The 72,089-nt window shown below is 45.2% G+C and overlaps 1 long non-coding RNA gene across 1 annotated transcript; it reads left to right on the forward strand.

The window, feature by feature from the left end:
* Nucleotides 1–3,562: 3,562 nt before the first annotated feature.
* On the forward strand, nucleotides 3,563–56,091 carry LOC146862110 (uncharacterized). Its single transcript, XR_014978098.1, has 2 exons — nucleotides 3,563–3,959; nucleotides 54,186–56,091. It is a non-coding gene; the product is annotated as an uncharacterized LOC146862110 (long non-coding RNA).
* Nucleotides 56,092–72,089: the final 15,998 nt, after the last annotated feature.

The following is a 72,089-nucleotide window of genomic DNA, read 5'->3' on the forward strand; positions in this document are numbered from 1 at the left end:
AAGATACCAGGCAGACAGAATTAAAAAAAAATCACCCAAAATGCACTTCAATGCTGTAGCGAAGGTAACCGCGCAAGAAAGATCCAAGAGCATGTGGCTGCACAATGAAAGTCAATAGGAAGCTGTGCTTGTCAGCGTGAGCAGACAAGCGCGATAACAGTGATGATAACTGTGCCCATCAGTGACACAACATGTGCAGCTGTGCCCATCAGCGAGAGGTGACAGGCAAAAAAAACCAAAAAAACTCCAATAGCTGTGCCTATCAGCGAAAAAGAAGGAACAGAATGATGACTGAGTTATCCAAAAGAACGGTGGCGAATTACACTGGAGCCCCAGGGGTGAAGAAATGGTTGTGTTCCATAAATCTCCTCGCAATCGGGCTTAGAATGAAGCCACACTGCCACCCGGTGGACTAAAACAGAAGCGCACTCCCTCGCCTCAGCTGAGAAGAGTAATTGACTGAAAGGCGCGCGGGGAGGAATGCCCGGCTCTTGACAGGAATCCAGTCAGAAAGTCTGAAGTGCCTCACTGAGGAACTCTCCAAAGATTGCCGCCACAGCTTCCCTAAGCGAGGAGGTAGGCAACGCTGAAAAGACAACGCCAGACTCTGAGGACAACCCACGCAGAGACAAACAGCTTATCACTTCCAAGCAGCTGACCCAGCCGCGGTGGAGACCGGAGCGGCAGCGCTGGGGGCCACAGCAGTGAAATTCACCATGAGGAGCGAAGAAGCCTGATGCGCCAGGGTGCACCTCTAACAGCAGTGACAAGCAGAACGGCTGATTACTCCGGATTAATCAGAACAAAGGAGGATACCGGCTCCCCTCCTCCTCACAACGCAGCAGATGTAAGCGAGGCAAACCCAGTGCTACTTGACCTTTCCAAGGCAGCGGAGCCCCCACAGGTTAAGAACAGCGAGGGAAACCGCGGTAGAACACGGAATATCCCTTGGCATAGGCAACGCTGGGAGGCCACTTGGAGAGAAATGTCAGTAGTCCATGGGAGCGCTAGAACTTGAAACGAAAAATGCTCCACTCAACAGCCCAAAGCAAGCAGGGGCATATAAAAGCAACTGGCACAGTCTTACTTGAATTAGCGACAGGAGAGCCACCACAGGTACTGCGAAGTACTTCCAACCGCAAACACACCGGAGAACTGGATTTGAAGAAGAAAATGGGGGTGGTGGTGAGCCGTCCCCACACAGCGGATCGTCGCCAGTGTTATAATAAAGACCAATGCAGGTAAAAACAGTAACTCTTCTTTAATGGTCCTTACACCACCACAGGATCCAGCATAACCAGAGGAAGGGTGCAATGGAATGTTGGTGACAGGGAAAGGGAAGAACCAAGGGAGGAGGAAGGAGGGGGGGGAAAGGAACGTACCAAGTGGTGATTACAACATAAAGGATCAAACATGATTTCTCCAAAGGGGTCAGTGATACCCATTTTCGATCCTGAGGCCTTGTTTGCCTCTTCTGTGTTGACAGTTGAATTCTTTTCTTGGACCTCAATGTCCGAATCAAAGGACGAGGAGCATGAGAGATCTATCTCTGCCTCGTATTGCTCGTCTCTGTCAACTTGTATAGGGGATTGCAGGCCTGATTCTTGCCCTTCTGAGATGCCCTGGGCATCATTCTGGTCTCCGCCTTGAAAGCGAGATCGATCCATATTTAATGAGACTTTAATTCTTTTAGATTTTTGCTCTGTTTGTTGTATCCCGGATCTTTTCTTTGGGACCTTTACTGTCCCTTCTTTGGGGTTACGATTATGTGCTCCGCTAGTAGAGGGCCAAGCCTTGGTGAGTGTCAAATTTTTTATTTATAGTTTCATTACATTTTTTATTTATACGTTCGCTGAAGGAGTCCATGGCCTTGTCCATGGCTTTAGAAACCATTAGGTCTAGTTTGGTTTCCAGCGATGTGTCAGAGGAAGACATAATGGATAAAATAAAGACAAAACTTATTGAGATTGTCTTTTCCCCTTGTATCAGACAATTGATGTAGTATTAAGGGTTAGTAGGTTGTTAAATAAGTCTTCCTACCGTAGTTCTCCTCTTTCCCCCCTTTTTTTTTTTATAGTGAAAGTCAACACGTGTAAAAATATAAGGATCCGCTTGTAAATTCTTGCAGTGATAGCCGTTCTTGAGGATAAATAAATCGTCTTGACAGTTGCACTTTACGGAGGCGATACGAAGGAGCAACTGACAAGTGTTGTTTGTACAACCACGCACGTTTTCTCACGTGCGTGGTTGTTTCTAAGGGGCATTCCTCTAATTTATTCGTGCTCGCAGTGAAACAATTCCGGCAACGCAGGGGAGGAAGGCACTAAAGGCGGCTTTAATGAGACTGGAGAGGCAGCACAATTGCACCGGAGAGAGAAGGTAAGACCGGAGCGGTCTTCACGCTACATGGTAGGCTTCGCGCTACATGGTAGGGTGTACGCGTGTAAGAGCGGGCCCGATCGAGGCGTTGCTAGGCAACGGTTAGCGCTCGGGTTAACATTTGAAACTCGCATAAGGGGAAGCGAGAGAAGGGCTAAAACTGTGGTTCTTGCGGCAAGAGGGTATAAGTGGGCATCATAACAATGACACATAAAAGGCTTGAAAGACCGACATTGACACGGGAGGAAGATCGAGAAAAGAAGCCCATAAGGGAGGTCTAGAGAGAAGGAAAGAAAGTCATGATAGGGTCAATAGGACCCAGTCATGTACAAGTATCAGTTACAAACAAATAATCATAACACTAGTAGTAAATACTTATGAAAGTAAGATCGAGTGAAATGAGGTACTTATCTCTGTGAGCAGCAGCAACAAAGAAGGATGATGGCTGTGTGCTCATGGTCTTTATGTTGTTTTACAGAATGTTCACAAGTTCTATATTCTCTTCATTGTTACTGCTGAGCTGTGGCAATAAAGGAGAATTTGCATAATGTTGGCCTCCGTGTCATGCCATAAAATCACAGGAGGTTGAGTACAGGAGAAGACTCAAACCTGGTTTTCCAGTTCTAAAGTCTACAGCTCTGGCTGTAACGTAACACCCTGCACAGAGGAGGGAGGGCAGGCAGAAGCCACATTGCCACCTTCAGTCCTGGTTTCATTCTACAATGGTTAAAAGTGTTCGCAGTAAACACAGTCATATTTACCATAAAGGCCATGAAATTGCGGCTGTCAAAAATGTTTTGTGATCCAGACCCAGGCTCCCAGAGCTGAGAGCATCTCAGGTCACACATTTCACCCGACTTGGTTCTGTTTCTATTCCACATGCCTTCCATGAACGTCAGAGCCTTGAAAAATGCCAGTCCCTGGAACCAGCCGACCTCTGAGGCACAATCTGTTCGAGTAGAGCTGTGGAACACATTTTCGTGTCTGATGAGAAGCCAGACAATTCAAAACATAAGGCAGAAAAGGGGTTAAGGCACACTCAGGAAGCAAGCGAATGCTGGCCTGAGTGAGTTATGTTTCCGCTGGTAGGCTGGCTGCCAGGAATGGATTGGAAGCTTATTCCAAATTAATGGCGCCTGTGCGCATGCGCCAAGCAGGTTTGGCGCTTAGTACGTCAGAGAAAGGGTAGTTTACAAAAACATAGTAAAACACCACGCCCCTTTGTGCCCTCGGTTGGCATTAAGGATAGTTTCAGCAAGTTTTTAAGTTATTTCTCTACTGATTTCTGTTTAATGCCTATTCGTTTTCTCATTGTTTTTATTTTCGAAATGGCAATAAAAAAAAGTAGCGAAAAAAAAAACGATTATTTACTGGATTGTGTAACAACGGACAGAAAGACGAAGATGATGCGTGCTTCGTGCTCGGTTGCGAAGTCTCCCAATTAGGTAATTACAGTGAAGCGAAGGTTGGTCGAGTGCTGCTGGAAGGAAGCAGATGGGGATTTACCACGCTGTTTCGAACATCAGGCGCTCACTCTTAGCTTTGCTGTGAAACCAGAGCAGTCCATCCATCGTATGCAGGTATGTGTTTATTTCTGTAGGCTAATTTATTTTCAAAATGTGTGCTAATTCATACAGACGTTATGATTCGTGTGAATTGTACTATAGCATTTATGTAGCGCTGCATACCTCAGATGGCTGCGTGAAGCGCTTTGATTTGCATGGAGTCCCTGGCGCCCTTACGAAGTGCATGGTTGGGAAGGATGCTGGTTATACATAGACCCAGGGCTTTAAGTGGGATGAAACAACCTAAGGGGGTCTCTCAAAGGGGCGTGGCTGATGTAATTAAAGGTGTGGCTTAAAAAGACACAACATCTGTGCTTAGAATAATCTGCTGCTCGACTGGCATTTTGATACTTCTGTCATTACATCCACATACAGGGCTTTAAGTGGGATGATAAAACTTGGGGGGGGGGGTCTCCCAAAAGGGGCGTGGCCTGTGTAATTAAGGGCGTGGCTAAAAAACACCCAAGCTAAAAACCTGTGCTTAGCATAGTGTGCCACCCGACTTGTATTTTGCTGCTTCTGTCAATGCGTACAGATCTATAATACAAGTAATATTACACCTACAACAAGTCATGGCTATAGCCTACGGACCACATCCTCTGTTAGTTGTGTAAGATAAATTAGCAACAACTACAGCTTCATTATATATAACATTGAATATGCTTCAGTTCTGACATGATGAGGCTATATAAGACCTACAATCAATCTCTTTGAAATTACATCAAAGGTAGTGAAGGGTGGTACTGCTGCAGAGTTACGATTTTTTTTGGGCCCTGAGGGTGAGGCCAAAACTGGACAACCCGCTAGGAACCCGTCTCAGCACCTGCTTTTTAGAAATGCCGGTGCCCGGCCCACTTAAAGCCCTGGATAGACCCATATGCAGGGCCCCTGGAATTATGCGACTTTGACGCTCCGGTGTTTCACATATAAATATGGATTTGTTTCACACATATATACGGATTTGCCGCATTTGCCACATAATCCATCATGTGTTGCATGATCTGTAGATTTTAACAAAAAAAGAACTCTTGTTTCTAGCTTAAACTGGTCAAAAGTTAACTAAAAACGCAGTGACATGAGTTGGCGCGCAGTGGAAGGCCTTTTGCAAAGGATGATTGGCCACCTTTTTTTATTGCTTATTGATGTATTTGGGTGTTAAACTGACATCAGTGAGGTGAAACCTCCGCCTGTACTGTGTTAACGTGAAAACATTAAAAAACAAGGAAGGAATATTATCACAAACGGTGCCATGTTATGCTACATAATTTGTCTTTGTTGTGGCTTAATTTAGTCAACCCTGTCGCATAATTCCAAACGCCCTACCGATACAGGAGTTGTTGAGCATTGTACACGAGGTTCATAGATGTGCTTTAAATTTGGTGTTGCTGCATCGCTGCAAACAAACATGAAGCATTGTGGAATCGTGTGAGAATAGACGCAGTTGCACTTGTGGATACCTACCCTTTTATTTAAGATATAGCTATAGTTATGCTCATTGGAAGGACAAGATTTGTAACGCTATCCAGAATCCAAGATAGCTGAAATGCATTCTTTTTTTGCAGGAAGTGGGCTCAGCATCTTGGTCAATTGAACTAAGAAGTTGTCCCCAAATATGAGATTTATTAAAGGAGGTGTGAGGTCAAGTGAAGAGCCAATCTGGATCAGAGAGCTCAGGTTTGGTGGCAGGCACAGAGTTGTGATGAAGAATAGAGGCCCTGTGTTGTGAATGGCATGGTGTGCTATGCACATCACTTTGCACGAGTGATTCTTCTTAGCCACTCTAGAGACTTTGGGGCTTATTTACAAGCCTCTTGCGCCACCGCTGCATCACTTTTTCCTGACTCAGCGATGGCGTAATCAGTAAGCCACTTTGCGTCATATCTACAAACTGACGCATTAGTTTCAATGCGTCAGTTTTTAGAGGCCTATGTGACATTATACCTGCGCCAGGTATAATGTAAGTAGGCTAGGCGTTCCCAAGCAAAAAGCCTTGTAGACCTGGTGCAGTGAAATTTACAATATTTCACTGCGTCACTCTACCCCTTCAATGCATTAAAATCCCTACACCCGCTGAGGCAAGGCGTAAGGAATGGCGCAGGGCTTTTTGAATGGGACTCACCTATCTGTTCTGGTGCATTGCTGAAGTTGCGGCACTTTCATGAGCAACTCCAGAAATGCGTCACTTTTGCGCCAACTGATGCGTCAGAATTTCTGATGCATCTGTTAATCCTTGCGCCATGGAGCACTGTATTGTAATTACAGCGCATCAATGGTGGTGCAAGGACATTTGGCGCTGGGGCAAGTAAATTGACGCATCTGTGCAGATGCGTCAATTCCTTGTAAAAGAGGTCCACAGCTTTTGTAAATTAGCAAGTATACTGTCAGTGGAATTTATGATTCCATTACATTTTGCAATTGTTAGCAAACAACAGGTATAAGTCTATGATGCATAGATTTACTTGTTTCCCATAACCAGGTTTCTATTAATTTTTCAGGGTTTGCTTCCATGTGTAGTTATATGTGGCTCTGTGCTCATAAAGCTTCCAAAAATCCTCTAACCCTGACTCACCCTCCCTCTGTAATTGGTAAGTTAGCCCTGTTTAGTCAGCTCTTACAGCTCAAATAACACAGTCTTCATTGCCTATGTTCTCTTAGATGCCCGAACAATATGAGGCCCATTTACTCAAATTTAGCTGAAACATTGTTTAAAGGTGTGCATGTGACTTCTAGCATAGGTATTGCACAGGAATGGTACCCCTCAAAATATTATGCTTAGAATAACTTAAAAATGTTTCTCACATTGGATGTGAGCTGTACATTTTCCGTGGTGGTGTATAGGCAAGACAAAAAATACATGTGCACTTCCGTATCCCTCTCTAGGAGGCACATGGGGTACAAATCAGAAGAGGGGGTATTACTGCCTGCTTTCCATTTAACATTGAAAGTTTTGACAGGTAAAATTCTGTATGCGACTTTCATATACATTTGTTCTTTAGTCACAGGTGTGAGGTCATCCAGGAAGGTACTCATTCGTGAAATTGAGGAAGTGGTCAATAACACCACCTGGCCTTGATATGACACACTGAGACTTAATCACATATGACCAAAAAGTCTCTTTTAAGTTTTTTCACCATTCCTCTTGTGATGCAGCTCTCGGGTCGTCCCATAGTATTCACAACTCAGACTGTAACCAAATGTTCACATACTTCAGGCATGGTATAACACACACCCGGTCCAAGGATAACAATTCAAGCCCCAGGCAGTACGGCTCCCGCCACTCTGTGACCAAATTCTCACCAAGTATGCTGCAGGTCTTAATTTTAATGATGTCTACTATAGCTTTCATGACCATCTCAGGTCCATGGAACGTACAGGTACTCTTACAAAAAAACCTAACCAATGCCATAAGAGATTTGTTTTCATCTCAAGCCAAACCCGACACATTCTAACAACCCTACAGTTCTGCATCATCGACAGCTGAACCCAGCCCCTAGGCGTGGTGAACCTCAAGTAATGGAGAAATCAGGTTAGAGAAAGTTGATTTGAAAATGTTAAATAATGCCGAGGCATCATGCACAAGCATTAGATGAGACTTGGTAACTTGAGAGGACCATGACATGCTGCTAGAGATCTTTATCCCCAAGTACTCAAAATTGGAAAACTTTTCAAACATTGAATGCTCCAGGGTCACCTTTGTGATTTGTGAGCATTAAAACACATATAATTGGTTTTAGAGGGATTAACATTGAGCCTCATTTCATAGCAGAAGACAATCAATTCATCTAAAGGGGACTGTAGCCCCAATGGAGTTCACAATATCAGTAAAGTGCCATCTGCAAAGAGTAGGGCAGGTAATGTGCTTCCAGCCACTTGTGGTGAATCATTTACACAGACTTTTAGAAGCTCATGGGCAACATTTATATACAGGGAGAATAGGGTTGGTGCCAGCATATATCCCGGTCTGATACCCTTCTCGACCACAATGCGATCTGTCAGTTACCTATTTCTTCTCCATCTAACCTGGGCGTAGTTATTGGTGTGTAATCGAACAAGTATTGATAAAATGCTTTCTGGTGCCTCCATACATGTAAGAGCTGCCTATAGTTTGGATCTTGGGATAATGTCAAATGCTGACCGAAGGTCCATGAATGCAACATATAGGTGACCTTGCTGTAAAGTAACTATTTTCTAGTGGATAAGGAGGAATAGAAAGACCTGATAGATCAAACTCACTTTGTATCTAAATCCTGACTGACCATGATAAAGAACCTCATTCTCTACCATTAAGTCCTGAAGTTTTTCAAGGACACGTCTGCAAAAAAGGTTTTGGAGGTTGTCTATTAAGCTAATGAATTGATCGTCTTAGTGAACCTTTTAGTAAATAAGGATAGTTATCGACCCTCCTCCTGGTAAATCAGAGCCTACCATTATTGCGTTAGAAACCGAATTGATGTAGGGAGCCCAAATCTTTGGTTCTGAGAGGAAGAGGCCCTCAAGGATTTTATCAGGTCCAGGGGCCTTTCCAGGTTTCATGGAACCAATTGCTGTCAAGGTATCTTGTAACGAGAATACCAAGCCCTTGATACCCTGATCGGCTTACAATGTATCTGTTCGCTGCTGGCAATGCTATCAGATAATGGAATGGAATGAAGATCTCCAAAGTGTTTTGACCAAATATGGGGTTGTTTGTAAGAGTCTACTGTAGTTTGTGCTTGGTAGATACCATTGGCAACTATGTGCCAGAACACCTTGCAGTCATTCCTCTTCAATGCTTCTATAAGCTCACACCAGTTGACTTACTGCAACAATCTCTTACTCTGGGCTAATTAGAGTTTATAATTTCACCAGGCCTCCTTTTTTGCAACCATATTCCCCTCTTTATTGCAGTGACAAGCTTTGCTTTTGCCTTCCTACAGCCTTTGTTAAGCCAAGGCGTTTGCTTATCCCATGGGAATAATGACTCCAGTATTCAATAAAAGGTTTCAGTTGGTGTCTCAAACAATCTATCATGAGTTTTAATAATATGTGACCCATACATTTGAGGTGAATTACATTGTACAAAGTATTCCATGGCATCTGTGACCTCCTTATAATTACAGACTAATGGTTCCAAATGCTGAACAATATGGAACCTGATAGACCATATATTATTGGGGATAGTAGGCGGTTGGACTTCTAAAAATGTGGGGCCAGTAACAGGATTAAATTGATCATTTCCTTGTTAAATGGAGAGTTTTGCAACCACTATCCGTATGCTCAATTATTCTCATATTCTCTAATGATGGCCAAAAGCAGGTGGCAATCATAATATAATCAATCTTTCTCCTGTGGCCAGGTCGATTAAAAGTAAATGCACCTTTTTTTTCAGATCTCGTTCCTCCATTGCAGGATCGCAAGCCTTAAAGCAGCCAGCTGGATCTTTGGCAGTCCAGGAATTATTTTGGGGAAAGATTGACATGGATACCCCACTTATTATCTTCTAACTCCGTCAGTGAAAATAGAGATAGGACACATTTCAACTTATCAGTGTTTGAGGCTGCCGCCTTAACCAAAAAGAGGTTGACAGATTTCTTAAAGTTAAGAAAATGCATATTCTTTAGAGGAGTTGATTTGCAATTATAAACAACTACTATATGTAGCCAGTTCATTGCTTCATGCTTCTTATACCAAATATAATTCTTATTTTCAACATTGTACAGCTGGAGCATCTGATACGTTTTGTCAACTCTGCCCATGTGTTTTTTGTAGTCCAAAGCCAACTAGGCTTTCGAACTTCAGCAGTCTGACCTTAAATGGGCACTGGTGAAGTAGTCTTGTCATGGATTGTATTAGGGCAATGCACACTACTTTGGCTATGCAACTTGATGGTGAGCAGCCCTTCACACTGTAAAGCACTGCACTTTCCTCAAGTATGCTTCTTACATATCTTTTGTTAAGGATTGGTGTAGGAAGGTGGTGTATTATGTGGTGATGCAGGTTAGGCTTCAACAGTCAATACTCTCACAATATCCCAAAGATGGACCTTGGATTCACAATAATAAGTCCTTAGCTCAGTCCTTGTAGGGTGGCAAAGATCAGTCAGGCTTTACTAGGAACAATGGTTAAGCATTTCAGAGTACCACCATAGACGATAAGTAATTGACACAACTTGAAATAAATCCGACACCAATTTAATAAAATAAAGCAGATGTTTATAAAACTTTAGACTCCAAATGAAGTAAATCACATAAATACAACCAGAGTTATGGATTTTAAAAGACATAATAAATCACAGCAAATCAATGCTGCAAAACATTAGCATTGCGGTCAATGGGAAAAAGCACTAGTTACAATCGGTCACTTGGAGGTCGAGTAGCGTGGAACCCAAGGAGGGTAAAGGTGATGTGGGTCCAAGCCACGACAGCAGGAGTTGTGGTGGAGCTGGTTTTACTGCTTAGCACAGTGCTGGTGAGGAAACAGGTGCAAAAAGCTGTTCACAAATCAACTGCTGATGTGGTATGAAGGTTTTGTGGTGTTTCCTCGAGGTGCAGCATTGGGTAAAGGTGGTGGTTACCGGACTGGCCACAAACAAGCCTTGGCAGCGGTAAGCTCAGCAGAAAGTTATTTTGACGGCCAGGGGAAACACGGTAGCAGCCTGAAACTTGATGGAGGTCAGGACTATGTTTCCCACAATGCACTGGACCATCAACTTTTGGGCGATCCCTGGGAGAGCCTGATGACCAGCTATTCTTTGGTTTCAGTACATTGTTTTTACCTTCGATGTGCAGAGGACTAGTGCCACCAGTCCACGGGAGTCTGGAGTTGGCTTTGGCTCTCAAAGTGGTCCCTCTGTCTGGGGAGACCGGTCTTTGCTCTGGAACGAGTCACAGTCGTGCAGTTCCAGGAAGGTTGTCACAAGTGCAGAGTATCACACCTTTGCTTTGTGCAGATCCTGTTGTCACAGACATAGGTCTCTTCTTTGTCCTTTGTTGCAGGTCAGATCACAACTGAGGTTCGGGTGTCAGAGGTGCCCCTTAAGTCCTAGATTTGGGGGCATTAAGGGTGTGGTTGCAAGTGGCCAATGGGCTACAAGCCCCAGCAGCTAACCGCCCCGGAGTTGACCACATCCAGGGGTGTGTGTCAACTTTTCTACCCAGAACCCTTAATTCTGCCACTCTTAAAAATGGCAGAATCCTTCCTTAGCTGTGTAGACGAGGTAGCCCACCACAAAGGTGTGGCTAGCCTTCTGGCAGTGCGCACCTTTTGACTGCATAATTTTCCCACCTGCCCGGGTGCAAATGTGTCACCTCTTTCCTGCCTAGGCCATTGTTTCTGACTCCTGGAAAAGTTCACAACTCCTGGTATGGGGTCAGATTCTTGTCTTGGCAGCAGCAGCTGCTGTCTGCCAGCCAGAGCACAGAAAAGGCTGGGGCAACCAGGTGGGCAACCTATAAGGTAGCCACCTGGGTGCATGCCACATCTCCTCTGGCACGAGCATAGTGCCAAGGGTGAGGAGGCAAGTTGTTTCATACCAAGCATGGCATATTTTGATGGTATCATATTGGAGCTGGCAACCCCGAGGTTGCCTGGGTGCCTGCCCATCTTATTCTATGGGCCGCTGATCACTTTTAGTAGAATTTAATGGAAAAACTGCTATAAGGACATATAAGCTTGCACTTACATGTCTTCACATTTAATATACTGCACTCTGCCTCCTGAAGTCAGAAGGCCTTCCTTAGGGGTGCTGTGACCTTGCCATTCATGGTGAGGGCACAGTTGCATTGGAGCAGTTTGCACTGCTCCTGCAGTGTGCAATGGCAGGATTGCTATTATCAGGTTACTTGTGTCACTTAGGGTGGCACAAACAGTGCTTCAGGCCCTGGTGACACCTTTAACTCCCATGCCCTGGACACCACTGGTACCATTTACTAGGGACTTATAAGGGGGTTAAAGTCTGTTAGACCTGACATCCTTGGCGTGGGTTTTTCCCCTATCTTTTGCCTCTGCTACCTGGATTTTGATGCTATGCTGGATTTCGTTTTTGCTGGTTTAGATGCTTTGGACACTCTGCCACTGCTAATCAGTGCCAGAGTGTAAGTGCTCCCTGTGTAAAATATCATATTGATTGGATATACCTGATTGGCATATCTGTATCACCATGAAGTCCCTAGTAAAGTGCACTGTGTGTGCCAGGGCTGGTGATGACAGATGCTACTAGTGGGTCTGCAGCGCTGATTGCGCCACCCACCTGTGTAGCCCTAAAATGGTGTCTCAGACCTGCCACCGCAGGCCTGCCTGCAGTCCCCGGAGTGCCATGTCCTCCTGGCCAGTGTCCACACTGACCGGGCCTAACCCTTCCCTTTTTATACACGTCAGTCATCCCTATGGATGGCCCAAGGTACCCCCCTGGGCAGGGTGCAGTGTATGTAAAAGGTAGAGCATGTACTAGTGCAGGTAACATGTTCTGGTAGTGAACAACGGCCATTTTGTGTGTTCACTGCTGCAAGGTTATCTTGCTCCATAGGCTAACATGGGGGTGGCCGGTGCCAATGGCTATCGGCCTATCTTCTCATAGGAACAAGATAAGACATGAGTATTTGATATCCCTGAGCTCAGCATTTAATAACACATCTTGTAGAAGAGGTTGTCTCTAAATCCTGAGTTGGAGGACAGTACTTTTTAGAGAGTGGCTGTTCTCTTGTCTGACCCTTCTGTGTGCATGGGCGCGCTTGTGGATTGACTGTCTGGCTTGCGAGTGACAGGGGCTGGGGATCCCCCGGGAGGTTGGCTGAGTCAGCCCTCTGCTGAATGGCGACATTTGCAAGGAGAGTGGAGGGAGGAGATAGCACCTGGGAGTGAATAGGGCTGTGCCTGCCTGCCACACTGCTGGCTCCACCTCCTGCTGGGCGGCTGACGACTCTGCCCCTCACTCTGAATAGAAAGCAGAAGCCAGGAAAACAAAGTGCTCCAGCAACACCCAGAACTGGATCAGACCGGGCTCAGGACCCACTTGCACAAAGACTTCAAAGACTTTTAGGGGTATAAGTACAAGACCCCTGACAACAGATTTTTAGATTCTACCATCAAGAGGAACCTCTGCTGAAAGACGGACCGCTGAAGAACTAAAGGAAGATTGCCGTGCTGTGTGCTCTAAGGGCTGACCTGTTCTGCTGGACAACTGAAGCTGAGGAGGAGAAGGGGTCTTGCTGTGTGCTGTCCCTACCCACTTGACTAAACAAGACTTTGCTGTGTGCTGTGTCTTAAACCGAATCTCCAAGGGCCTGAGAAGAGCTGGCCTCCTGTTTCGCAACCCAGGGATAGAAAGGTTGCCAAAAACTCAAGACTCTGCTGTGTCCCCCCTGCGCTGCTGTGTGCCGCAGGGACCATGGACTGTTCTACCAAGCTTCTCAACATCTGCCTGTGAAGTGGGCTGGCTGCTCTCTGTCTTGCTGGAGAGTGCCGCGCTGATCCAGGCCTGACACCGGTTGCCGCATCAAGAAGACCGACGTGCTCATCGGCACGTGCCTTGCCGCGACCCGGAGGCCTGAAGCAGATCGAGAGTCGTACTTCCCTGCTCTACGAAGCCGCGCTGTGAGTGGCGGACTCCGGTGACGTCGACATCGTCACTGGGGGCTCGTCGAGGGAGTTGTGGAAACCTTGCACCGAACAGCCCGAGGAGCGCTTTTACAACGAGTGCAGCAACACCGCCGGAGCAACGTAGCTGCCTAAACAACAAGAGCCTACAAACTGATTCATTCTCAGTGAGTATCGAATCACACAAGAGACTAGAGACTATCGTCTTACGATCCCGACCAACCAAGAAAACGAATATTGTGTAAACCTGTGATGCTTGATTTCAACTGCGGAAACTAGATAAAGATATATTAATTTTGATATAACTCACCTGTGTGGTCTAAGTTTGTGGTGTACGGAAGGGGGGATCATTGTGGTGTCTACGTGCAAATACCTTACACATTGCATTGGGGATAAGCCTGTCTGCTCGAGCCAAGCTACCTAGAGGGTGAGCAGGGGTTATCTACCGTGTGTGTCCCTGTACCCTGACTAGAAGCAAGGGTCCCTATTTGGTCTAAGGTGTATACCTCTGCCAACTAGAGACCCCCAGATCTAACATTGGTGGTCAGCGGTGCGGATTTAGAACCAGTATTTGCACTTGACCTGCAGTGATTCTTCGTACATCACTAATCTAGTAAGCAGTTGCATTACACAAAGTTTTTGCGAAGACTATTCTTGGAGGATCGACGAAGCATCATGTCTCTGAATGGAGTAGGTGAGGAGTCGGAATTGCAATTGGAAGTGAAAAAGTTGCTCGAATATAAGAAGGAGCAACTAAAGCAATTCTGCAAGCAGCTTGGATGCCCAGTGAAGGGCGGCGCCAACAAGACGGAGCTACAGAAAGCTCTAAGGGCCTGGTGGGAGGCCAAGAATGGCGCAACAGAGGAAGCTACTGGAGGGGATGGCACACCGGAGCACGGATTCGGATCCGATGATCTGCCAGTGAATAGGCCAGCGTCGAGGGCTGGCAGCACCCATTCCAGTAGGAGCCTTTTTCCAGAGGAGCTGGAGGAAAATCAAAGGATTAGGGCCCATGAGATTGAACTTTTTAAGCTCAAAGCTCAAACGGAAGAAAGGAAACTGCGCCGTGACAGTGAGAAAGAGGCGGAGGAGAGGAGGAATGCTCTCGCTTTGGAAGAGAGAAAACTCCAGTTGGCTCATGAGTTGAGCATGAGGGAGCTGGACATTAAAGCTAAACAGGTGGAGTCCAGTCCGAATGGTGGCAGCGCACAACCAGTACAGGCGGGTAAAGTATACATACCGAAAGATTTGGTGCAGAATTATCAGAGGGGTGAGGATATCTATGCATGGTTTAGATCCTATGAGCTTGCCTTGAAGATGAATGAAGTGCCTGAGAAGAGTTGGGGAGCAGGTTTGTGGAAGCATTTTGAGGCCTCTGGGAGGGATGTCTTAGCACCCTTAGAAGCAGCAGGTACCTTAACCTACCCCACTATGAAGGAGGCCTTATGCCTCAGGTATGGGCTTACACCAGAACAGTACCGCCAGAAGTTTAGGAACTTCAAGAAGCTTGATTCAAGTACTTGGGTGGAGTGTGTGAGTATGTACACGCGTGCACTGGAAGGTTGGATAAAGGGCAGCAAAGTTACTGATTATGTGGGGTTGTGTCACTTTATTAGTTGGGAGCACTTGAGTAGTCTATGTGTTCCAGAGCTGCGCCAGCATCTTTTAGACAGCAAGTTAACTGATCCCAGCGAGCTTGCTAAGGAGGCAGACCGCTGGACTAGCACCAGGGTCAACAAAGGGGTGGTAAGTATGCCAGCCAAGGGTGGACAGGGTCCCCAGCAGAAAGGTGGGGAGGACAAGGGTAACAGTAAGGAGTTCTCTAAAGGGCCCCAAAACAGTTCCCCGGAGAAGGAGTCCCAAGCCCCCAAGCCTAAGAAGTCTTGGCCCCATAAGGGCAGACAGGATAACAGACCACCGCCTACTTGCTATGCTTGTAGGGAAGTGGGGCACATCACCCCTAAATGTCCCAAGAAACCCCCAGCACCAGCTGCTGTTCCGGTCCCAGGGTTAGCTAGTGTAGCTTTGGGAGGGGATTTGATTTCCAGTGGGGAAGAGGGATTAGCTATGATGACCCTTGTCTCTTTAGGAGACCAAGAGATGGTCCAGGATACCTTGATACCCGCTAACACTAAGAAATACGGGCAAAAGGTGACCATCAATGGGAGGGAGATAGAGGCTCTGAGAGACACCGGGGCGAGTGTGACATCTGTCAGGTGTCAGTGGGTGTCTACAGAGCAAATCATTCCCAAGGTGCTCCGCCCAGTAGTGGCCGCTGACACTTCAGTGCGCCTCTGCAAGATGGCGCGTGTTCCCTTTACATGGGGGGGAGTCTCTGGTACCTTGGAAGTCTGTGTCAGTGATGCCTTGCCGGTAGATTGTCTGTTGGGTAACGACCTGGAGAGTTCTCCATGGAAGGCCGTAGAGCATCGAACTCACTTGGAAATGTTAGGACTGCCAGCGTGGATCTGTGTATCCACACGTGCCATGACAGCCAGTAAGGGTGGATTAGTAGAACGGGAGCCTGGAACAATGGCCCAGGAACCTGCCAGGAGAGGAAGGGGCAGAGGGCGCGGGAACCCGGCCCCCACTGTTCCCACGGTCCAGGAGGAAGCAGAACCTGAGGGGGATGCCCTGGAACCTACAGGGGAGCAGGTGGCTGAACTGGGGGAATTGCCTGAGCTGACCCATTGGCAGCAAGAGTGTGGTCCCTCCAGGGAGGAATTCTGCCAGGCTCAGAAGGAGTGCCCTTCTCTCGTCGGTGTGCGGCAGCAGGCTGCAGACCAGGCAGCAGGCCTAGGGTCCAAGGAACATTTGATTTACTGGGAGGATGACTTACTTTATAGTGAGCCTAAGTTCGCTGAGCCCGGTGCAGCCCGTGTGCTGGTGGTACCCGAGCGCTTCAGGAACTTCTTACTGGGTCTGGCTCACGACGTGCCTCTCGCAGGACATCTGGGGCAAGACAAGACCTATCACCGGCTTGTCACCCACTTCTACTGGCCCCAGATGAAGAAGCACGTCGGTACCTTTTGTAAGTCCTGCCAAACATGTCAAGCCAGTGGTAAGAGCGGAGGGAAGTGCGTGGCGCCCCTCCAGCCGTTTCCTGTAGTGAGCACCCCTTTCGAGCGGGTGGGCATTGATATCGTAGGGCCCCTGGATCCCAAGACCGCCTTAGGCAACAGGTTTATCCTGGTCTTGGTGGATCACGCCACTCGGTACCCGGAAGCCGTCCCTCTCAGGACAATCACAGCCCCCGTGGTGGGCCGTGCATTGATGGGGATCTTTTCCCGTGTGGGGTTCCCCAGAGAGGTGGTCTCCGAGGTACCAACTTCATCTCTAGGTACATGAAGTCACTGTGGGAGGAGTGTGGGGTAACGTATAAGTTCACCACTCCTTACCACCCTCAAGGAAACGGGTTGGTTGAAAGGTTCAACCGCACCCTGAAAGGTATGATTATGGGCCTAGCGGAGCCCATGAGACGGAAGTGGGACGTCTTGTTACCATGCCTGTTGTTTGCCTACAGGGAGGTGCCTCAGAAGTCCTTAGGGTTCAGCCCATTTGAACTGCTGTATGGCCACCCTGTTAGAGGACCTCTCACACTGGTGAAGGAGGGGTGGGAAAAGTCCCGTGGAAAAACCCCCCAGGATGTGTTCAGCTATGTGCTGGCCATCCGCAACCAGACGCAGCGCTTCAGGAAGCTCGCTCAGGAGAACCTAGAAGCCAGCCAGGAGGAGATGAAAAAATGGTACGACCAGAATACCACTCTGGTTGAATTTCATCCTGGGCAGAAAGTGTGGGTAATGGCGCCGGTGGAGCCTTGTGCGCTCCGTGACAAGTGGACCGGGCCATACGAGGTGGTAGAGCGCAAGAGTGAGGTGACCTACCTGATCAACATGAAGACTCCTAGGCAGCCCCTTAGAGTCTTGCATGTGAACCGCCTCAAACCCCACTTCGAGAGGTCTGAAGTGACGATGCTCATGGCTACAGATGACGGTGGGGAGGAGGATAGTGATCCTCTCCCTGACCTCCTGGCAACCAAGGAGCAAGACGGGTCAGTGGAGGGTGTGGTCCTCTCGCCCACCCTGACCCCAGAACAGCAGAGAGACTGTCGCCAGGTGTTGGGTCAGTTTGCCTCCCTGTTCTCCCTGACCCCAGGTGTCACCAATTGGTGCGTCCATGATGTGGACACTGGAGATAGTCTACCGGTGAAACAGAAGTTTTACAGAGTAGCTGACAAGGTCAGGGCCAGCATCAAGGAAGAAGTTTCCAAGATGTTGGCGTTAGGGGTAATTGAGCCCTCTAGAGCTGATGAGCTTGTGGATCGGTTGGGAGCTGCCAGATATCTCAGCACCTTTGATTTGACTTCAGGGTACTGGCAGATTGCCTTAACTGAGGGGGCTAAGGAGAGGTCGGCATTTTCAACACCAGAGGGGCACTTCCAGTTTCGCGTCATGCCCTTTGGGTTGAAAAATGCCCCTGCCACCTTCCAGAGACTGGTCAACCGGGTACTGACCGGGCTGGAGCAATTCAGCGCCGCGTACTTGGATGACATTGCTGTGTTCAGCTCCACTTGGGAGGAACACTTGCAACACCTCTGTGAAGTGTTGAGGGCACTGCAGAAGGCAGGCCTCACTATCAAGGCCAGTAAGTGCCAGATAGGGCAGGGATCGGTGGTGTATTTGGGACACCAGGTGGGGAGCGGCCAGGTGGCGCCCCTACAGCCGAATATTGATACCATTCTGGCTTGGGAACCCCCCAAGACGCAGACAGAGGTGAGAGCCTTTCTAGGACTCACCGGGTATTACAGACGGTTCATCAAGGGATACAGCACCATTGTTGCCCCCCTGACAGAACTAACCTCTAGAAATCAGCCCAGGAAAGTGAATTGGACCGAGGCCTGTCAAACTGCTTTCGATGCCCTGAAAACTGCAATGTGCACAGCACCGGTGCTTAAGGCGCCTGACTTTTCGAGTGAGTTCGTAGTGCAGACAGACGCTTCAGAGCAAGGCGTGGGAGCAGTACTCTCACAGATGGACGACGAGGGCGGGGACCAACCCGTAGCTTTCATTAGTAGAAGGCTACTTCCCAGGGAACAGAGGTGGAGCGCTATTGAAAGGGAAGCATTTGCTGTGGTCTGGGCCCTGAAGAAGCTGAGGCCCTACCTGTTTGGGACTCACTTCCGTGTTCAGACCGACCACAGGCCCCTCAGATGGTTAATGCAGATGAGGGGTGCGAATCCAAAACTGTTGAGGTGGTCCATCTCCCTACAGGGAATGGACTTTACGGTGGAACACCGTCCCGGTACAGAACACGCCAATGCTGATGGTCTGTCCAGGTTTTTCCGCCTTAGTGATGAGAACTCCCAAGAGGGTGGGTAGTTCTCCCCACTTTCAGCTGGAGGGGACACGTGTTAGACCTGACATCCTTGGCGTGGGTTTTTCCCCTATCTTTTGCCTCTGCTACCTGGATTTTGATGCTATGCTGGATTTCGTTTTTGCTGGTTTAGATGCTTTGGACACTCTGCCACTGCTAATCAGTGCCAGAGTGTAAGTGCTCCCTGTGTAAAATATCATATTGATTGGATATACCTGATTGGCATATCTGTATTACCATGAAGTCCCTAGTAAAGTGCACTGTGTGTGCCAGGGCTGGTGATGACAGATGCTACTAGTGGGTCTGCAGCGCTGATTGCGCCACCCACCTGTGTAGCCCTAAAATGGTGTCTCAGGCCTGCCACCGCAGGCCTGCCTGCAGTCCCCGGACTGCCATGTCCTCCTGGCCAGTGTCCACACTGACCGGGCCTAACCCTTCCCTTTTTATACACGTCAGTCATCCCTATGGAAGGCCCAAGGTACCCCCCTGGGCAGGGTGCAGTGTATGTAAAAGGTAGAGCATGTACTAGTGCAGGTAACATGTTCTGGTAGTGAACAACGGCCATTTTGTGTGTTCACTGCTGCAAGGTTATCTTGCTCCATAGGCTAACATGGGGGTGGCCGGTGCCAATGGCTATCGGCCTATCTTCTCATAGGAACAAGATAAGACATGAGTATTTGATATCCCTGAGCTCAGCATTTAATAACACATCTTGTAGGAGAGGTTGTCCCTAATCCTGAGTTGGAGGACAGTACTTTTTAGAGAGTGGCTGTTCTCTTGTCTGACCCTTCTGTGTGCATGGGCGCGCTTGTGGATTGACTGTCTGGCTTGCGAGTGACAGGGGCTGGGGATCCCCCGGGAGGTTGGCTGAGTCAGCCCTCTGCTGAATGGCGACATTTGCAAGGAGAGTGGAGAGAGGAGATAGCACCTGGGAGTGAATAGGGCTGTGCCTGCCTGCCACACTGCTGGCTCCACCTCCTGCTGGGCGGCTGACGACTCTGCCCCTCACTCTGAAAAGAAAGCAGAAGCCAGGAAAACAAAGTGCTCCAGCAACACCCAGAACTGGATCAGTCCGGGCTCAGGACCCACTTGCACAAAGACTTCAAAGACTTTTAGGGGTATAAGTACAAGACCCCTGACAACAGATTTTTAGATTCTACCATCAAGAGGAACCTCTGCTGAAAGACGGACCGCTGAAGAACTAAAGGAAGATTGCCGTGCTGTGTGCTCTAAGGGCTGACCTGTTCTGCTGGACAACTGAAGCTGAGGAGGAGAAGGGGTCTTGCTGTGTGCGGACCCTACCCACTTGACTAAACAAGACTTTGCTGTGTGCTGTGTCTTAAACCGAATCTCCAAGGGCCTGAGAAGAGCTGGCCTCCTGTTTCGCAACCCAGGGATAGAAAGGTTGCCAAAAACTCAAGACTCTGCTGTGTCCCCCCTGCGCTGCTGTGTGCCGCAGGGACCGTGGACTGTTCTACCAAGCTTCTCAACATCTGCCTGTGAAGTGGGCTGGCTGCTCTCTGTCTTGCTGGAGAGTGCCGCGCTGATCCAGGCCTGACACCGGTTGCCGCATCAAGAAGACCGACGTGCTCATCGGCACGTGCCTTGCCGCGACCCGGAGGCCTGAAGCAGATCGAGAGTCGTACTTCCCTGCTCTACGAAGCCGCGCTGTGAGTGGCTGACTCCGGTGACGTCGACATCGTCACTGGGGGCTCGTCGAGGGAGTTGTGGAAACCTTGCACCGAACAGCCCGAGGAGCGCTTTTACAACGAGTGCAGCGACACCGCTGGAGCAACGTAGCTGCCTAAACAACAAGAGCCTACAAACTGATTCATTCTCAGTGAGTATCGAATCACACAAGAGACTAGAGACTATCGTCTTACGATCCCGACCAACCAAGATAACGAATATTGTGTAAACCTGTGATGCTTGATTTCAACTGCGGAAACTAGATAAAGATATATTAATTTTGATATAACTCACCTGTGTGGTCTAAGTTTGTGGTGTACGGAAGGGGGGATCATTGTGGTGTCTACGTGCAAATACCTTACACATTGCCAACTTCTCCATAATTGGAGATCTCAATCTGCATTTGGAGTCATTGAGTTCTAATGCTGTCAGCAGCCTTCTGGCCGATCTTGAAGCTCTTCAACTAGCCCAGCAGATTGAATTACAAACTCACATCGGTGGTCATTTATTAGACCCCTTTTTACAAATATTACTAACATTTCGGTGCTCCAGCCTAAACCTATGGCCTGGACTGATCATTATTTGATCGAGGCCCACATTACTACAGCCACTTTCTTTTCGAAATCACACCCTCAATACCTTCAAACGACCATGGAAAAATTTAAATCTAGCGGATTTCCATCAGCTTTTGATGAAATACCATCCTCATCTCCCCACTGAAGTCACCCGTGGGTATGATAGCTTCTGTGAATGGCTAACTTTAGCTCTGGATTCGCTTATACCTGCTAGATGGTGTAGAACCCGAACGGGTTCTTCCAATCCATGGTATAATGACTCTCTCAAGCAACTTAAATCTTCCTGTAAAAAGGCGGAGCGAGCCTGGCGTAAAGTGTATGACCCCAACCTCAAGTTAGCCTACAGAACTTGCACTAGGCTATATCATCGGGCCATATGCAAAGCCAGAGCTATGTACTATTCATCGGAAATTAAAAACAGCATGAAACCAATGAAGGTAATTTTTAAGGTGTGTAAAGAGCTAACTAGTAAACAGGCGGCAACTCCAGTTAAAACTACCCTAGCCCATTGTGAAGATCTCGCCTCCTTTTTTGTTGAAAAGGTTGAGGCTATATATAGGTCGTTCCCCCTGTCCACCGCTTTAAATAAAATAACAGCCCATAAGCCAACTGTTTCAAAAGTATTATTATCTATTCCGGGCCCTACCTTGGAGGAGTTCAGTTCTCTGGCCACGAAAGTCAAGTCTGGTTCCCCTACGGACCCTTTAAGACCTGCCCAATTTCAGGATCTTGCAGAGTGTTGCTATCCTCCACTTTGTAATCTCATTGAGCTTTCTTTTGCTTCAGGTACTCTGCCCACTAAGTGGAAGGCCACCATCATCCCTATATTAAAGAAACCTTCTCTTGATCCCGCCAAACCTGAACATTACCGGCCCATCTCCCTTCTTCCCTGGATATCAAAACTAGCAGAAGTACATGCCAATAACATCCTCTCTTCACATCTACAGGAAGCTAACATTCTTGATCCCTCTCAGAATGGGTTTCGTGCAGAACATAGCACTGAAACCGCCCTGTTAGCAATTGTGGAGCAGATAAGGAAGATGCTAGACAGTGATCAAACGGTGGCACTGATCCTTTTGGATCTAAGTGCCGCTTTTGACACTGTCTCTCATCCGATCCTTCTTCAACGGCTTTCTGAGGCGGGAGTCGGGGAAATTGCGTTGGATTGGTTTCGCTCCTTTCTTGCGGAGCGCACCTTTAAAGTCTCCATGCCACCCTATGAATCCTCTTCTCGCCCTATTTGTCATGGTGTCCCACAGGGTTCGGCTCTCAGCCCTACCCTGTTTAATCTTTATGTTCAGCCGTTGGCGGAGGTAGCCCGTAGGCGTGGACTTACCATGGTGTCATACGCTGATGACACCCAGCTTGCGGTGGCACTTAATGGTGACACTACTATGGATGCCTCCACTTTTCAGGCTGCCCTTAGAGAAGTAGCTGGGTGGTTGTTGGAGAACTGTCTTCAACTCAATGCGTCGAAGACCGAGGTCCTTGTCTTCGGCAAGGACTCTAAGCTTTGGGGAGACCAATGGTGGCCAGCAGAATTGGGCTCCGTCCCCATTCCCGTTACAGAGGTTAGAAATCTCGGGGTGTGGCTCGATGACAAACTCTCTTTTACTCCCCACACTAAGAGAGTGGCCGGTGTCTGTTTTGGCACCTTGCAATGCCTCCGGCCGGTCTTCAAATTTTTTGACGCAGCCACCAGACAAATAATTGTCCAAGCTATGGTGCTTACTAAATTAGACTATGCTAGCTCACTCCTGTTGGGAGTGAATCAGGCTGAGCTAGCTCGCCTTCAGCGTGTCCAAAATGCGGCTGCCAGGATGCTGGTTGGCCTCCCTAAATTTTGTTCAGCTCGCCGTACTATCCATGATCTTCACTGGCTGCCGGTAGGGCAAAGGATTAAGTTCAAGGCCTTATGTCTGACTTTTAAAATCCTTAAATTGGCCTCCCCTCCCATCCTTGGCCGGACTATTTCCTATTACACTCCTTCCAGAGCTCTCCGGTCAGCAGGGCAAAATCTTGCCATCGTTCCACGCTACAGAAGGGCTAGAATAGGTGGACGTTCTTTTGCTGTGATGGCGGCCTCTCTTTGGAACACTCTGCCTACCTCACTGCGTTCCATACCAGATTTGTTTCTGTTTAGGAAGGCTTTGAAAACCTTCCTATTTTCCACAGTATAACCTTTCCCTGTCGGAGCCTTGTAAATTGTGTGTTGTGTTGTATCACCATCTTCCTAGCGCCGGGACGCCTCTTGGCTGCGGCATCTGTGCGCTTTATAAAACCATATAAGATAACATAACATAACATAACATTGCCTTGGGGATAAGCCTGTCTGCTCGAGCCAAGCTTCCTAGAGGGTGAGCAGGGGTTATCTACCGTGTGTGTCCCTGTACCCTGACTAGAAGCAAGGGTCCCTATTTGGTCTAAGGTGTATACCTCTGCCAACTAGAGACCCCCAGATCTAACAAAGTCCTTGCCAATTTGGGGTGCCAATTCACATACATCAGATTTAGCGAGAGAGCACTGGCACTGGGTCCTGGTTAACAGGCTTCAGTGCACTGCAAGAGTCGAAAACCAGCATCTAGTAGTCCAAATGAGACAAAAAGTGGGGGGACATCTGCAAAAAGGCCTGTTTTCTTACAACTGAACAACGAGAAGGTTTGTTGAGTCCCTTTCTTGACTGCCTCAGGAAAGAACGATTCCTCCAATTATCAACAGTGCCACCCTGCACAGAATATGTGAAAGGTGTGAAGTGTTTCCTTAAGAGAATCTCCATTAGGAAGGATGCCCAGAAAGGGGAACAACTCAGTTGGCAATCTTTAGATCCTAATTTAACATGAAGTTTAATAATGAAGAAATCAGCAGCCTACCAAACTCCCCCTGACACCAGGAAGGAGAAAAATAGGTGAGCAAGAATTCCTACTGTAGACTTTCAGTGGAAGATCCAACTACTAGAAGCAAAAATCGAGAACAAAAATAGAAGCATTGGGGCAAAGAAAATGATCAAATAAGGGAAGGAATGTGTTACGGCTCATCTTCCTATTGTAAAAATACAGAAGTTAGACTTAGCATGAAATAAAGGAGCACTTAAGGGATTCCCTACACAAACAAGGAAACACATTTTCCAATAAACCTCTACAATTAGGGAAACTGGTCAAGTATTGTGAGAGCCAATTCTTGGTATATCACTTTGCATACTAGCCATAGGGTTTGGGTCAGTATAAAAAGGGTATCATACACACATTGATGAGTGAAAAAAAGGGAAACCAGTTCACGGGAGCATTAATGTGGAGAGCTGAGCAACATTAAAGTCTCCCTGATATCTACCCTTGCCCTACAACTAACTCCTAGCACTGCCCCTGCCTCAACAGTGGGAGGTAGGGTTGCTGCCTTACACTGAGGTTCCCTAAACGGTGCTCATTACTATTTTTAGAGAGCAGACTCGAAGTCCTAATCTATTTCTCACCCGTGAATAAAATATTTAGAATATCCTTGCCTTTCACTCCCAAAACCTTTATTCATACTGTGCTGCGCCCCACCAACCATTAAAAAAATATCAATATGGTCACTGTTTTACCTTTTCAGATTCATCAGGACCAGACTACTATTTGGGACACTTCATACTCTTCGTACATGCAAACTTCGTATGAAGTCAGAGAAGGTCCATTCACATGACCTTAAATGTGGGTTAACCTCTTTCCATTTGCTAGGATGATTAAGAGTCCCATTCAATACATTGCCCTTTCAGGTTTTTCTCATTTGTTGATCCGTGTTTACCTCATAAAACCTGCAAAATAGTGTGAACACTATCAGTATTACTTTTTCCTTTGCACAACCTCAGTGAAAACAGTCTTCAGACAAACATTGCACCTTTCTGGACACTGGGCTTCAACTGACTATTACAGGGCGCACCCTTGGCCACTAAGGGAGTTACATCCAACACCAAAAAGTGAGGAAAGAAATGCTTGTGAGTAGTCTAACCACTAACAAATTGCTCAGGGTAGCATTCCCAGCCATCATTTCTTTTGCTTACTATGCAACCTGACATTAAACCAAGCCATATGCAAGTAAGTCTTGATTCTGCTTTAGTAGGAACAGTCCAGCCCCGAATTGCCAACCCACATCCACTCAGAGTCCTAAAGCCAACAAAAACGGATCAGGAAAAATAGGAAGAAGAAGCAAAAGGTTTGGGGATTACCATGCAAAAAGGGACATTTCCAACAACTCTGAACCGGAACAGAAGAAACACAAAATCTGTTTCTCCCCTAGTTGTGCCACTTCAGTCAGGTGCAGCTTAGTTCCAATGGCACAATGAGCATGGGACCCACCTCTGGGCGTACCCCTGACCCACTTAAGGACTTACATCAATCACATAAAAAGTGATGGGAGGAATGTTTGCAAATAGTCTACCTTACTGAAGAGGCCCAGCCAGGCAGAAAACAAGCCTTGATTGCTTGTGTTCTGGTTCAGAGAAGACGTGGCTTGCCAGTTAGGGATGCACTGCTTCTATTGCAGGATGACTAAGGCTGATTTTCATATGGATGGGTCTAGTCTAACTTAGAATGGTGTGCAAAAAAACGATGGGTTGGAATGCTACCCTGAGCGATTGCCAGTTGTTAGACTAATTACAAACAATTTATTTATTTATTTATTTAGGGAATCTTGTATAGCGCACAGATACCCCAACGGGGTGTCCCGGCGCTTCTGTGAGAGCTGATGCTGTGTCTAACTCAGTTGGTATCAACAGAAGAGAAAGGTTTTTAGAGCTCTCCGGAAGGGGAGTTCCTCCTGGATGGTCCGGATGGACAAGGGTAGTTTGTTCCAGTGGAAGGAAGCACAGACTTGGAATGTTTTACCCCCAGAACGAACTTCTTTGACTCTGGGGGTGGAAAGGAGATGTTTAGAGCTCGAGCGGAGAAGTCTGGTATTGCTGTATGGACGAAGGCAGGAGGATAAGTATGCGGAACCCTTTCCCTTGATAGCCCGATGAGCTAGGGTAAGTGCCTTGAATTCCGCCCTTTTATGAACCGGAAGCCAGTGCAGCCTATGTCGATAGGGAGTGATGCGTTCACGAAGGGGGAGACCACAGACCAGGCGAACAGCAGCATTCTGGACTGTCTGGAGGCGACGCTGGAGGCCCAAGGAGAGACCAAGGTACAGTCCATTGGCGTAATCCAGATGGGAAGTGATTAGAGCCTGCGCGATAGTTTTCCTAGTCTGGCTGGGGAGGAAATTGATGAACTTTTTCATCATCCTCATCTTAGAGAAACAGGCTGCGGATACCGTCTGGATTTGTTTTTGGAAAGAGAGATTGGTATCCCAGATTACCCCAAGATTTTTAACTGAGTCTTTAGGTGAAGGGGGTGTACTCAGTTCAAGGGGCCACCACAGGTTGGGGTTCAGAGGCGAGGGCTGATGGAAGAATATAACCTCGGTTTTGCCGGCGTTAAGCCGGAGGGAATTGTTATCCATCCAGCTTGCGATGTTACGGAGGCAGTTTTTTCAACGGGTCAAAGGTAGATTGGGAAGGGGAGTCGAATGAGAACAGTAGCTGTATATCATCAGCGTAAGAAGTGGCCTTGATTCCGGATTGAGCGATGATCTCGGCCAGAGGGGAAAAATAAACATTGAACAGGAGGGGGCTCAGTGAGGAGCCCTGGGGGACTCCCCACCTGAGAGGGCGACAGTCCGAGGTAAATGGGGGTATGAATACTGCCTGTGTCCGATTGGACAGAAAGGAGGCAAACCATTCCAAGGCCTTGTATGCCTTTTGCCTGCAGATGGTCAAGGAGGACGGGGTGGGAGACGGTGTCGAATGCTGCCGACAAGTCGAGCAACACCAACACAGCTCTAGATCCCTCGTCCAACTTCCATCTGATGACGTCAGCCATCTCAATGAGGGCGGACTCGGTGCTATATCCGGGCCTAAATCCGTGCTGTGAGTTGTGGAAGGCCCCATTGGTTTCCAAGAAGCTAGCCAGTTGCCGCTGTACGAGTTTCTCAAGCACTTTAGCTGGTGCAGGGAGCAGGGAGATGGGACGGTAGTTAGCAGGTTCGGTGGGGTCTGCATTTGCTTTTTTGAGTATGGGAACCAATCTGGCGTGCTTCCAGGAGTCGGGATAGATTCCTGTCTGGAGGGAGTCGTTTCAAATTTCATTTAAGATGGGATTGAGCAGGGGGGCTAAGGATTTATACTGTTTTGCCGGCCAGGGGTCCAGGGGGGAACCAGATTTGCATTTTAGTAATTCTGCCAGCGAGTGTTCCGGGGTAATCACCTCAAAGTTAGAGAAGACGTGAGTGGGATTAGAGCTGACTGTGCATGGTTCGAAATTGTCAGGATTAATCTTGCTGGGAAAGGAATTTTGAACAATTCTCCCATTACCTTTAGTGTGTTAGATACCAGCCCAGCAACCCACATACTTGTAGCATAAATTATTCTCTTACAGAACCACTTGCATAATTCACAACATTGATTTCTCATCTCACCCATTTCCAAATCAACTCACCTATGCAAGCATTCATTTGTTCACCATATCACTTGGTCGGTCAGCACAGCACCTGCCTGATTACCCAGTAATACTTATGACCACAAACAGATTACATCACTCACAACAGTTAATTGTTTATACCATTCACTCACTATCAATCCAATCAGTGGTGGCTCGCCGAGGGAGTGCGGTGTGGCGGGGGAGGGGCAGGGTGGGAGATAGTGGAGTCCGACTTATGGCGGAACGGAGTTAAGTAAGTAAATAAATAAATAAAACAATTTACATTGCGCGCGCTACATCGACGATTTTGAGAAGCAGCGCGCGCAATGTAAATGGTTTTATTTATTTTTTTAAAAACGTAACCCCATTCTGCCGTAAGTCAGTCCCCTAAACCTCCACCCTGCCCCTCCCCCGCCCGCCTCACCGCCCCGCAGCACTTCCTCGGCGAGCCGCCACTGACATTATTCAGTTGCTATACCGATCACCCACATCAGATGCAGTATGACTCATCCATGCCATCACACATTCACTCACAACTACACATCACATCACACTTTCAACTGCATTTAACATCGGTCATCCACTGAGAAAACCAAGACGCAACCTGAACACAGCCCCATTTACACAACCAATTACTTACCCTAATGGTGATTAAACAAAGTTACTTTCAGCACCAACCACTCCCACTATCACACAAGCACAGTATATCATATATCACACTACAACAACCTTCACTAAACATTACTTGGGCACTGATTGCACTGTTCTGCCACTGATATAATTTGGCCATTGACTCAACTAGTTTCACCACACTTCTCATTCCCACTCACCAGCAACACCAGCAACACCACTCACATACTTGCAACACCACTCACCTTGAGCACTTACTTTACTCATTCACTGCCTTGGTCCCCAGAGCTCTTACCACTACTTCACTTAGCACAGTCTAAACATCGCTTAAGGAAACTAGTTACCTTTAGCCACTTTGAGCACTCACACGCAGCTGTTCTGCAAACCCAGCTGTCCACACCACCCACAAGCAACACTTACAATAATCATGTTCTTCGTTCATGCAATCAGTCACCAGCAAACACTCACACTCCACCCCACCCCACCCCACTTGTTCACCCCTTTGCACACACCTTTCGTTCACACTCAGCCATTTTAGACACCATTCAATCACATATCACCTAGAGCCAGGTGCAACCCTTTTCAGTCTTGTAAAGCACATACCTACCACTCACATCTCTCACACTGCAATCTTGTGCACAATCAGAACATTTAACTTAACTCCTTGCACCACTCATTCATTGCTTCAGTTTATACTGCAGCCCAAACCAACAGCTAACCGCACTAACAAGCAGATATTCAGTAACACTCAAACCCTTCTCCTGTTACTCAGCGTTATTGTATCACTCACTGCCACCTACATTACTCACACTATCCAACCACATTTGCAAAACAGCCTTGTTGCATTGGTCACCTGCAGAAGCCATTACTCTCACCGTACACTCACATCATAACTCACCTCTTTTATCAGTTTGCATTCACTTACATACTCCATGTAATCATCCTTAGCCATTGACACTTCACACTATAATCCCCTCACAAAACACTGACCGTTTCATGCAGCATGACCCATTCACCTGCTTACAACCATCACTCATTAAAAAATACTCGAATGCTCACTCACTTTTCACTACAACCAGCCATACAACCATATCACTCAGTTATGTATGATAACTCCCTGACATCACATTCCCAAAGCCACTCAAAATATCACTGAGTCACACAAAACACTTCTTTCCCCACTTGCAGGACCCAGAATCACTCCAAGGGATATTTGATCAAGAAGCCATTTTGCGTCAGTTACTGGTAAAAAGTCACCACCACAACACCTATCACCTATCACTGATGTTAACCTTCTGCAGTATCCACCTACTCCAACACCATTCAAACTGTAGCATCAGGCTTGTCCACTCACAAAATGACAGAGAAGCATAATTGCAGTTCATCACAACATGCCCATTGCATTTGACTCCTCCTACACAAATTGCATTAAGAAGAGTTACATTTCATAGAGCCTCCTCAAGTAGTAATGATGAAATCGTCCTGAAAAACATATCCTACAGTTCTCATCTGAGTTACTTTCGCATGATAAGCGAGAACCTGCCATTTCCTGGATCCTCTTCCATTTATAATAGGCACAAAAAGTGCAAGCAGAAAATGATATTCTGTAGTGATCCATGAACCACTGCAAGATTGGTTTCTTGTTCATCCAGTCATGGACAGTATATGACGGGATGAGCTGGCAGGGGCAGGGCTATTTTGAATGGATTCCGAGAAACTAATCTGAAGGGTATAACACCTGGACCTCCTGCTGTTTCAGCACATCTGATTGTCACAAACCAATCCATACATGTCTCTGTTGTTAGATCCTTCTGTTTGACTACTGGGAACCATTTCAGAATTACAATGTGTACTCCCTGTCTTCCTGGACCTTTTTGTGGTGCAGGGTGGTATGGCAAACTGAGTAGTGCTGTTCTCTTGTTGGTACAAGAAACTGACCATTTTTTCTAATTCTCAACGAAAGCAATTCTAGGTGTTTTCTATAGCCATGCTCTAGTCTTCAGTCATTTATTTTAAAAAAAAGAGACATTTAATCATTTTCACATTTTCGCAAACACATTCACCCAGTACTATTCATAATCAGCATGGTATCATACTGGAGTAAAACAGTTGCTTCCAGGAATTATTGGGACAAGACCCTGAATAATAGGAGCCTCAGCCTGAAATTATTATGTTATACTCCTGTAGTCATCAAGTATTCATCCTTGTGTAATACTGTTTCATATTGAAGTCATCCTGAGAGCATCCTATTATAATAAAACCCCATCTTGCAATCATCATGTTATAATCTTGAGTAAAACAGGCTTAGCATGAAGTCATCAGGGAATCTTCCTGGAGAAGTAAAAGATCATCACAGGTTTTCCATTGAAGTAATCAGAAGATCATCCTATTGTAGTAATGATCATCACCTTGAAGTAACTACAACATCATTCGAGAGTAGTTTTTCTGATGACTCTAAAGTCATCTCTTTTAAATATTTTTCCCTATACATATACTTCAAGGTGGCCTGTGATGAGCTCCCCAAATAATTACAGGAATAGCCCAGCTGAAGTCATTGGCTGACCTGAGTGACTCCAAGAAGATCTTCCTTTTTGACTTTTGTGTCTCACTTTTATGTTTGCTATAATGCTACGGAAAAAAGTTTTAAAATTGGATTGACTAATCACATGAATGAAAGTATGTTACTGCTCTTGGTGATCTCCTGAAAAACGCGACGTATATCTGTGACATTCCAGTCAATGTTCTCGTTTAACCAGTATATCTGATCTCTGAGAGTAGATCCATCAATTCAATTTCAAGTAAAATATGTTCAAGTCAGCATAAGCATGATTCTGATTCTTATGGTTGGTCAATAATTTAGTAGTTAGTTTCTTTTGTTTTATAGTACTCTTAGATTTAGGCATACATGCTTTAACCTTATCTCTGGTCATTCCCATGTAAGTTTTTTGACATGGGCACATAAGGAAGTATATCATGTGTGTAGTACTGCAATTCATATATTGTCTTTGATCCCAAATTCTCCCATTCAGAAGCTTAACAGTTGTAGTTGGGTCAGTGAGCACACACATACTACATTTACCAAATAGGTGATGTACAGTAACACCAGGTAAAGTCCACAAAGTGACCTGGACTATTGATCTCTCTCTTGGTATTGTGTAGATCAAGATCTTCTTCAAATTTTGAGCCTGTTTAAAAGCAAAACGAGGTGCAGGTATGATACCATTCCCTGTTCTTAATATCCACCACGATTGCCATGCGATTAAGCAGAGCCAGGAGTTTCTCTGTGAAATTATCAAAATGCATTTGTGTTTGCATGCATTCCAGGCTCTCACTCATGTCAAGACTAGGAGAGTTCACACTGATTTTGTGCTCATTTGCTGCCTATGGCTATTGATGTGGCAGGTCTCATTTCAGCATAATTGATATGAGAATGTCAACTGAGGTTGCTGGTAGTTAAATCTCAGAACCGCTACATTAATAGTATGGAGGTCAGAGGGAGGGAAACCTCACTGGCAATACCTGAGTTATTGGGGATTCCCACCACAAAAGGGCTTTAGGGCATGACTGTCCCACACAGTCAGCAAAAATTGATCAGACCGCTGGGTTTTGGCAGCAATCCACCTGCAGCAGGTATGGGAGCAGAAGAGCAGTAACACCGACTGTGAACAGGACTGCACGTTAAAATGCCGCACAACAGTCTTTCACAAAGTTGGATGTCCTTACTGCAACATGGAAGTGAGACACCATCCCAAGGAAATATAGCATTGTGTGTGCTAAGAAGCAGCAATAGTGCCTGAAGCTAGTGCTAGATGCTGCTGCGTTCTTATGCCTAGACAGTCCAGACAGCTCAGTACTTTCAGACCTGCTTCAGAAACCTGCCCTTAACCTGGAGGTCGCAGGCTGAAATCTTAGAAGGACTTACTATGCAGTTCATATGGTCAATAAAATCAACTCCTAATATTTAGTTGATATATAACCTCATACCATCAAGAATTGGATGGCTCATTTTTGGACATTCACCAATTATTACTGTAAGAGTTGGCAATGGTTTGCACCTTTGTCCAAATAGGGACCCTTGCTTCTAGTCAGGATAAGGGGGATACACTTCTAAAATAACCCCTGCTCACCCCCTTGATAGCTTGGCATGAGCAGACAGGCTTATCTCACAGGCAGTGTGTAAAGTATTTGTGGACACATACAGTAACACTGTGAAAATACTACAAATGGACACCACACCAGTTTAGAAAAATAAGTAATCTTTATCTAAACAAGACCAAACGACAAAAATCCACAATATAGTATTAAAAATAAGGCTTTCAAATGGTAGAAATAGTTCAGTTCAATGCAAGTTGTAAACGCGTCACTTTTCCAACAAAGTGCCTTAGATGCATCACGCAAAACAAACAAAAGGGTCTCAGGGAAGGCGATGCGTGATTTCCTTGCTTCGGGGGAGGCGAGGCACCTGTTCCTTACTGCAGTGCAGGGGGAGCGATGCGTCTGTTCCTTAGTGGAGAGGAGGGGATGCGTCTGTTTCTTACTGTGTTCTGGTTATGATGCGACAAGATGGCGCCTTGATGCGTGGAGATGATCCGGTGCGATGCGACAAAATGGCGGCTCTCTGTGATGCGACGTCCCGGATGGTGCGTGAACGTTTGCAGCCGCACTGCAGGTGCTGCGACGATCTTCTCAGCGATGCGTTGGGACTCGGTGTGGATGCGGCACGCTTCTTCTCCGTGGCTCAGCACTGTGTCGGGACCAGGTGCTGATGCGGCACGCGTCTTCTCCGTGACTCTGCGATGCTTTGGGAATCGGTGCGGATGTGCCACGCTTCTTCCTCGTTGCGTCGATCTTCCAGCTCCCAACACCAAACAGTCTCTAGAGGTCCTAAACAGCAGCAGGCACCTCTTTGCAGGTTGGAATTCCCAGCGAGGGAGTTCAGGGGAGCTGGGGGGTGAAGTCTTTGGGTCCCTGAGGCAAGCGCAATTTCAAGCCCTTGGAGATCTTCCTCAAGATGACAAAGCAAAGTCCTTTTTCTCCTTTCCTTGGCAACAAGTAACCACTGCAGGCCAACCCCAAACAGCAAACAGCACAGGGGCAGTAATCTTCCTTCAGCTTCGCCAGTTCTTCTCCTTGGCAAAGGTTGCTCTTGATTTCCCAGAAGTGATCTAAAGTTCTGGGGTCTGGGTTCCCCTTTTTATACACACAAATCCTTTGTCTCTGAAGGCAGAGAGTGTCTGTACCCAGCCAAAACCAGTTTTGTCCTCACTGGTGCAGCTTCCTGGCAGGAGTTGGAGACAGCATTGTTGAAAGCAGACCTGGCCCAGGCAGGTGAATGGAAATTTCCTCCCCCCACACTAAATTCAACCCGGGTCCCATTCAGCCCAGCCCTGACTCATCAGACTGCTGGAGTCGCAGCCCTCTCCCAGCTCATGACACTCAAAAACATATGCAATACACAAACCTAGCAGAGGCATACTGGATGGTTAGGCAAGAAAACACCTACTTTCTAAAAGTGGTGTTTTCAAACACCGATGTAAAACTCACCCACACTAAAAGATGCACTTTAACATTCTGAGTTCAGGCGTACTAAACTTTATTTTCCTATCTTGTTCCCTGGGTCAGTTATGGTTATAAGATGTTATAATTAAACTGCCCATTCTGGCCTATGGGAACAGATAGCCTTGCAATAGTGAAAAACGAAATTGGCAGTATTTCAGTATCAGGACATGTGTCACACATCAGGACATGTCCTACCTTTCACATACAATGCACCCTGTTTTGTAAATGAAGTAGGGTCCTTGTATGTAATTAGTCCAGTAGCCAGTAGTGTAGATTATGTAGTTTATTCAGTTACAAGTAAGATGGTAAAGGCCCCACCGGGAGCAGCATCCTGCTGCTCAGCCCTACTCATTTCAACTGACCACTCATCCAAACCATGCACTCATGAACATATGAACATTCTATTACATCACACTCACACAGGCTGAGCAGCAAAGAAGTGAGAGACACAGGATATAACACATCTCCTTCCTTCAGAAAACAATAAAAACAACAGGTAGCAAAGTGAAAGAAAATACATATTCACACTTGCTGTACACGTAAGCAACACATCCTAAATCATACATATTCACAGTTGCTGTACATGTAAGCAGCCAATCCTAAATCACGAGGAAAGATCACATTTCATCCTTAAAATATTACAATAGAATTAGGTCACGTAAGATAATATATCATGAAACACTGCATTGCTAGATTTGTAAAGGAAGAGAACAAAGATTATAACATACATGAATCATTACATTCCTAGAATTGTAAAGGAAGTTAATTGCAAACATAGATCACACATACAAATTACATACATAACTCGCGATGCAAAAGAACACACATAACCTCCACACTCCACAATAGTACGAACCGCAGAACACTACAGCACACCACGTCAAACTAAGCAAAGGAACACACTTGTTCCAGGCAGGATGTAACCTCCACACCCACCACTGTACGCGCCGCAGAACCACTACAGTGCACCACGTCAAACTAAACAAAGGAACATACATGTTCCAGGCAGGATGCAACCTCCACACCCACCACTGCACGCGCTGCAGAACAACTACAGCGCACCACGTCAAATTAAGCAAAGGAACACACATGTTCCAACTACTGCACATCACGCTGGACAAAGGAACGCAAGTGTTCCCACTACAGCAAAATATAGGTATCTTACAACCATAGATAGTTCAACATAAAAGAACCTGTAGTGCAAAAACTGCGCTGTACACCTGACAAGACATAATGTCTCAGGCAAAGCACACATTATGCAGTACACTCTAGGGCAACCAACCCTATAACGCAAAAGCTGTGCTGTACACCTGACAAGACTTAACATGTCAGGCAAAGCATCTCAGAGTACAAAACCCTTCACACAGCATAAGGATAAATAATCCTATAACTCAGTAGCAAGCACACAACATTACCATGCACTGAACAGTAGTGGCAAAGTGCCCAAAGCATCTATACCAGCAAAAACAGATGAGGCAATAGCAAAAAATGGAAGGGAGACTCACGCCAATGGTGCCAAGTCTAACAATTACCATAATGCACAGTTGGAGATGTAATGTGATGTCACTTTACTTGAACTAAAGAACCAGGCAACACTTGTTTTGATTAGGGTACGTTTATGATAATTTTCATTATTTGGATTTTCACTACTCTGAGGGTGATCATTTTTTGTTTATAATGCAAGTCAACTACTTGCCCCCATCAATGTGTTGTGTGCGCCCATGACAACCTACAATCGACCCCTTATGTAGTGTGAACGTTTGAATCTCTATGATTTTGCTGAAAACACTATGTATTCTGCGGTCTACATTGCAGAGAAGGGGATAGACACTGATCATTACCTCATTACAGACACAAATTGATCCCTCACACTCAAGGCCCCCTGTGCCACACACATTCTGTACCCGCGGTTAGCAGTGTTGGAATAGAGAGGGAACCAGTCTAATTTTATTTCTAGAAGCTATTCTTCTGGGTTCTGGGCTGGTACCAGTGAACCAGTGAATCACCTGGTACAGTTTGTCAACAACATGAACACAGTGTTGCACATATTCAATGCCAGGGCTTAATTTGAGACAGTGGTTGCAGGTGGAGTCCACCAGCACTCTTATTTGGGGCCTGGCAGTTATTTTCCTCATCAAACTTTGACCGAGAACAACAGAGAGAAAAACAAATGGGGGAAAGAAGAAGAAGAGAAAGATGGAAAAACAATGACATAGGGAGAAAGCAGACATGAAAAAGAACCTGCAAGAATTAGAAAACAGGGCAGGAAGTATCTGGTGGTCGATGAAAGACGTACAGGGTGGAATCAAGACTATGTAGCCCTGGCCTTCGACAGCACCGTCCATGCACTTCAGAACAAGCTATAGGGCCGGTCACTTATACTTTTACAAATTAAGCACTGTTCAGTGCCTGCGCCATATTAGCAGCTTGGTAGACAGTAGGGATGGAGACTCTTTTTCTTCTTAGCCTCAGCAGTAAATAGCTCACTGCACAGACAATTAGTAATTCCTTTAGTTTCAATTGTGTCCTTACTGGGAGCAGTTGAGAAATAGATCGCCAGCTTGCCCTTGCTTCAACGCTTAATTCCTCATCAGGGCAAGCAAGGGGACAATCAGCAAGGCACTTTACTAAGTGATAGTGATATAAGGTGATTTGCATGAATGAAAATATTTATAAAGCGCAGGGTTACTCAAGAGTGTCAGTGTTGACAGTGTTAGCCTCAACTTTTCAGTTTCACCTTCATGCGGCACTATTCCCTGTGATGGTGGTCAATGGAGCAGTTTCCATTGTGGGGAATCCAGAAAAATCTTTTCCTGGCCACCTTTACCTACAGCTGTCCTTATCACATCTACGATGTGTGTTCCTCAGCTGCAGGACAGCTGAACTAACCAGCCTCAGTCTAGGGTGGACTACTCCTCTGTAAAGTCGAGAAGAGTGGGTGATGGAGTCTTTGCTGGAGCTGCACATTGCCTCAGATATTCCTGTGCTGGGCGCTTGGATATGACCTTCATGTCCAGTCCACCTGATAAGTAGCCCCTAAGATGGGGATCAAGCAAAAATGTTCAGTATGGACCAACAAGGAACAAGATTTACCCTTTGACAAGAGGACAAGAAATCCTGAATATTAGGGCATCAATGGCAGATCAAAACAATTGTAATTCTCTAAGTTTCTTATACACAGGAACTTTGTAGGTTAAAGTACTGGTAGAGCAGACAATTTCATAGTTGACAAACAATTCATGTAAGTTCATTAATTGCACACTGGCCCAAGTTGGCCACTTGTTACGAAGTCCAATAAAACAGGCACTACCAACCAAAGATGAAACTCTCAGATACAGACTGCCCAAAAAAATAGTTTAAGATTCTTCCTCACTCATCGAGAAATTGGGCAGATGGAGTGCTCATTTCTACCACTTACCATCCAAACCTTTAAAATCCAACTCAGAATGAACCATAGTAGTGGGGTATACTTAAAGACCAGAGGATGGTACCTTGCCTTTGAAAGCCTTTGCCAAAGAGGTCATAGAAAACACTTCATAGACTCTGTTGAAATTAGCAAGGGAACCCATTGTGGCTAGAGCATTTCTACAGGTAACCAGGTTGTTGGCTGATCAGGAGGATTTGCTAAATCAGATAAGTCAGTTAAATAGGGCACTTTAACCGAAAATGTATACCACTAATATACGCGACCAACCTTGCCAAATGCAGAAAAGTTCACAAAACAAGCTTAAAGTTCCCTATTGTCAGCCATAATGTCATTCTGCTCAAGTGCTTGAGATATCATAAGGTGACAATATAAAGAAAAATGCCCATATTGGACCAAAAGGCAAACTATTAATGGGGAATCATTCCTCTGGTCACAGTTAAATCTTGAATGCTACAAATTAAAATTTGTGCAAATATGTCTACTGCCATACCCAGCTCAGAGCTCGAGTGGAATGGCACAAATGGTTTAATAATTTACTTTGTTCATATACTCTAGATGTTATCAGTCAATGAAATATAGCAGTATAGAGGAATGTATAATTTGCCCTACTAACTTGGGCATACACTAATAATAGTACTAAGGATGCCTTCTAACCTGCATGATTTAAATGATTGCATGATTTTAGTTCTTTTTTACATTGCTTTAGAGTTCTCAAAGTATTAGCCAAGGGGGTAGTCATGAGGAACAATACAAAGTGCCCCATATATTTTATATAAAGTTGCCATGTAATGTATCAAAGCCAACCCTGAAACATATGTAAAGTGGTGAAAGAGGTGAACCCATAGAAAACTCCTTTAAGAATAACAAAAGAGTGATCGTACCTTCCATTGAGAGCAATGCCTATTGCTTACGTAGTGCTCTTTTTACTTATTTTTATAATGTTAATTTTGAGTATCAAAGGGAAAACAGGTCAGCCTGCGCATTAGCTTCGCACATAGGTTCAGAACATTGGTTTGGTATACTCTCTAAGTCACAGGCTCCAACTGGTGCATAACAGTTGATGCCACTGAGCTCAAACTGAGATCTAATGAAGTTTGAGAGGTTTTACAGGATTTGTAGCAGCAATTTTTCTTGTTTTGAAATAAAACACTAATAATGTCAGGTGTCTCGCCATAATATATTTGCACAATTAAATATTAACATTTCAACTGACGCTTTTCTAAGAGTTGATCCACCAATTCCCTGACTTCAAACAGCTCAGTTACCACCAATGTCATGTTTCCGTAAAAGAATCTCCAGCAATGCCAGAGTTGTCAAACTGAAGGTCTAACCGACCACTGCTATGCCTGGATGCCTTCCAGTGACAAGCCTCTTTAAGAGATCCTCAACTAATTCTATGTGGGATAGCCCCACCAATGTTAAGCCTCTGAGAATGTATCCCCTAATATTAGGAGGACACTCCAATTTAATTTCTCTTTTAGAGCTTTTCCACCAATGCTTGCCTTATGTGAGAGCTCTGGCACCACCAGTGCTATGCTTCTACTACAGCTTGTGCAGCAATGCTGTGTTTCTGTAAGAGTGCCTCCAACATTGCCATGCACATGAAAGAGAATTTCTAATCCACCACTGCCATGTCTATGTAAGTCACCAATGACAAGATCTTGTACACAAGTGCCACGCCTAAAAGCTCAACCAATGACATGCCTCGCTAAGATATCATCCAGTAATGCCATGCCTTACTGCTTTACCCATAACATGTATCTCTAAAACCTTATTCTATGTGTTAGACCTGTTAGCCTTAGGATGGTCTTCTCCCAAACGTTTAGCTTGTTTGCCTCACTTTTTGCTGATCTGTTTTTGTTGGCCTTAGGACTTTAGGCACTTTACCTCTACTAACCAGTGCTAAGGTGCATTTGCACGGTGACATTGGTTTAACCACAATTAGCATATTTAATTTACTTATAAGTAGCACAGCATTGGCATATTTAATTTACTTATAAATAGCACAGCACTGAAACTACTATGCTCCACATCGTTGCCGATGCCCTCCAAGCCTTGGACCAAGGCAAAACCTGCCTTCTAATCTTCCTTGATCTATCCTCCACCTTCGATATGGTCAACCATGAAAAAATACTTGAACACCTCAAATTCAGGATGGGTCTGGATGGCGTGGTCCTAGAATGGTTTAGGTCCTTCCTCCACAACCGCTCTCAGAGATTCCTCATCAATGGCAACCTATCATCTCCCACCCCGGGTACGTTTGGAGTCCCCCAAGGTTCAACCCTGTCCCCCACCCTCTTTAATCTTTACTTAGAACCACTCACCGAAGTTCTCCACACCGCCAACATCTCCTACCATATGTATGCGGACGATACCCAAATATACATCAATATCTCTTCGCTCGAGGAGATCCTCTCCCCGAATGAGATCCTGAAACTCACTGTCCAATGGCTAGCCAATAACCAACTCAAACTTAATGCAAAGAAAACTGAATTTCTCCTAATCTCCCCTTCAAAAGCCAATCCGGAGATTCAGATGTGGATCAAGGCCATCACAGCCCTGAACTGCCCGCCGACCATTGTAGACCAAATCCCTGGGCATAATCCTCGACTGTAATCTGAACATGCAAGACCACATTAACTCGATTGCTAAAGCAGCCAGATTCCACCTGAGCTACCTTTGGAAGCTGAAACCTTTCATCGATGCTCCTGACTTAAAAATTGCAGTTCAAGCACTAGTCATCTCTAGACTGGAATATGGTTGTACCACCCTTACAGGATTACCCAAGATCTCCTTATCACCTCTAAAAGCCTGCCTCAACGCGGCCGCCAGACTACTCACAGGCATCAGAAAATTCGACCACATCTCCCCACACATGAAAGCGTTGATCTGGCTCCCTCTAGAGGCCAGAATTCAGCTGAAACTGGCATGCATTACACACAAGGCTCTACACACAAACTCCCCTGCTTATCTGGCACAGAAACTAGTGGTATCTGGAGAAAGCAGGAACTCCCGGTCCGCTAGAAACCTCTTACTCCAACCTGCCTTCTTTCAGAAAAAAGGACCTACAATAGGGCATTCACCAGAGCAGCACCAAGAATATGGAACTCTCTCCTACCCGCCATCAGAAGAATCCCTTCTCTAGCACATTTCAAAAAGGAGGCCAAAACCTTCCTCATGGGTAAATTCCTCGTCTAAGGCCTGCCCTCGACCACCACACTGTGCCTGATGAATCTAAGACTATCGCTTTTTCCCAGATCACCAATTCTCCACGCCGAGAATATATGGGACCTTTGTTGTTACTGACTCTTAACATTGATTGTAACCGTACACCTGTATCCCCTTCGTCCCTATGTTCTCAGCACCCCGGCCCCTCGCCATCCTTTTTGTTGATTTTGTATATTTCTGCACTTTAAACTTTTTGTTTGTTCAACACTGTATACCGTGTAAAGCGCTCTGATACCCTCACAGGTCAAGTTTGCGCTTTATAAAACACAAAAATAAATAAATAAATAGTAAATAAGTTTCTAGTAAAGTGACCTATATGTGCCCAGGGCCTGTAAATTAAATGCTACTAGTGGGCCTGCAGCACTGATTGTGACACCCACTTAAGTAGCTCTTTAAACATGTCTCAGGCCTGCCACTGCTGAACCTGTGTGTGCAGTTTTACTGCCATGTTGATTAGGCATTTAAAACCCCTTGCCAAGCTTTAAAATCCCCTTTTATTACATCCAAGTCATCCCTAAGGTAGGCCGCAGGTAGCCCATATGGCAGAGTGCTGTGTAACTAAAACGAAGGACACATACTTTTAAGTTTTACATGTCCTGGTAGTTAAAATCTCCCAAATTCGTTTTTCACTACTGTGAAGCCTACGCCTCCTGTAGGTTAACACTGGGGATTCCTTGTTACATCTAATAAGTGTAATTCCAAATTGGAACGAGGTAGAGCTGACATGTTTAGTACCTATGGAATTGTAATGATAAATCCTCAAATATGGTAAAGTCGAATTTATCATTACAGTTTAAATAAATGCCAAAAAATGTGCAGGTTATATTCTAACATATCACTTTTTTAGACATCCACCGAAACACACCAAAGAAAACTGTTCCTTGGTTAAATGTCATTTTTACTTTTTCAGCATATGGCTGTCACATATACAACTTCATTAACAGAGGACACAAATAGAGTGACTTTCGTGAGTCAAGTGAAATAGAGGTACAAGGTGATGTCGTAAGTGAAATATACAAAATATATAAATAGCACACATATATACAATGTATGAGTCAATAATGGCCTGTACTTTCACAGTTTAATACATGTTTCACAACAACCCAAAAAGACTCTTATTTCTGGCCTTGGGGCAAGGAAACTGATGGACATGGGCTTAATAAAAAGCGTTGACGTTTCGACCCAGAGGTATGTGCAAGTCAGCATGTGTCACAGCGGGTCTTCCTCAGGACTGAAAACACAGGAGTGGACAGCTTAGATGGGACAAATTATTTCAACATTAATTCAGGGGACATATTTTTAAAAAGACAAACAACAAATATCAATACATTAATAAAAATACTGCACTCATGATTATACATTTAAAATATAATAAAAAGGCATATAGCACAGATTTTATGTTTGGGCAATGTTACAGCACAACTGCAAGGGCATCTTCTTCCTAAGTCTCATGGCCCCTAACAGAAAGCTTAAATCTTAAAACCCCGAAGCACACCACAGGGGAGGGTAGCATTTGCAGAAAAAGTTGTGTGGGTCTAACTTGAATAAAATTAGTCTCTCTCTCAATAGTGGCAAAATACATTTCTTGCGAAGGGGGGCATAAAATTTGCAAAAAATATAAAATGCAAGGTATCCTGTTCCTAGAAACTGTCGCAGGGGCACGGCTTTAATGTACCTGGCATGGAATAACCCTTGGGAAAGGCTAAACTACAAGGCACTTGATTCAGCCAGAATCTTATTAAGGCGAAGCGGTGTTGTGCGTTGGTAACTAATGACAGGTAGGGCTGTAACTGTGTAGACAGAGTAATAATAGCATACCTTCTCACTGAGGCCTTAGCTAATTCCAAGCCCTCCCTGATTCCCTGCCGCCTGCCTAAGAATTTCATTTTGACATCCCTGATAGCTGTTGATCCCAGCGGTCTAGGTTTGATATACAAGTCTGGACAGCCCAAATCCCTCATTTGCTCTTTAATATATTTCAACCACGGAAAACGAGTTGCCCCGTCGAGAGAAATATAGTCTGCTAGTACCGTCTGGTTCAGGGTGATAGAGAGACTTCCCTCTACTCAACAACAGTACCCGGACTCTGCTGTCTGTGAGTCCTGTGTGGTGCCCTGTCCAGTCCTGGACCCTTGAAAGTGGGTCTAAAGTGCTATATCTGCCAGAACCCATGCATCAATGCCATTGCTCTTATCGAAACCAGCGCATCTCCCTTGACACCGATGCATCTGCAGGGATCCTGTTCTTTTTTTGCAGACTATGCGGCGCAGCACGTTCTTTTCTGACGCATCTTGTTGCCTCTAGTACATCGCCTGCTGACTGCACGACACATCGGTTTCAGCTTGATGATGACGCATCACCCCTTTCCTGCTTGCATCTTGAACCCGCCAAAGGCGCAACAAGGCACTTTGTGGCGCACCAAGGCTGGCACTTTTATTTGACCTATGCTCCATTGTGGTCGGCCTGAACCTCTGACTTTCTCCCAGGTCAAGCGAGACCAGATAGCCGCTGTTGGGCTTTATGCTTTTAAGCACTATATTTTAAGACATTCTTTAAAAAATCATAACTCTGGTTCTACTCTGCCAACCAGAAACCCAATCTGTAACACTGGTGATCAGCGGTGGGATAGGACTTGTGTTTGTGCACAACCTTAAAGTAATTTGGTGTACACTACCAATCCATACCTAGGTCCAATTTGAGTCAATTCCCCTTGATCCTGACTGCCATTTAAAACATTTCTATCCTCCCTGATTGTCATTTTCGATTAAAAATCCTACTTCTACCTGCCTGTTGGATCTATGATTTTTTCTGCAAAGATGGAGTTTGAACTGACCAATCTGGAGAGCTATACAGTGCCCGAACTCAAGGAGTTTTGCCAGGATAAGGGGTAGCCTGCCAAGAAGAGCATCAAGAAGGCAGAGTTATAGAAGGCTTTAAGGGCGTAGGCAGAGGCCAATTAGGCCCCCACAGACAATGAGGAAGAGAAGGATGAGGAGGAGGAATTGGACCAGGAGCCGGGGGATGGTCTTGGACTGCTGCCTGTGGAGCAGGGGGGCAACATCCTTCCAGGATTGGAAATTCCACCCTGGGCAGGGAGCAGTGTGTCATCCAGAGGCATGTCCCCTGAGGAGCTGAAGGACAGGAGAGAGGAGAGAAAGCTCAAGTTGGAGCTGGCTAACTTAAGGATGGAGAGAGAGAAAGCTTTGATGGAGAAAGAGAAAACCATGGAGAAAAAGAGACTGTCCATAGAGGCCGGGCAAAGGAATATGGACCATGAGCTAAGCCTCAGGCAGCTGGACATCAAAGCCATGCAAGTGGCATCCAGCAGTAATGGTGGCAGCGTACCTGCAGAATCCTCTGGAGAAGGGAAGGTTCGCATCCCACAGGATTTGGTACCCAGTTATGTGGTGAAGGATGACTTTATAAGTGGTTCTCAGTCTATGATGTGGCTCTAAGGGTACACAAGGTCCCTGGGGTGTATTTGGGAGTTGCTTGTGATGGTACATGCCCACAGTGGGGAGGGACACACTCCTAACATTAGAGGTAGAGGACCAGACACATACACTCCCATGAAGGCCATTCAATAAGTATGGGCTAACCCCTCAGAGGTACAGAGAGAGATTCAGGAATAGCCAATTACTTCCCACACAGACCTGGGTGGACTTCCTAGATTATTCTAGCAAGGCAATGAAGGGCTAGGTGAGGAGCAGCGCAGTAGATCATTTCCCTGGACTGTACTACCTAATTATGGGGGAGCACATATTTGAAATTTGTCTTCGAGCGCTGCACCATCACCTAGTGGATAGCAAGCTGGCTGATCCCAGAAAGCTTGCTGAAGATGCAGACTTCTGGGTCAGCACCAGATTTTCCAAAAAGGCATCTGGGGGGTCCTATAAGGGGGGTCTGGGTTCCCACCAGAAGAAGAAGGGGGGAGATAAAAAGTAGGAGATCTCACACGGCCCCTAAAACAGTTCTCAGGGGAAAGGGTCCAACGCCCAATCCAGCCACCAGAAAAAGAGCTTCCCTGACAAGATTCAGAACAAGCCCCTCAAGTGCTATGAGTACTTTAAATATGGTTATTACAAGGGGGATCTCAAATGTTCCAAAAGGGCACAGCCTCCCACTTGAGGTCAGACACCAGGGATGGTAAGTATAGTGCTTGAGGAGGAGTTTGTCTCAGTTAGTAGGGGGGAAGTTAGTGAGGCTACCCTAGTGTCCCTGGGTAATGTGGAGATGGTGCTTAAAGCCTGTGTACCTTCCAATACTGCAAAGAATAGGCATTGGTTTAAAGGCAAGGTGGCGAGGCTCTTAGGGACACAGGTGCCAGTATGACTATGGTAAGGAGTCAGCTGGGTCCCCAGAGCAGATTTTATCCAATACATTCCACCATGTTGTAGTTTCTGACAACTTTGGGAGTCACTGTCCAGTGGCCCTTGTTCCATCTGAGTTGGGGGGGGGTGGGTCAGGTCTTCAGAAAGTTGTAGTGAGCCCTGCCATGCCTGTGGATTTTTTGTTAGACAATGACCTGGAGCACACTACCTGGAAGGAAGTGGAGCTCAGGTCACATCTTGAAATGTTTGGGCTACCTTAGTGGGTGTGTTCAACCACCAGGTCCAGGGCTGCCCAGAAAGGTAGTCAAGTAGGTCTGAAAGCTTGAAAAATGGCCCAGACGGCAGCCAAGAGAGGGAAGGGAAAGGGTGTGGGAACCCAGCCTTTGAATGTCTCCCAGCTGAGGTGGATGAGGTACCAGAGGAGATTGTCCCGGAGTCCACTGAGGAGGGCATTACCTCCCTTGGTGACCTACCTGAACTTGCTGGATGGCAGGTAGAGGGGGGACCCACCAGGGAGGAGTTCTGCAAGGCATGGAAGGAGTGCCCAACACTGGAGGGCATGAGGCAACAGACCAAAGCCCACGCAGCTGATGGTGTCTCTGATAATCACCACATTTACTGGGAGGGTGGCCTCCTATATACTGTGCCTAACACACCTGTGCATGGGGCAACAAGGGCACTGGTAGTTTCCTAATGCTACAGGGCCTTCCTACTTGGGCTGGCTCATGATATAACCTGGAAGGACATCAGGGGCAAGATAAAACCCTTGCTAGGCTTGTCTCCCACTTCTATTGGCCCCAGATGAAGGTTTCTTCAGATCTGTCATGTAGGACTTGCTTGACCTGCCAGGCAAGCAGGAAGACAGGGCAGAAGCTGAAAGCTCCCCTGACTCCCTGAGAGGGTGGGCATCGATATTGCAGGGCTCATGGATCCCCAGACCAACATTGGTCACAGGTTTATACTGGTTCTGGTGGATCATGCCAGAATAAATTGAGACACAAAGGGACCCCCTGCAAAGCACAATAAGTCATGAAAAGACCTACAACAGGCTCATTGACATATGTATAGACTCAGTGCACTAAACATTCATTTTAAAATCTTAATTTTTTAAGCAAATAAACATAAAATAAGTCTTTCTTATTTAAGACATAGTAGCTAGATGTTGGACAAATTAAGAACTTGTCCAACATCTAGCCACTATGTCTTAAATAAGAAAGACTTGTTTTATGTTTATTTGTTTTTTACGTTTGAATTCTGTATATTGAATTAAGTCATAACTGTTTGTATAAATGTATATGATATTTTGTGATTATGTAGCTAAACACAGTACGTTTCAATATTTTGGATTAAATTGATTTTACAATGAATTTATAAAAATAAAAAAAAATGAAGATTTTAAAATGAAGGTTTAGTGCACTGAGTCTATACATATATCAATGAGCCTGTTGTAGGTCTTTTCATGACCAGTTAATTGCCTAGGTTTTTTGCTTCGACTTCCATGCCAGAAGATACACAGACGCATACCTCTGAGGTCTACAACTGCACCTTCCGTTGCTAGGGCCTTCTTGGGGATTTTTACGCGTGTGGATTTCTCCAAGGAAGTGGGGTCTGACAGGGGTACCAACTTCATGCCTAACTATATGCAGTCAATGTGAAAGGAGTATGGACTTACTTATAGGTTCTCCACCCCCTACCATCCACAAACCAATGGACTTGTTGAAAGGTTCAACAAGACCCTCAAAGGCCTACCTGAGGCGTAAGTGGGACGTCCTCTTGCCATGCCTATTGTTTGCTTACAGAGAGGTAACACAGGAGGGGGTTGGCTTTATTCTCTTTGAGCTTTGTGCTTCTGTATGGACATCCTGCAAAGGGACCTCTCAGTCGGGTGAAGGAAGGGTGGGAGCAAGCTACCAAAAAACCTCCCCAGGATGTAGTCAGCTACTTGCTGTCCTTCAGAAGCCAGATACCCATATTGCGGAAGCAGGTTCTGACAACATAGAGGCCAAGCAGGAGGTGATGCAGCAATGGTACGGCCAGATGGCTACCACTGTGGAATTTTAGCATGGGCAGAATGTGTGGGTGATGGAGACAGTGGATCCCGGGCCCTCTAAGACCACTGGACTGGGCCCTATGAAATTGTTGAGAGGAAGGGGAGGCCACCTACTTGGTGGACCTCAAGACCCCCACCCCCCCCAAGCGTTCCCCAACTCAACCATCTCAAACCCCACTTTGAGAGGTCTGAGGTTACCATGTAATACCAGATAGGGCAGGGGTATGTGGTGTACTTGGGATACCTGGGGGCGAGGCTAAGGTGCAGCCCCTCCAGGCCAAGATAGAAAGCATCATGGTCTGGGATCCCCAACAACTAAAACATAGGTGAGAGCCTTCTTAGTCCTCACAGGATAATACAGGTTTGTCAAGGGGTGTGGCACCATTGTTGCCCCCTTGACTGAACTGCCCTCAGAGAAACAACCCAGAAATGTGATTTGGACAGAGGCATAGCAGAAAATATTTGACTCCCTAAAGCAGGCCATGTGCATAACCCCTGTGCTCAATGCCTCTGACTTTTCCAGGGAATTAATTGTTCAAACTGATGCCTCAGAGCATGGCATAGTAGCAATACATTCACAACTCAATGAAGAGGGCCTTGACCAATTTGTAGCTTTCATATCTAGATAACTTCCCAAGGAACAGAGTTGTAGTGCTATTGAGAGGGAATCCTTTGCAGTGGTCTGGACACAGACCATAGGCCCCTCAGGTGGGTAATTCAAATGAGGGGTGAAAATCCAAAATTGATGAGGTTTTCCATCTCCCTACACCTGAGCTGAGCTGGCCTGGGACAGACCGAACCAATGCTGATGGTCTCTCTGGGTTATTCCGCCTTATTGATGAGGACACCCAAGAGGTTGGGTAGTTCTTCCCAACTTCAGCTGAGGGGACACACGTGTTAGAGCTGTCAGCCTTAGGGTGGTCTTCCCCCAAACATTTTGCCTGTTTGCCTCACTTTTTGTTGGCCTAGGACTCTGGGCACTTTATCATTGCTTACCAGTGCTAAAGTGCATGTGCTCGCCCCCCTAAACACAGTGACATTGCTTTGGCTGCAATTCGCATATTTTATTTAATTATAATTCCCTAGTAAAGTGCACTACATGTGCCTAGGGCCTGTAAATTAAATGCCACTAGTGGGCCTGCAGCACTGATTGTGACACCTACTTATGTAGCTCTTTGAACATGTCTCAGGCCTGCCACTGCAGAACCTGTTTGTGCAGTTTTACTGCCATGTTGACATGGCATTCAAAACCGCTTGCCAAGCTTTAAACTCCCCTTTTATTACATATAAGCCACCTGTAAGCTAGGCCCTAGGTAGCCCATGGGGCAGGGTGCTGTGTAACTAAAAGGCAGGACATATACTTGTACGTTTTACATGTCCTGGTAGTGAAAATCTCCCAAATTTGTTTTTCACTACTGTGAGGCCTACCCTTCCCATAGGTTAAAATTGGGGATTCCTTATTACATTTGATAAGTGTAATTCCCTATTGGAAGGAGGGAGAGCTGTGATTTTTCTAGTATTTAGAAATTGGAATGATAAGTCCTCTTTAATGGTAAAGTCAAATTTATGATTGCAGTTTCATAAATGCTGTGAGAAGCTGGCCTGGTATATGATGTCCACTTATGAAAGTGGGCACCCTGCACCAGTCCAGATATCCTTATGGTGATTTAAGAGGTCTTAGACAACCTTAGAAAGCTCTCTGAGTGGTAGCTGTGGAGAGCAGCCTCCAGGCTTAGTCCAGAAGGAGTGTAAAGCAGCTTGTTTTACCAGAATACAATCTTATAGTATAGGTTAAGTAAAAAAGAACCACACCAAGTATTTATAAAAATATGTATTTATTTTATAATATTCTCTAATATGTTCGGGTATCTCCTACACAGAGATAAACACAATGCACACAATATTTTTCATAGGAATACAGTAAATAGCACAGAATACACAGTGGACCCCATGGGGGACCAAATCATATATTAAGAAAGTGGTATAAGAACCACGACTTGAGTCAGGATGATGTCGAGAAGACGTAGAAGTGATGGGGACCCACAGAACCACCCAAGGTAAGTAGATAGGGACCCCACGGAGAGTTTATGCAGTGTGGGAACACAACCGCTTGCTCCGTACAAGTCTGCATGTAAGTCGTGGTTGGATTTTTAAAGATAAAGGACCCTTCCCAGTGGATACTGAAAAAACCCAGTGGAAGACAGAAGGTTGTAGAGCCACCCCACCCTGGATACCCTAGTACCCACATTACCTACATCAGTGAAGCCGGGTTCATACGTTTGAAGTGGTGTCGGAAACTGCAGTCGAACCCACTGTAGGAGGACTACAAAAAATGCAGCTGCTGGAGAAGGGGAAAGTGTCCGGTGGAATCCAAGGATGGATTCTAGATGAGAGGTACCTGCAAGCTGAGGAGACAGAGTCTATGTCACTCAGGAGTGACCAGAAGACTTGGAAGATGAATGCCCTCCGATGTCGGGTGTTGCAGGTGAGAGGACGATGACCATGACTCTGCAGCTGTGAGGACCAGGCGACGCCGAGGAGGACCAGAGCCATGCTCGAGCTGCCCCATGAAGGATGTCGAGTGCTGATGGGTTGTTGTCAGGCGTGAGCACCAACAACCCTTGGCAAATGTAACCAACGCAGGAGCTGAGGAAGGAGCAACGTCGGGACCAGCAGGGTCCAAGAGACTCACCACAAGCAGGGGAGTCAGGGCAGGCTCAGAGCAATCCTGGGAGCCCAAAAGAAACAAAGGTGTCCCTTAAGACCACCCACGGGCCGGAGGCACAGGAGTCGCAAAAGGACCCCAAGCAGGTCACCAAAAGATGCAGGCCACAGTGAACATGGTGCGGTGTGGCTGAAGATTCTGGTCACTGGAGGTGCTTGAGGTTGGGGCTACTTGGAGCCCGAAGATGTCCTTGAAAGGAAGTCAACAAGCCTTGGCAACTGCAAGTTAACTCAGTACACAGGGGTTCGGTCATTGTAGCCCCCACGAGGGATACTGGCCTCAAACTTGGTAAGAGGGTCGGGGAGCCCTCAGGAGCTTTGGAAAACCATCAGCTGTGTTGCAGAACCTTTGGAGTCTGGAGGAGTTCAGGATAAGCAGACCGGTCGACTTAGTTGCGGTGCCTACGAATGCAGGGCAGTGACTCCTTCACTTCAAGGTAGATTCCTTGAGGTGTCTTTGATACCCACTGGCCTTGGAAGGTCCCTGTATGGTACATAGGCACAGACGATGCAGCAGACTGTAAGGGAAGATGAAGTTGAGCCCAAATGAAGTCCAGCGAGGTCCAGAGTGCCCGGATGGTAGAAGAAGTGGTGTCTGATCTGAATCTTGTACCATGATGAATCTAGTAACCCACCCACAGGTAAGCCCTTAGGTACGCAAAGGAAAGGGTTGGGACGAACCAGGGGACCCTCCCAGAAGGTTACTCCCATGTCCTTTGTCCAGTTTTGTGCCAGAGAGGGATCCAACGGCTCCCAGGACTGGTTTGAACTGGAGTATGCATGGGGACTCCAAATTTGCCCCTCATTCAGACTTAGTTCCGCTGGCAAGCGCACCCACCCGTCCCAATTCACTAAATCCTGTCTGGGAGGTGGTTACACCTCCCTTTGACAGGATGACTATTGTTCTGCCTTCCCCTGCGTACGCTTGGCTCAGCAGCAGGAGGGTAGAAATGTGTCTCTGGTCAGCAGCAACCATTTTGTGCTGTCCGGGTCTAGAAGACTGACACCAGGAACACTGAGAGCCTAACGGAGGTCTCTTCCAGTGCTTGGAATCATACCTCCCACACCATTTACGGTGTGGGAGGTATGATTCCAACATGTTTTGATACCAAACATGATGGGATTCGTTGCAGCAAGTTTCGAGATGGTCATCGCGTAATTACACGGTACCCCTCTATATGGTTTATGGCTGCTTCACTGACAACCCGGTAGAATGGACTCCGTAGGCTCTAGGGGTGTCCTGCTCGTGCAGGGGCACCCTCTCACTTAGAACCAAGCACCCTGGCTTCAGAAATGCAAAAGCCTGCTATAGGGGTGACTTATAGGTTTTAAGTGCAGGGACCCAAGATATAGAAAACCTATCTTTAGTAAGTGGCGCTAGCATCAACTTACACAGGCTGCAAAGGCAGGCCTGTAGTTCCATTTTGAATGGTCTCTTATGAGTGGCATAATACATGCATCAGCCCATGGGAGACCTCTGGGGTACCTATACCCTGGGTCCCTTAGTACCGTATACTAGGGACTTATAAGGGTACCCCAGTATCCAATCTGGGATGTACCTAAGTACGGAACACAACAATTTAGGGAGTAAGCAGATAGACTGAGGTCCTGTTTAGCAGGATCCTAGTCTGACTAGTCAATAACAGCTTAGCATCAGGCAAAAAGTGGGGGTAACCATAATAGCAGATCCTACTTCCCTACAAATGCCACTTTTAGAAAGTTGACAAAAAAGTGTTTGTGTGCTACCTTGAAATGTGCCTCACGAAGGGCTATTTATGCACGAAATGCATTGGGTTACCCAGGATATGCAGCGTATTCCAATATGCCACGGAAAACACCTGGATGGGCACTTCTTGACATTTAAAGTGAGGAGTTATGCTGTTCCTACTATGAATGGAGAAAATAGATGAATATAAAGATCATGGATGAAATACTGGATTCTTGTTTGTTGATTCTTGCAATCTTTTTGCACAGCTGTGCAGCTTGATCATGGGATGTGACGGTGCTCCAGATACTTCTGATACTTTTAGAAAGTTGGCATTTTTCAGCTCTTAGCCATGTGTGCCTGCTGCCTGTCTCCAATACACATCTTGGGTGAGTGACAGCTGGGCCTTATGCATTCCCTCTAGACAGCTACACACATAGGGAGCTTAGATGTGATTGACGGGCCATCCACATCCCGATGCGCCATCCTGGGCAGAATGGGAGAGTGGAGCTGGGCACAGGATCATACTGATACCTGAATGGGCTATGTCCTATCCCCACTCAAAGGACTGCTTAACCTCCCGTAGTGAGTCTGGAGCTGTGGCAGGAAGGGAGGATCTCTGTGTACTTCAAAGTCCCTCTTTGTAGTCTCCCCCACTTCAAAGGCACCACTGGGTATACAAACTGGACTTCTGACCCTACCACCTCCGTACACTTCTGGACCTATGGATACTCTGCCAGGAAGGACTGCAGTACTGCTGAAGGACTGCCACTCTGCTGGACTGCTGCTCTGGAAGAACTCCTTTTCTGCTCTGCTGACCTGCTTGATGCCTGCTGCCCTCCTTGCCTGGGTAGGAAGGATTGGACCTACCCCACTTCAACCCAGAGTTGCTACAAGGGCTTGGCTGTTTGCCGTCTGTTGGAAGTCTCAGGGTCATCAATGAGTTCACTCTACTCAGAACTTCACCTGGACTCTGCCATCTGTGAGTCCTGCCCTGCCAAGTGGTGCCAATCCAGTCCTAGACCGTTGAAAGTGGGCCTAAAGTGTTGCATCTGCCAGAACTCACGCATTAACGCTGTACCGAACCGGCGCATGTCCCTTGAAGCTGATGCATCTGCGAGGATCCCATGCATTACTTGCTGACTTCGTGGCGCAGCACCTTCCCTTCCTATGCATTTTTGAGGATACAGTACATCGCCTTCCGAAGTGCGCAGTGCATCACCTTCAGCTGGAAGCTCAGTGGTGTTGCATCGCTCCTTTGCTGCTCGCATCTTGGATTCGCTGACAATGCAATAAAGTACTTTGTGTTGGACCAGACCAAGGCTGGTCCCTGTATCCGACCCATGTTCTATCCCGGTCAGCCTGAACTTTTGACTTTGTCCCTGTCAAGCGCAACCAGATAGCCCTGGTTTGCGCTTTATGCTATTAAGCACCTTATTTCAAGATATTACTTAAAAATTCGTAACTCCGGTTCTGCTTATTGGATGGTTGTCATTTTGGTCTTGTTTTGTTCATTAAATCACACTCTATTTTTCTAACCAGGTTTGGTACGTTTTTTGTGGTGTTTTAACTGTTTTACTGTTTTAAGTGTTGCACAAATACTTTACAAATTGCCTCTTAAGATAGCTGTCTGCTCTGTGCCAAGCTACCAGAGGGTGAGCATTGGTTAATCTAGGGTGGGTTTCTGACTTACCTGACTGGAATTGGGGTTCCTACTTGGACAGGGTTCATACCTCTGCAAACCGAAAACCCAGGGGCATATCAGCAAGGGGCGGCGATAATTATCGCTAAGCGCACTTAGCGCTAGGATAATTATTGCCGGCTATCGCTGGATTCTATCGCGGAGATAGCGTGCTATCAGCAACGCTTATCTCCATGCGTTAGCTAGAAAACAGTGCGATTATCGCTGGAAATACAGCGATAATCGCACTGCGACCGGCGATACCTTGCTGATAGGGCATGGTGGACTTAGCCATGTAATCCACCTCCCATTGGATTACATGGCTAAATCAGAATAAAAGCAGGCGTAAGGAAAGTAGCGATAACCGCGGTTAGCGCTACTTTTCTTATCGCTCTACTTGTTAGCGTGAAGCTTGATAATTGGAGAAATGTCGGTTAGCGACACTTCTCCAGTTATTTTGGGGAGGTACGCCCACTTTGCATCTCATTAGAGATGCAAAGCTGGGCGTTCAGGAAACAGGCGCTAAGGCATGGATTCACGCGTTGGCGTGTCCATGCTGATAGGGCGATAAAATTATCGCCTCTTTTCGTCCGAAAAAGGACGCTAAAACGGCGATAATTCTTTCGCCTCACCTTGCTGATATGCCCCCCAATTTCTAACACTATGGTACTCCTAAGGACTCCAATAATGTCAAGCCTCGCTAAGACCTAATCCATCAATGCTGAGAGTCTGTACGTGCTTGTGCATTTACTTCATCATGTCTGTTTCAGAGATTCTCTACCAATTATGTCTTTATAAGTGCTGATCTACCAATATCGTATATCGAGGATCTCATTAACAATGCATGTCTGGGAGATAATCTACTTTAAATCAGTTTTTTCCAAAGGATGATGAGAAGCCAGTTCTTAAGGACTCTATTATTAACTCTTTTTGTTAAGGATAAAAAGACTCTAATGATGTGACCCACAGATTTGTAAGGCTTCTTGGCGTATCTCACATCTTGCAATATTTACAGATCATTTTATCAACTTTTTCCCAAAAAAAGATAAGTATGGTTTCTAAGTCCTGTCTGCTGACACTTTCCCTTTTCAGCTACCCCTGTATACTGAGTTAATTCTGGCTCTATCGAAGCTGTAAAACTACATGTTTTAATGTTAAATGCCTGCTTGTTTAAATCAACTGTAATTTTTTTGTTTCGGTATTCCTAGATGTTTAAAGGAGGATTCAGACATCCTGTCTGGTTCTGAAGGACAATTCAAGCGTGTTACACCCGGAACACCCTGGAGGAAGCAAACTGGGTATATTCTTTCCTGAGAATCACCACGACCACAATCACAGGAACATGAAGTGATGTTAGTTGAAGCTGTGTAGACAAAGGCCATTCAATTAATCATACTCTATATCATCAAAAAACTTTCCTTTAGCCTTTGGTGTGTTTTCGTTAGAAATGGAACCTTTTGTTATATTTGGAGTATTGTCTGGCTTTATTTTTTTAATTTTTCTAACGTGTGTTATAGCCCAAATTTGCTTCAAGAAGCGTATGAGTGAAAGATATAGACAGCAATCTGTATATACAGCGGTCGCTGGTTCCAATGCTGTTTCCAACATAAATATGCAATTTAACAACCCCATAGCAGGACCGGGACCCACCTTTGCACCTGCATCAAATTATCCAATGGATCCAGGGTACCATTATCCTGCTAACCTGCCTCCTCAGTTTGATCAGCAGCACCACCAGAATTTCAACAGCAGAGCAGTCAGCACCTACCCGCCAATGCCCATGATGCAGCCAGACGTCCCACCCAGCTATTCTCAAGTCGTTGGCCGCTCACAATAAAAACCCACCCTGTTCAGGATGTGATTGATATTTTGACTTAACTGAACCTTATTGAATGAGTTAACAATATTTTTTCCACCAGCACACTGGTCCATATATTTGTGTTCAAAATTGGCATTTTGCGTTCTGGAAGTTTTATTTAACAATAGCACTTTGCTTGCGCGAGCCAAGTCTAGTCACAGTTTAGTAAGTAGGAGACGTTGACTAGTATTTGGGCCCCTGAGACCAGGGAACCTGGAGATTTAGCACCTGATTTAGAGTTTGGCCGACAAGGTACGCCATTGCAATGGTGACAGAGAACCTTATCTTCCAACTCTTGGTCCGCACACCCTATTTTGATTTGAGCAGACCAGCTTTACACCGCCTGAGTAAAATGTACTTTGTCGGAGTAAATCTTCCTCCAACGGCCCGAGGGAGTATATATGGGTGGTCAGATTCCTTTTTTTTAACTGTCTTGCCACTGCCAGGAGTATCCTGGTGGGGTTAAGTGACATTATAACGCATGCCATTAACCCGCATGCCGTTGCAACGCCAAACTTTACCCTGACTTTCTGGCGGGGGAGCGCTGGAAGTTGGAAGAGATTCATTTTTTATTCCAACTCCAGTGTGTGCAACAGTAGGGAAGATGTTGGAGTTAAATCCAACACCTTCTACCCACTGCTGCACACCTTTTTCATTGCAACGGCATGCTGGGTAAATGCATGCGTTGTAACAGTTGCAGTGTAAAGGCTGTTTCCCACCTGGTGGTAAAGGACAGTAAAAATAAGAAAATTACCCCCACACCATGGGAGAAATCCCCCATAATATTGGAGGCCATTAGTTTTTTCTTTTCCCAAAAAAACCTACAGCGTTGGGAGTTTGTGGAAAAGAAAAAACGTATAAGAGCCTTTCGCCAATGACGTTCAAAATGAAAACTTTTAAATGACCTTGTATGAACCATCATCTCAGCAGTTCGTACAAACCCACGAAGTTCACCGTAGGCCTGGTGGGAAACTATAAATCTGGCAGGGGAGTAAAGGCATGGTGGCAGACATAAAATTCTCTAACTGCCTTTACTCTGTCTGCCAAAGTCTAAATCAGGCTGTTAGTGTCTAATCTGCTCTTCTGGCCTAAACAAAGGGATCAGGACAAATAACTCCATAGCCCTGTGACCCAAAATGTAAATATGTGTAATGAAAACATGTAAAACATAAGTGTGCTGTCTACTATTGTCTCAATTACAGGTACTCATCCTCTGTCACATCCTGTTAACTATATTAAAAATATTGACTTACAAAGTACGTGTGTAAGCTAAAAAAATATTGTGTCAAAAATATTGTGGAACTGAATTCCGTAAAAACAATTGGAATATTGATTTATTAATTTTCATAGAATTACAATTAATGTATTGAAAATATTAAAGTACTAAATAATAATATAATTATAAACAAATTGTTCCAATAAGTATTAATAAAAATGTCTATACATATATATATATATATATATATATATATATTCCTTCACAGTCCCTATGAAAAGAGCAGAAGTGGTCACTCCCGGTAAGCAGAAAATTGTTTATTAATTTCTCACACAGCGATATCCGCCCTGACGTGTTTTGGCTGGTCCCAGCCTTTTCAAAGTCATTATTTTGTTATATTTTTTCAAATTTAAATGTACAGCGCATATAGACATAAAAGAAACAACATCCGTTGCTAACATGTCCCCCTCATTATGCATTGTGTCTTTTAAACTGGCTCAATACATATTCATATCCAAATGATACATATATATTTTTATATTTACATTTTTTAAATAATTTTTACAAATAATTCTTTATATAAATACAGGCCACTTTGAAATTGTCATTTCCTATCTAACTAACTAGGATCTGGGAAACACTTAGGAAGCATATTCTTGGGCCAGTGCCCAAACCTGATAATGCAACCTCTCTGGAATCAAACCTTTAGTGACAAAATACAGAGCATTGCCAACCTCAAGATATTCTACTTATCCTAGAAGTGCATATGTATGGTTATAATTCATTGTTCGAGAAAAGAATGAAAAGGTATGGATAAATACATAAATAAGTGAATGATAAGATATGATCACCAATGGATCAAATCCCATAAAATATGTATTGTATAGACCCTTTATAAACCAATTGATATCTAAAATGCTCAATCACATTATATAAATCCAATTATTCCTATAAATATAATAAATAGCTGTACATGTGCAAAACTTCTAAACATATGTAAAGTGCCTGAGTGCAAAATATCGTCATAATTGGAATCGGGGATGTCCCAATGTACAAGTGCTGTAGTGCAAAGAAAAATCATCTCCTAATGCACAACTTTCCAGTATCAAAACCCATTGCAATTCAATCATTACAGAAATATACGGCATATTACAAAACACTGGGAGGGGAACTGGGAAACGGGTGAACTGCCATTCACCCCAAATGTATTTCCAGCTCCTCATCCCTGTTCAACCCATTTGGAAATTTAGTGTTCAGATCCAGGATGTATCTAGATTCCAAGCGTCTTAGATTTATAACTCTGATGTCTCCTCTGATGTTTGGGGAATCCTATCAACCGCAAAGAACATCAGTAAGCCAGGATTACTATTGTGTTTGTCATAGAAGTGTTCTGCCACAGAGTATGTGAAATCATGGTTCCTAATCACTCGCTGATGTTCTAACATGCATTTTTTTAAAGGAAATATAGTGCTTCCCACATACATCAGGGGGCATGCCCAGCTAAGAATGTAAATGCAGTGGTCAGTGTAACAGTTATAAAAACCATTTATCTTTTTCACATAGCTATCGTTCGATTTAAATGTAAGGACATTTTTCACCATTATGCAAGCCTTACGATGATTGCCATTGTAGAACCCCTTCATGGTAGATAGCCATGTCTCAGGTTTGCGGCTTCCATCAAAATAGCTATTTGTCAGATTATCTCCCAATTTCCTCCCTTTCTATCATTTGGACTCTATCATTTGGATAAAGCAACTGATTTCTGGTGACACTTTCTGACTTGTGTTTAGCCTCAACTAACGTCTTTGGATGATACCCTCATTTCCTGAACCTCTGATTCATTTTTTTATACCTGTCCTTTGAATTCCTGATCCTCGGTACAAATTCGTTTAAGCCTTAATATGCCTCCATAAGGAATGCTAGCTTTTCAAATTGGTCGGATGTTGACTTTTAAAGTGCAGAGTGCTATTAGTGGCTGTTGTCTTGCGAGATACAGTGGTGTTGATTCTACCATCTTTTGCTTGTAACAAGATATCCAGAAAGGATATCTTGTTTACACTCATCTGGGCTATAGAATGGAGATTGCAGGGGTTCTCGTTCAGGATCTTCACATACTCCTCGGCCTCTTGTTTTGACCTGTTCCACAACAAAAATAAATCGTCAATGTAACGGGTCCAGACCAGTGCATGTTGTACATATTTCGCATTTTCATCTGCCCAGGCCACCTGTTTCTCCCACCAGTCCGTAACTAAATTGGCAAAGCTGCGGGCGAAGCAGGTGCCCATAGCTGTTCCCATAGTCTGTCTGTACACCCTTCCATCGAGCATGAAGATGTTGTCCTTCAAACAAACACGAATCATCTCCAACAGCATTCGCGTATGCTCTAAGAAACACGCTGGTTTCTTTTTCAAATAGTACTCGCATACTAGTACTTCTAAATCATGGCCAATTGAAGTATAGAGGACAGTAACATTAGGGGGCCGATATCCCCAAGTTTGACATGAGATGTTCCATATCAACATTGAGATCTAAACTCTGTGTAGTGTTTACAGCCCTAGAAGTCCATCAGCCTGTCGCCAATTTACATGTACAATAGAAGAGACATCAGACTTGATTTTCAATTTGTAAATTTTGTTTAGTGTTAATTTTCTGACAAACTGAAACAAATCAATCCTGGCTTGGGCATAGTCGAATCCTGAAGATGGGCAAAAGGAGAGCCACCTTTCAAAAATGTTCTTTCCTCATATCTCAATTCCCTCAGCGAGAGATTAAGCACTGTTAGAGTGTGCTCTATGTTTTCTTCTTCTGGCATAGGTTCCGTTTGTCCTGTGCCCCTTCTCCCTTTGCTTCTTTTGGTCCGACGTCTTTGCTTTCGCCTCTTCCCCTCCCCTTCCTCTCCCCTATGGGAGTTTGTCCTTCTTTAGTTTTTCTGCTTCCTGTATTAGGCGATACTCATTGTGAAAACCCGAAGCTCCAGCTCCAATTCCGGGATTGTCCCCATCATCAGTACTGATGTCAGAACTAGATCCAGAGGAAATAAGATCTTGTTTTCTCTGTACAGCCTCTTGGAGCAATCCCTTTCTGTAGGTGTCATATTTTTGGCAAATGTCAGGATATGCCCTTCCATGTAATCTTTTTTGTCTCTTTGAGTTTTTTTTTTTTTTAAATTTCACTCTGTTTTCGTGTCTTCGTAGTCGTTCCACCATCTTATCTGTGAATTCTTTAACAAAGTTAGAGTTCTCCTTATCTATTTCCTCACACAGGCGTTTTAGCTCTTCTCTTATCTTATTCTCTTATCTTGGCTAGGTCCAACTCTGTGTATTTCACCAACATTTCTATCATCCCTACACTTGTCTTAGCTGTGAACATTGCCCATTTTTCTAATAGCCCTGGATGTGGGACTTCATAGGTAGGCACAATAAAAATTCTTAGCCCTAATGGCAATCGTTTTAGCTTTAAGTATTTAATCAAAGTCAGCTCCCACCATTTGCTTATCTCTTTTTTACTCAATTTTTCTAATTTGAATAGTTAATGTTTTAAAGTTAGCGTACCTGGATCTCCTGATGGCGCTCCTCCACCAGTACTGCTGACTGCTCCATGTCACTGACCATGTCATGAGTGATGTAATATGTACGTCATCAGCAGTGCATTGTGGAGGTGTGAGTTATAGTTAGCTCAGCTAACAATAACGGCTGAATTTCTCTGGTTTTGTATGAGTGAAATGTCAGATTAACTATAATGTCCCTGAAACCTGTGGTTTTTTTCAGTGAATATCTAAGGTTTTTTAATTGCTATTTTTTTACTATTACGTCCCTGAAACTTGTGTTTTTTTCAGTCAATTTTATATATATGTACTCAATATCCTCTCACTCTTACAAGGAAGGAATCAGCACTCAGGCTGTAGTTTGGAAGTATTTAATCTGCAAAGGACGCGATCCATTTGTGTCGGCTCATCCGAACCTTGATAACGATGCAAGACGTCATTGTAGCTTCCTTATTTGAATTTGCAAATGCCTCCAGTTTCCAACATTGACAAAGGACTACATATTACATTAATCCAAAAAGCTGGCGGCCATATTAGCCTGGTCACAATGCGGAAATTCAGATATTCATACAATTAAAAAAAGAAAGCAAGTGTTAATATGCACACAAATTCATTTCAGCATATCTTGCCCCATGTCCGCCGTACCTGTATGTTTGTCAACGTGAATTGTTCATAATAAACATACTTACGATTGCAAACATCAACATAAACAATGGACTACGCATTACTTTAAAGTGAAAGGCTATCGGCGATATTGATTTGGGCATGTTGCGTATTATAATAGTTCTTACATGAAAGAAAAGAAAAAAAGGGGTGTTCATATACACACACTATCCCTAAATAGAGTTCTAGCGATTATAGTTCTATTTCATTTACAGCTCATTTGAGATGTCATGAGTGATGTCACTGACCTTGTCATGAATGATGTAATGTCTGAGGTCATAAGCAGTGCATGGCGGGGCGTAAGTTATAGTTAGCTCAGGTAACTATATCTGCTGAATTTCACTGGTTTTGTACAAGTGAAATCTGAGTCTAACTATAACGTTCCTGTAATCTTTCTTTTTTTCGGCGAATTTCTAGGTTTTTTTAACGTTAGGGAGGTGCCTATCACAATGGATGGTGGGGGGTTGGAAGCAGTACCTGGCCTGGCATTGTGCTGCCCCCACCGAAGCTTGCTGCTCCTGCCTCCCCTCCTCCTTGCCAACCATTGTCTAAGTCCATGCCCCTGCTCCCTCATTACAGCCCTGTGTGGCTGTTGTTCTGCCACTGACCTTCCCGCCTTCTCTGAACAGTTAGCTTGCTGCCCCATCCACTTCCTCCCTAACCTCTGTTGTCTGAGTCCATGCACTAGCCTGCTCCCTCCTGCCATGCATGGTCTGATGTGCTGCCACTGCCCTCCATTTAGCATGCTGTCCCAGTCCACTCCTCCTGCCCGCCATTGCCCAATTATATGCCCCATTATTGACCTCCTGCTTAGCCTCTATGCTTAGCTTGCTGCCCCATATCTCCTTCCCCCTGCCCTCCGATGTCTGTGTGCATGCCCCTGCTCCATCCTTTTTGCCCACCATGTTCCATGTTCCAGATAGGAGGGGCTGGTCCATGTTCCATGGACCTGCCCCTCCTATCTACTCTGAGTGTTCTGTTGAGCTGCACTCCCCTCCCACCTGGCTAGCATTGTCAGATGACTGTAACCTGTCCCTGCCACCTCCACCCTGCCTGTCCACGTTCCATGCCCCTAGCCCCTCCCTCCTGTCCTCCATGGTCCATTTTACTGCCACAGCCTTCTGCCCTCCCTGGTCTGTTGTGCTGCAACTGCTCCTCCTGCCTGCCCCGCGTGGTCTGTCCCCCTTCCCCTGAACTCTCTTTTCTGTGCTCAGCTCCTACCCCTCCCTTCTATCCTGCATAGTCCTTTGTGCATGCCACTGCCCCCTCCCGCTTGCCATGCATGGTCTTCTGTGCTGCCACGGCCCCTCCCACCTTCCGTGTGGTCAGCTAGGTGTCCCTGACTCCCTCCCACCTTCCCTCCATGGTCTGTGTGTATGCCATTATAGTCTAACTGTTGCCCACCATGGTGTGTTGTGCTTTTATTGCCCATCCTGCCTGACCTCCATGGTCAGCTTGCCGCTCCTGCCCCCTTGCTCTCTGTTTTCCATGTGCAGCCCCCTATTCCTTCCCTCCTGGCTTGTCTGTTCCATTGTAATGCCCCTGATCCCTCCCTCCTGCCCTTTATGGTCCATTATGCTGCAGCTTTCTCTTCTGTCCGTCCATTGTGGTCAGCTTGCTGCCATTGTCTCTTTCCCCTCTGTTGTCCATGTGCATGGTCCTGTCCCCTCACTATTGCTTTCTATGGATAGTTGTGCTGCCATGCCATCCGCATGCCCTGTGTGCTGTATTGTGCTGCTGCAAACCCTGATGCCTGCCCTGTAAGGTCAGTTTGGTGCACCTGTTCATGTCCCCCCTGTCCTCTGTAACCTTTTCCATATCCCTACCCCAATTCTTCCTGCCTTCCATGATCCAATGCACCATACTTGCTAACAATTTGAACTTGGTAAGAGGGAGATTTTGAAAAATAAAACTGGGGAATTGATTTTCCCCATTGACTTACATGAAAAAGAGGCAATTGTAGACAGGAGACAGATAAAATAAAGCTCATTTGGGCTTAAAAACATTTGGCGTTTCCTGGCTGAATTAGGTCTGTTCGCATGTATGGTTGTGCTACCTACCACTGCCTCTTCCTCTGCCCACAAGGATCTATTATATTGCCACAGCCTCTCTTGCCTGTCCTGGATTGCTGGTTTGTTGCTCCTGCCCTCCATAGTCTGGTGTACTGCCACTGCCCTTCCTGTCTGCACAGTGTGGTCAAATATTTGCCTCTGGAACCTCCTACATGCCTTCAAGTTTCCGAGTCCGTGCCCCTGACCTCAGTCTCTCAATAGTATCCTAATGAACTACTAGATTGCTAACATTCTATATTTATTACAAAAGTGTGGCATGACTGACGTCATCTTGATGTAATCAAAACTAATATCTAAAGCATTTCCTTTAGAAATTATAGAAATGAGAGGGTCTTATTTGCATCGAAATTATGGTTAGTGCTCTAATAAACTAAAATGAGGACATATTTTCTGGCGTCTCAAATAGAGACAAAGCACTTTAAAATGATTTGTTATATTTATGTTTTTTTATCCAGTTGACCACTTCATTAAATGTTGCACTTAGGGGAGAGGATGGGGTGTTACTTCCAGAGCTGCAGACTTTGCAACTGGGGATCCAGGTTGGAGTTTCTGCTTCAGCTCGACATTCTTTGATTCTGGTCAAATCACTTAATCTCACTAGATGATTAGTCCCTGCCTTAAGTAACAGCACCCTAGTAGCAGGGGGCCTCTCTCTCTTTACAATATACAAATCACTTAATCACCCCATGCCTACAGCCAAAATGAATTTATCCTGGTGTTATGTAACCAACGCTCATGTAAAGCACTCCAATACCTGACCAATCTGCACTATATAAAACTGCAAAGAAATAAAGTGTTTTTCACACATCTGTCATTGGGCTATACGTGGGCTACATCTGGGTGATATTTGTGCTACAATTGGGCTCCTTTTTCTCTGGTGGCCATCTTGGGAAGACTTCAATTCAATTCAGTAAACTTAATTTAATCTAATTTAGAAACAGAGATCATAAAAGTGCAAATAAAAACAGTAAATCCTCTTTCCTAATACAATACAATGAGAAATAATTAAAACCAGTAGGTAAAAACGGGTATTACAAAGCCCGGCTCAGAGCAACTTCGGTTTAACAGAATAGTAAAGTTCAATGTTTCGCAAGATCAATCTCAAGTACTTTGTGCAAAATATGCAATAAGGGGTCCAAGTAAGATGCAACGATCCAATACCTGACCAGTCTGCACTGTATAAAACTGCAAAACATAAAAAGTGTTTTGCACACTTCTGTCTTTGGGCTATACGTGGGCCACATCTGGGTGATATTTGTGCTACATTTGAGCTCTTTTTTTTCTGTGGTGACCATCTTGGGAGACTTATTTGTTATGAAGTTTCCTAATTTCCTCATTTACTGCAGTCTCCTCAGTAGGAAATGCTTTCAGTTTTGTACTTTGATTCCATCAAGAAAGCATTCAGATTTGTCACACATTTGCCATAAATTCAGAATGTTAGCCCTCTAGTTAGATCACTGTAGTAAAGCTACTGCTCACCAGTAGGGTTAACTGTAAGTCTGCTGCTGGTATTGAAAGTGCATGTTTCAGTCTGCATGTCAGAATATTTTAATGAAATAGAAGAGGATTTGAGAAGTCACTCAAATTGTGCCCTAATTTTTCTTTCTGCAGCACTAATCATAATGTCTATGGCAAAATGACCCCCCTCATTTTGTTCCTTGATGTGAAAGGCCCAAATCCTGGCTAACACCTCCAGGTATCCTAGGTTTTCAGCCAGCATCATTTGCATGCTGGGATGTTTAAGCCTAGACTTCAAATGGTAAAAGAGTAAGAAAAAGGGCTAAAATGTAAGATATTAAAAATCCAGGACTGATTTAAAGTGCCACACGATATGGGATATTTGGCAACTGTGTACATGGATGGAAACAATGGATTGCATTTCCTTTTCAAGGTGATAACAAATTTGACTTGTTTTTGGTTGATTTTGACTTTATGGTGTAGCAGTGGCAGAGCGGTGGAAACCGTCACACCACCGCTCCGCCGAAGGTCGCTATTGCCCACCCGCCAGATTACAACTTTTCAGTAGTCTGGTAGGCGGGCGGCGTGGCGGTCCCTTGGCAGTGCATCTTTTAAAGACTGCGGTGCCTTTTAAAAAAGGCACCCCAATGGGACCACACTACAAGGTTCCTGCATGGCATGGACTCCAAAGTCCATGCCGTGCAGAAACCTATGTGCATGCACACAGTGGGCACATGATATACCCCCCTGTGAACATCCACATGCTGTTGAGGCACAGGGGGTCCTGTAGGGCCCCCTTTGTTTACTCTCCTCCAAGGTTTACATGGAGGAAGAACCTCCATGTAAACCCTGAAGGAGAGGAAACTCCTAATATGCTTGGCGGGACCACGGCAGTCCCGCCAAGAATACTGCAGCCTCTGACTGCTGCTCCAATGCCTGGGAACGGCAGTTCCGTGGCTTGGCCGGCAATCCCAGGGCAGGCGACCGGCCAACTCCTAATGGGGCGGTCGGACCGCCAGTGGGGTAGTGGCGGGCTCTGCCACTGCTGTGCCACCACAAGTCTGGCGGTTCTCGGACCACCAGGCTCGTAAAGTGTTTTCTGCTTCATCTGAATTCCATTGTGCACAAAAAAGTGTATGTTCCTCTCAAATGCAGTTATAGCCAGTTCTCACATTTCAATTTCCAAAGGGCCCATGGAATTACTTCTTTTATGCCATAGCACTGAAAATAAAAGTGACCTGGTAGCATGTTATTTAGGGCAACTGTACTAATTAACACATTTATTACTATAGTGCTGTGGTGACATTTGAGTTTATTACCACAGTACAGCAAAAGTGACATGAGAAAAAGGCTTTTCACTGACTTACAGATTGCATGTACTTTACACATTGAAACAACTTTCATATTAATCATATATCTATTGAGTGTGATGTTACCTTGCTGCACCTATGTAATCCCTTACATGCTGTTTTTTGATAAACACTTGTTGAAACAAATATACTTGATAAAATGGCACGCCATAAACCATAAATGCCATGCCATAGAGGCTTTGCCTGAGTCATGGCCATTCCCTCCCTCAATAAGTAGCATATTAAATTCTGTGCATCTGCATATATACTTTGTAATGTGATATAATATGATGTGAGAATATGTTAAAAGGGTCACTGAATCTTGTGACAATTAGGCAATGTAATAAGTGAATAAACTGATCTTTGTGAAGATTAGAATTGTTTCTTACAGTGCACCGTTGAAATTATGCAATGCGGTATTAATATGGTGAAGGAGGTACGCCCCATTCCTGAAGCACAATACTTACATATATTCATTGATAAATCAATGCAAAGGCAGACAATTCTAATAGTGCACCCTCATCCTTCTCATTATATGTACAAAAGGCTTGGCATGAATGACACTAGCAGCATTCATTGAGCCAAAACTGAAAAAACCCTCTGTAAAAAGCTTTTACTGCTCCCTGAATCTAGGCTCACTCTGTATGAATTAAGAAAATATAGCATGGATAAACAATGCTAACATCAGTGGACTTTGAACAGTACAGAAGTTATTTGTGCCTTTGGTTTAGTTGAAATCACTATTCTGAACAATTTTTCTCGAAATAGACAGCAAGTAAACATGCTGTTTGGACTTTTTAAAATACTTTGCAATAATCATGTATTTATAGGCTACCAAGAACAACGCTTAATTTAAGCAGAAGTTTGCCAGGACTCCAGAACTCACGTTACAGGACTGGGATTTAAGTTTTGCATAAATAATTGCACTGATTGTGCAGTGGTCAGATAGTTGTGCATTTTGCATGAATGAACAGTTGATCTTGGGGAGCATTACTAATTGCAAGAAACTCACATTTTAAGTTCCAGAATGGCATCCACACCCCCAAGCAGAGAGAGCCACTGCCTTGCTTCCCATTGGCTGATTTGAGATAACGTGGCCATGACCAGCACACTTGTTCTGTGTTTCTCCTGCAGAACCATTCGGCAAATTTGGACAGACAAACTGTTTTGACATTGCATCTCCCACTCTTTTATTAATGTTTATCGCTTTAACACTCTCTTTCTATCTTTATTACTCTTCCTCTCTGCCTGACTTCTCTTTACGGACCCGATTATCAAAGAGATTGCAAATGAGCCGGAGTGACTGTGACTTGCCCCTAGAAATTCAGATCTATGAAAGGAGCAATGAAAATTGAAGAGTAAGTCAGGAATAAAACACAAAGACTTACAGAAACTTCTTTGGGAGTCAAGTCCAAAATCTGATATATCTTTCCCAGCTCCTCTTTAGGGCAAAGGGCAAAAAAGATCATAGTAGAAGGGATACGTTGTATCTTTGATTTTGGTTCATGTTGTCCACTGACTGGGAGCTGTAAATAAACTACACACTACAATACCAGAAACCCACAGGTTTCAGAGACATTCTCAAGTTCCCTGACCTCCCAAAAGATCATTTCATGTGCAAAGTCGACCATTATCTGTAGTAAAGCAGATCTGTGTGTAGGAACGAGAACTGATTTTGGGTCAGATCAAAGGACCAAAGTTGCTAAGGCCTCTACATTTTTTGTGTTGTGTCAAATAACAATTAGCATATTTTCCCATCTGTAAATAAAGTGGACCATTCCTGTGTAGTATTTGCAATTGCTTGTGCTATCCTGTATTTGAGCTCTGAGCTGGACCATGACTGGTCCCAGTCACTAAACTTGTTTAATAAAACAAAAGTTTCTGCTGTGGACACTGCTGTTGTAGCTGCGTTTTTTACCCACCATGGTTACATCTGTACTCTTTGCTATTGCTACAGCTGTTGTGGCAGTTATAGTCACCACTGTGGTCGTCCTGTTGTGGTTACAACTGTTGTGGAAGCTCTTTGCCTGTAGTTATTGTTGCAGCATTTGTTGCTCCTCTGGTTTCTACTTTGTTTAAAGCTGTTGTTGCGGGGTTTGTCCCTACCATGGTGGCAGTTGTGGTCTTCACTATTGTGTGACTTTTGGCAGTGCTTATGTTCGGGAGCTATATTCATTGCTCTGGTGCCTGCTTAGGTCTTAGTCGTGCTGAAAGCTGTTGTCACCACTATGGTCCTCCTTTCTGTTGTCCTACCTGTGCTAGCAACTAGTGTTGCAGCTGTTTTTTTTAACCATGGTGGTGGCTAGGCCCTCAGCCATTTTAGCAGCTGTGGTTGATGCTGTGCTCCTTCTGTGATTAAAACTGTTCGCTGATGTAGGGACTCCTTTGGACAGTGCTGTTGTCTCTGGTGTTGTTGAGCTGTGGTTTCTGCTGTTGTGGCTGCTGTGCATGTAGATGTTGCTGCTGTGGCAACTGTTGTGGGTTTCGTAGTGGCATTTCTTATTGCTGTTGGTGTTCGTTCCGAGGTGGCAGCTTTTATCACTGTTGTGGCTCCTTCTGTTTCTTCTGTTTTTCTTGCTGGATTTATTGTTGTCCCCGCTGGTTTCCAAATGTTGTCACTGCTGTTGTTATCACCTTACCAGAAGCTTTTGTTGCTGTTGTTGTTCATACCACTGGGGAAGCAGTCTTCACCTCTGTAGGATCTGCTTTGGTTAGAACAGTAGTCACTGCTGTGACCTCTGTGATGCGCGTAGCTGTTTAGGCTTCTATTAAAAATGTTGTGGAAGTTGTTGTTGCTGTTGTGATCCTTTCTATGGTTATACATTTTGTCGCTACCCTAGTTTCTGCTGTTGTTATTCTAGTTGCTGTTGTTCCTCCTGAGGTTACAATTCTGGTAATTAGTCTTATCAGTGCCTTGCAAAAAGCTGTTAGTGCTACTGTTGTACCTGTTATGGTGACAACTGTGGTTTCTGCTGTGACTGCAGGTGTTGCTACCGTGACAGATGCTGTGGCAGCTATTGTCGCTTTTTTCCCATCTGCTGAGGTGGCTGCCATTGTTGCTGCTGTGGTAGCTATTTTTATTTTGGTTATAGCTGCTGTTCTTCCTGCTAACGGTACATAAGAGTAGGGCTGAGCGGAACTCGTGGAGTTTCACTCTGTGAAATTCTGCGGAGTTACATGAAAACTCTGCGAGATTCTGCAGAGTTCTGCGAACGGGCAGAATTAGGCATGTTGCACTGAATTTAAGCGACAGGAGCTTGTTCCGTGCAAAAGAACAGCATGAGTGACATCACACAACACATCAGAGAGCACTGCTTCTCAAGCTGATTTTGCGTCACTCAAGTAGATTTTCCACGAATGGTCATGACTGCCTGCTTTGGGGGAATCTGCCCGGTGCCCTCCTGGCAACCGATAATGATTATTGGGACCCCAAATCTCGCTTGTGCTTGCCAACTTACTGTTGGCGAGCCACATGTGAGAAAATACTCTGTGACGTGGCGGCTGGTGGAATGTGACTGGAGAGTGGCCAAAACTCTACCAACTCTGGTGGGAGAGCGAATTTATCGCTCACCCCTACGTAAGAGTCCTTTTCTGTTGTCCCCACCTTGGTGGTAGCTATTATTGTTACAGCTGTTTTAACTGCCAAGGTTGTAGTTGTGGTTGCTGGTGTGATTCGTGCTGTAAAAGCAGCTGTTGTCCCTGTCATGGTGGCAGCTGTTGTTGTTGCTGAAATTTTTTTTTTTGGTTAAAAATGTTATAACACTTGTTCTGTCTAGTATAGTAGTGGATGTTGTTGGGGCTCCTGCTCCTGTAGCTGTTGTTGCCTTACTGTGGTGGCGGCCGTGTTTTGTACTGTGATTACAATAGGTGTTACTGCTGTTGTCCCAGGCACAGTGATAGTTATGTTATGTTATGTTATTTTTTATTTGTAGCTCGCACAGATACTCAGGAGTGTCCCGGTGCGAAACCATGAGGGGTAGAAGGATGGTATTAGACAAAGAGTTGTGTTTTCAGCTTTTTCTTGAAAACCAACGGGTCCTGAATGTTCCGTAGGCAAAGGGAAGAGCATTCCATGCAACAGCAGCTTTCTGGGCAAGAGAGCTGCCACCTAGCCTCTGATATTTAAAATGAGGAACTTGTGCAAGACATTGGGACGTAGAGCACAAATGTCTCAGAGGGGCATAGAAAGAGAAGCGTTTTTGCAAGTAGATAGGGCTGTGGCCATGAAGAGCGCGATGGGCGATACCTAAAGATTTAAATTTGACACGTTCGGCCACGGGAAGCCAGTGCAGTGAGTGTAAGTGATGTCTCACGCTATTCCTTGAGGGAGTGTCAAGAAGAAGTCTGGCTGCCACATTCTGAACCACCTGGAACTTCTTCATCAGATAGCCAGGGATACCAGCGTAAAGGGTGTTGGCGTAATCCAGCCGAGACAGGATAAGAGCACATCCCTGGGCAGGAGAGGGAGAAACTTCCTTAGTGTTTTAGGAAGACCGAAACAGTTGCCAGCAAGCTTCTTGATCTGAGTAAGGAAGGAGAGGTTCTCATCAAACCACAACAACAGGTTCTTGGCGGGCTTCCCTGTAGAAGTAGGCAGGGGGAACTTGGGTGGCCAAAGAGTTTCCCTGAAATTTGGGAGGGAATTTTCCAAAGAGGAGAATGTCATACTTCTATTCATTGCACTTGAGTTGCGCCGCAGCCAGCCATTTATAAACAGTGAGAAATTGAAGCTGTCGTCTTGGTAGGAGATGATGGGTCAAACCAGTTTGGGTGGCCAGGTCTGGGAAGAGTCCCATGAGTTAGGAGTGTGACTGCAACCGATGGTAAAGAACAAGCGGGCTCTAACATTGGAGCAAAAGGGGAAGATAGGCATAAGCACCAGGAGCAGAGCACAGACCCTTCAATGAGGACTATGCGAGCAAAAGAGGTGAACTGAACTAGCCATTCCGCAACCTCTGCAAGCTTCATACCCATGAAAAGAGAATTTCAAATGCAAAGATGTTGGTGTTTTTGAGTGCAAGATACTTAAGTAAGATACATGAACTCTCTCCATGAGAACAGTGAGAAAAACAACTGTAAGGTCTCTCCTTACCCTTTTCTCCTCCTTGCCCTCACGCCACCCACTGCATGGTATGCTGCAGCACAAGGCTTGCAAAACCCTCAGTGTTTTCTTAAGAGTGTAAGAGAAATAAAACCCAAGTAGGTCTTAACATCGTGAACCTCAAGCAAATAGAATCACTGCCCATGCAATGTACCATTAGTATGGAAAGAGCATGTGTAGGTATATGAAACTGTGGCTGGGACTCACTACCAAGGATGGTTAGCAGTTCTTTCTAGAAGAAGGTACCTTTAACCTAGAGTGCTAAAATAATTTGAGAAAAATTATTAAATACGCTAAAGTAAAATAGATGCAGAGTAGTGATCATTGTATGAAAATGGTATAGGAAGCAAACAAAGAGAAGCACGAGTCACATGTCCAAGGGATAAAGAGACTCATGAGAGACTCAGACTCCAAGTTAATGACTTGTGAACAGATTATGGCATGCACCACTGGACCACTACTGACTTGCTTCTTCCTTACTTATTTCACCAAATCATGTTAGCAAACCTGACAACTTGAAGAACAATCTCACTGTGTGCGGAGGGAGTGGGGCCTTGAAAGGAGCGGGTCCTTGTGCCGAGAAGTACCTATGAGACACTTTTGAACCCCACCCGACCCTGATGGAGCAAGGTTTCATATAAAAGAAACTTGCTCGTATTCAATCCTCTCAAAATAACCTATAACATTGTAACCACCCTGTTTGTGAATACTAATTTTGCACCAACATTCTACACATTGTATCCAGGGGACGCTTTCCTGTGTGCCTTACTAATGAATAACCCGAGTGTCCCAAAACGGCCACCAAAAAATGCAGGAACTCTTCTGCGCGTGTGTCTATTATATCTACATAGTATGACGTCTTCTGTCGCTTGGGGGGAATTCTTTGCAGCTGCACAATAGCTTTTAATATGGCTGCTTTAAAATAACGCACTAACGCACATGCAGAGCTAAAACTAACTTATGCAAAATTTACTAAGCCATTAATGCGAAAGATTTATTAAGTAAATGGGGTTAGAGTAGAAGTAAGTGGTATACAGTGAATTCATTTCATTTTGTATTTTAACATGTTCTTCTCTGACTTTATTAATAGTTCATATTTGGACCTTGGAGGGTAACCGCGTCTCTTTTTCCTTGTGGCTTCTACGCATGCGCAATGTCTGCTTGTCCTGAACAAGTGAAGTAATTGACTGGCTGCCAAATCCTAAGCCCAGCAAGGACATTGGAAAACTAACTCTTGACCCTACGAGGAAGAGGATGCAACATTGTAATATAGACTTATCGATCCACATATGAAATGCTTGTGGGAATAAAGCTTGTGGGTATTAAAATTAAGGGGTGGGGAGCTAGACAGTAGACTAAAGAAAAATATTGCACTTAGTATGGTGTGTGGTCCTCACCCCACTGCTTGGCCCAATCAAATTGCAGGTGAACATGGAATTTAAACATTTGGGGGTGGATCATACATTTGAATTGGTATAACAGAGGCAAGTTCTGGATAGTTAGATGCACTTGATGCGGATGCTATGCTGAGATGCTGCCTAATTTTGCTGCAATCTGACTGAAGAATCCAACACTAGGGAAATTCGCGGAACAACAGAAGAGGAACATCTAGGAAGGGGTCCGGACGAGCCCGAGCCAGAGAGAGTAGCACCAGAGAGGGGTGTAACGCTGGTGTTACACTAGAGGAGGTCACCTTCCCTGTCCTGAATCAGTCCTGAAATCCTGGACACACTGATTGTCGGGGTCCTCACACCATTCTAGGTAAATATAACTGTAGGGTAAATGCTCCGTACTTGCTCTCTATTCTTTCTCTCCTCATGTACTGTCATTGCAAGAATTACATTGATGCAA

Source organism: Triturus cristatus, chromosome 2_2 (assembly GCF_964204655.1).
Source record: "Triturus cristatus chromosome 2_2, aTriCri1.1, whole genome shotgun sequence".
In the NCBI taxonomy this organism is placed as follows: domain Eukaryota; kingdom Metazoa; phylum Chordata; class Amphibia; order Caudata; family Salamandridae; genus Triturus; species Triturus cristatus.